The sequence below is a fragment of the Phascolarctos cinereus genome, unplaced genomic scaffold (genome assembly GCF_003287225.1).
Source record: "Phascolarctos cinereus isolate Bilbo 61053 unplaced genomic scaffold, phaCin_HiC Scaffold_5;HRSCAF=322, whole genome shotgun sequence".
NCBI lineage: Eukaryota > Metazoa > Chordata > Mammalia > Diprotodontia > Phascolarctidae > Phascolarctos > Phascolarctos cinereus.
Genome location: NW_027555958.1, coordinates 386,054,329 through 386,126,417, shown reverse-complemented (window position 1 = coordinate 386,126,417; position 72,089 = coordinate 386,054,329). Strand labels below are relative to the sequence as shown.

The following is a 72,089-nucleotide window of genomic DNA, read 5'->3' as shown; positions in this document are numbered from 1 at the left end:
AGATAAAACTGTGAAGAAAAGAAAGTTTTCTTCTAGGCTCTTGAAGCTCCAGAGTTCTTATTCTTTATTCTTCTTAACCTCAGTGATTTCTCTTCCCCACGAGGTGACTAGAGAATTCTTCTCAAATCTCCCTGTTGCTCCCCTACCCCAACCACATCACCAAAACAGAATCTCACATCCAGCATTCACACTAAAGTGCAACAGACTAATAACTTTAAATATATATATTTTAATTTCCAGGACTGTACTTTAACAAGGATAAAAGCCTGATGCGAAGGAAAGAAGGTCTGATAGCATATTAGGCATCTAGTGAAAAGGGGAAAGTCTTGTCAGAGTGGGGAAATCAGAATTTCCTACTCTAGGGTTCGTAAAACCATCCTGAGTATCCACAGATGTCTCTCTTAGGCCTAAGAGAGATTAATGAAGGAAAACTCACAGTCTTCCTTTCTGCTTCCTTTTCCTGCCATAATTCTTGGTAACTATCTCCATTTCAGACACCTTCAGAGATCCTATGCACCCAAGGTCTCTAACTCTTAGATTCAACACAGAATTTCCCTACTACAAAAAAACTTTAATACTTCACCTTTACCTGCAAGGTAACATTAAAACTCTATAGTTGACATTCAAGGACCTGTACGACCTAAACCCTAACATTGCTTTCCAAAGTTATCTCATAATACCCCATAAGAGGTACTTGGTGGTACAGTGGATAGAGACAAGGGGTGCTGAGCCCAAATTCAATCTCAAACACCTACTAGCTGTGTGACCCTGAGTAAGTCACTTAGCTTCTAGTTGCTTCGGTTTCCTCAATTGTAAAATTGGTATAATAATAGCATCTGCCTTGCAGGGTTGCTCAGAGGATGCATTGAGATTATATTTGTAAAAAGTGCTTAGTACAGTGTTTGGTGCAGAGTAGGCATTATATAAATGCTTATTCCTTTCCCTTCTCCTTTCCCTCTAATTTGAACCTTCCATTCTAACCAGAGTATTTTACTTATCATCCCTTAAAAACGTCATGAGCAATCCATCTTCCATGCCATTAAACCTTCTTGCAATGCTCACCTTTCTGCCTATTGAGCTCCTATCTATGCTTTAAAGTCTAACTGAAATAGCACCTCTTCCATAAATTTTCTTGACCACTCTAACTCAAAGCTGTCTTATCTGCTGTTAAATTCTGCTCAACAGCAGAAAAGCCCAAATGTGTCCATGTATTCAGTCATAAATTCTATGAATCATGGACAACATACCCCACATGGTGGCAACCGTTTTACAGAGGAGTTGCCCCTCTCGTACACAATCAATCATGTTTTAGCAGCTATAAAACCTAACATAAGAAACTTCTCCATGTTTGTTGTCTGACCTACCTATTTTTCAGCTTTGCTGGGGGAATAATTTGCACAGTTGTATCTGTGAGGGACCAGGTTTCTTTATGATCCATTTTACTAAGCAACTCTGACCCTGAACTTTTTATGGACAAGTCCCCATTCTTCTGCTGTCAGTGGATATATGTTTCCTTTCAGACTAATGCCCTGGGGCACTTATCTAGGTCAAATGAGCCATATCTTCTTTGTTCCAAAAAAAAGAGAAAAATCTCAACAAGAACATATGATACAGTGGGATTCCTTTCATGTATGTATTGGACTAGAATCAGGGGTGGCGAACCTGTGGCCTTCAGGCCACATATGACCTTCTAGATCCCTGAGTGTGGCCTTTTGACTGAACCCAAATTCTACAGAACAAATCCTTTTATTATTAGATTCTAATAAAAAAGTATATTAGGCAGGAGTTTTAAATTTAGAGTCTACGCACTCTAGGTAACAGGTGTGCTAGGAATGTGTTAATTGATTGGTTGTAATGTTCTGTAAAACTTGCACTCAGTCAAAAGGCCACACTTAAGGATCTAGAAGGCTACATGTGGCCTCAAGGCCACAGGTTCCCCACCCCCAGACTAGGTGGGTGTTGAAGTCTCTTTTTGACTTTCAAATTCTGTGATTTCTATAATTCTGAACTCCTGGGAAAAATAGAAAGCAATTTGGTAGAAAATGGGTTTAGACAGACATCATATATCATAAAAATGTTCAATGGCTAAGAGATCTAAATGTAAAAGGTTCATATAATTTTAAAATTAAACTGTGAAAGCACCTTGAAGATCTTTGATTAATGGGAGAATTCACAATCAAGAACTAGAAGAAGTTGCAAAAGAAAAAAATAGACAATTTCAATAATATAAAAAATTTTCACTTGTATGAACAAAATATAAATAGAAGAGAAAATATTGATTAGAGGAAAAACATTTTTGTGTCAAATATCTTTAATAAAGGCCTATCCAAGAAACTTAGGGAATTGATACAATTGTCTAATTTTCTGAAAACCAAGAGCAATTCTCCAATATTTGAAGTAAAAGGATATGAATATACAGTTTCTTTCTTTCTTTCTTTCTTTCTTTCTTTCTTTCTTTCTTCTTTCTTTCTTTCTTTCTTTCTTTCTTTTTTTCTTTCTTTCTTTCTGTGAGACAAAGGGGTGAAGTGACTTGCCTATGGTCACACAGCTAGTAAGTGTCAAGTGTCTGAGGCCAGATTTGAACTCAGGTCTATCCTGAATCCAGGACCGGTGCTCTATCCACTGCGCCATCTAGGTGCCCCCTGAATATACAGTTTTCAAAAGAAGAATTGCCAACTATTAACAACAACATTCAAAAATGCTCCAAATTACTAAGAAGAAAAATCCAAATTAAAACAACTTTGAGGTTTTGCCTCAAAACCATCCATTTGGAAAATTTCATAGGATCATAGAATTAGAGTTATAAGAGACTGTGGAGACCATTGAGTCCAGTCTCATCATGTAACAGCTTAGGAAACTGAAACAAAGAGCTTAAATGACTTGCCTAGGGTCACATAGGTAGATGATAAAGGACAGAAATGATGTAGGAGAGGTTATAGGAAGCTGCATAATTTACTGTGAATAGAGCCAACCATTCTAGAAAACACTTCGGAATTATGCAAGAAAAGTAACCACTCTTTTCATATCCTTTGTCTTAGTGATCCATCTTTTGGGCAGGTACCATCAAGTTGGTTAACAACAGGAAGTCCTCGCATATAATATAATATTCATGGCAGCACTTTCTTATAGTAGCCAAAAAATGGAGACAAAGGGAGTGAACAAATTGTAGCCATAAAATGTAATGGACTACTGCATTTAGCTAGGTGGTGAAATTAATAGAGTGTTAAATTGGATCAGAACTATCTGAGTTCAAATCTTGCCCCAGCCACTTACTGGCTTTGACCTTGGGCAAAGTCCCACTTTAACCTCTATTGGCCTTAGTTTCCACATCTTTCAGATGGAGAAAATAAAAGCACCTATCTCACAAGGTTGTTATGAGATCAAAGGAGATAACGTATGTAAAGTGCTTTGCAAATCTTAAAATTATATATAATGCTTGTTGATAATATAATATACAAATATTAATTTGCAATATAATAATATTAGCGAATAAATTGTTATGCTACCGTAAGTCGAAAAATATGAGGAATACACAGAAACATGGGAAATCTAATATAAACTGATAGAGATTAAAGAAAGAACTAGGAGAAAACATATACAATGAATAGAACATTGTAAATGAAAACAACTCAAAAAGGAACTAAAGGTTAATTATAGGCAATGATCAATATTAGTTTCAGAGGACAGATGATTAAATTTACCTCTCTTCTATTTAGATAGAGTGATAAGGGATTATGAGTACCAAATATGTGCGTTGCCAAATGAATGTGATGTATCCATTAGTTTTATCTGAGTGATTTTATTTTTGGAAAAGAAATAGCTCTGTGGGGGAGGAAGAGAGGGGACAAACAATATTGGGAAATTATTATGCTATTAAAAACAAAAAGCAGCAAATAAACTTTTTAAAAAAGATAAAACTGTTGGTAAACACCCACTGATCTCTGTGGGGGATGAGAGATTTGGTCATGGGTCTAGAGTTGGCAGACTCCAGGCATTATAGCTACTCATGAGAGTTGGCTCCTTAATAGTCAGTATAGATGTCTAAGAATAAGTGCTAAAGTCCATCTGTATTTAGCAGTAGAGACAAGTGCCAAAGAAGATATAATTGCTTTCGATGCTTGTTTACAATGATTTTTCACCCATCTGAATTTTTATTTACTTATTTCTTTGCTTATCATTTGAACATCCATTTCTTGCCTCCAGGTCTTTACACAGGTGATATGAATCTGGAATGCATTCCTTCTTTAGCTCCACTTCTTAGAATCCTGAAGCTTTTTTCAAAACACAGCTCAGTTGCCACTTCCTATGCAAGGCCTTTATTGATCCCTTCAGCTGTAATAGTCTCTTCTTCAATAACAAACATTTATTAAGCAATTATTACCTGAAAAGCACTTAAGAATTTTGGAGGGCATTGTTTTTGTATATACTTTGCATGTAGTTATTTGTGCACATGTTATGTCCCCACTCCCATATCTACCTGTCTCCCCGCCAAAAAACAAAACAAAGCAAAACACAGTAGAAGGTTCCCTGAGTGCAGGAACTTTTCTGTTAGTCTTTGTAATCCCTGGGACTAGATTTTTACCTTGTACATAGCAGTTAGTAAATAAATGGTGAATTAAATTGAATTTTATGTTTCACTTGAGACTTAGAATCCTCAAACTAGAGAGCCAGAAAAGACCTTAAGACTTCATCTATTCTAAAACCCTCATTTTACAGATGAGAAATATAAGGCCCAGGAAGGGTAACAAGTTTCCTCAATATAATACACTTACTTAGTGGACAGAACCAGGATGAGGACCCGCTCTCAATTCAGTGTTCTTTCATATTTACGAGATATCTGGATGAATAAACCCTCTAAAAATCAAATTCCAAATCATAAATAATGAGAATAGGGGTAGCTAGATGGCACAATGGATAAAGCTCAGGCCTTGAAAGCAGGAGGACCTGAGTTCAAATCTGGCCTCAGACACATGACACGAACAAGCTGTGTGATCTTGGGCAAGTCACTTAACCCTGATTGCCTCACCAAAAACAAAAACAAATAAATAATGAGAATAATGTTAACATGTGTCATACAACTTGACAGTGAAGTTCCCTTTAAACTGTAACTGTGTTCATGGACAAATAAAGGTAAACTCCTGGGGAAAATGACAAAGTCTCTGAAAAGTATAACCTTCATCCTCAGTTTCCTCTTCCTTCATTTTCTCCCCTTGATATCTTCCTTCCCCACTCCATCCGTTCAGTGCCCAATGTAGTCCTGCTCTTTAATTCATTTTTCCTCTATTAAAATGGGAAAGTACCTTGTTAATATTTATATTTCTTGATACATTGATTCTGCATCTGTGTGAATGAGTTTCAGTTGGTGCTATTTTAAAATAGGGCATTTGCATTCTAAGCCTTTTCTCTCTAATTGTGGAAGGAGAGGCTCGGTCCCCTGTTAAAGAAGGCAGGAAAGAGATTAATCTAACCACCAACAGTGAAAAACAAAGTGGATGAAAAACATATTGACCAGTCTATGACAAATATCTTATTGAGCAAGACATATATATGAGTTAGATATATGTATATATCTTGAATAGGTGTTATATAGATGAACAATGAGCCAATGAGATATGACAAAAATGAGTAAGGACAGATCGGATTAATTCATGTTTGGGAAATTGCATAGTGCTTTTAATAATTCCTAATAGTTATTTATTGCAAAAGCCCAATGCCAATTCTCTAATACCAATGTTCTTCCAGTGATATTATTTGGCTGCAAATTATGAAACCACTTAGGAACAAAAGACCATCTCAGGGATAATGCCCTATTTTGAAGAGGCTCACTGGCTCTCCCTCCTGCCAGTAAGTACAAACAGCTTTGCAACTATGGACTAGTCTACTACCTAGCCAGAAATTTCCACATCTCCCTACTTTCATCTGCTGCCTCTAGGCATACTCTGAGAGAGAATCTGATGCAGTTTTCATACCTCTTGCCTGGAGGTGCTATTTTTCTGCACCCACATTTTATCTGCCCTGCCTTCTTTATCATGGTAATACATATATGGTAGCATTTTCTCAGTGACTATGGCAAGCTCTTACCCAGTTTTAAAGATCAAGGAAGCTGGTATGCAAATCAAGCTAAGTAAAGCATTCAAGCAAAGCTTTGTGGGCAGAAAGAACAGAAGGTGACAGGAACAAGTATCTAGAAAAAACTTCAGACTGAAGTAACATGTAATGATTCAAAACACCACTTTTCAAAGATGTCAGAGCATCTATCACTTCAACAAGTATGGAGTAATGGTCAAAGCATTTTCTCCCTCTCTTTTTTTGTTAATACTCACTTTTTTTACTCACTATAATTCTACAGTGTAAGACGAATTGAAGACCTTCATTTCTATCAACACTGCTTCAAATGTCTTAGGCCATCAAACAAATATGATTCGGCACAGCATCTAGTATTGATGACATTGACAAATACCCAAAGTCATTATGCTGCTCCAGGAAATCTGGCCATCGTAGAGCTTAGAGACCTTTAGAAAATGCTTATGACAGAGTGGCCTTTATTTCTTTGCTTTGAACTATTTATTTTCCTTATCTTGCATCCTTTGCTTATACAACTCAGGTACAATAGTACTTGACTCCCCTATGAGTGGTTATGCCCTGACCTTTATCTACACTGCAGTGATGGATTCCTATTGAACCCTAATTCCTTGTTATATACATTGACCGATGCTTCTGCTAAGTCATGTTGTTATACATTGATTGATGCTTGTGATGAGTCATGCTGCTTATTGTCTAAAAATTTCCACCAGGATTCATCTTGGAGTTGTTCCACTTTAGGTGCATGGATTCTGAACCCAAATCACATCAGGCATTTTCTAATTGGTTAGAAACTCCTTGAATACCTATGACACTGAACATCTCAGAATTCTGGAGATGTTACACCCCAAGGATAACTGCTATAGCAATGACTCTTTATTCCTGTATGTATCTTTGCCCAATAAACAGCTGATTCTGTCTACCAGTAAGTGAGTGGCATATTACTTGGCTCAATACATAAATGAAAGAGCCAATTAGCTTAATGCATATAGTTAACACAGTCAACATAATAACAATAATAACTGGCATTTGTATATTGCCTTAAGGTTTGAAAAATGCTTTGCATGTATCATCACATTAGCTGATAGTCAGCCTAGTGAGATAATCAATAAATCACAAGGGAATAGCACTAACCATTCATTTTGAGATTGTGTAGAAATGTGGGGTAATGGAAATGGCACTGGTCTCGGAGTCTGGAAACTTGGATTTGAGTCCAGTTGTACCACTTATTGGATGGGACCTTGGACAATATACTTAACCTTTCTAAATCTCAGTTTCCTTATCTATAAAATGGGGATATTGATAGATGTAATACCTATGTCCCTGAGTTGTTGTGAGGAATAGTTCTTTGTAAACTTTGGAATTATAAAGAGTTATTATAAGAGAGAATTAAATGAGATAACAAATGTTCAGCACTTTGTAAACCAGGTACCATTTAAACATGAACTACTGTTATTTAACTGCATATTGGGAAAGCAAACCACATTCCTCAGGATTTCAAAGACCTTGACTGTACACTGGTGAAAACATGAAGGGGATTGTGGATGGTGTGATGATCATTGAAGCATATCTCTCTTGTCCACCGTTGGAAAGATATTAACATGTATCATACTCAGTAGTCTAGTTGTACACATCAAAGTCAGAGATACTTGACCTGAAAGTCAGTAAAGCTTTCATTCCAGTCATGGAACAGCAGACACGCTTTTCTCCCTCAGCAGCTACAGAAGTGCCAAGAACGGCACTGTGATTTGTATATTATATTTGTGACTTTAGCCAAGGCATTTGACTTTGTTAACTGTGTTGGTATATGAAAAATTATTTAAAAGATCAGATTCTCATAAAATGTTCAAAAACCATGTAAATACTGGTCTACTAGGGCTTAAAGAGGGCTACCTTTGAAAATACCATTACTGTTTATTAACTATTTTCCCAGCAATCAGAGAATGTGTTTTGGATAACAGGTATTAATGCTAAGTGAAGATATGTTTAAGCTATGATTCCACATCAAAGCATGATGCAATGGAAAGTGTGCTGGATTTGAAGCCAAAGAACTGGGGTTCAAATTTCAGCTCCACAGTCACCTGGGTGACCCCAATTAGGCAAATCACTTAAACCCTCTGGATTTCAGTTTCCTTATCTGTAAAATTAGGGGCTTGAGCTAAATGGGATGTAATGTTCTTTCTGGTTCTAAATCTATAATCCTATGATAATTATTCAAGCTATTTTATGTATAGCCCAAATAAACCTCTGGGGATCCTCATATTGACTTATACTCATGCTAATGAGTCAGGTCCCCAAGAGCAAGGCCACATCTGCTCTTAAGGGTTCTAAGGGTAACCCTAAGAGGTTATATAATATCTTTCTCTAATGCCACGGGCTTAAACCCTGATTCTGGTGTGTTCTCCCCAGTACCAATCATTAGTGATTCATATCCCAGCATCACTTAACTGTTTAACATGAATTAACTTCAACAAAAGAATATTTACTGAAAAGGCATAGGAAAAACTGATGCATAAACATTTCCCTCCAATACCTGATAGTGAGTTCAAATGTAAAAGAGTTTTTACAAAGCATTTGCCCAACTAAGTTCACTTCCAAATTCAGCATAACTAAGGGGTGTGTGGGAGCCAGGTGGATTGTTAAATTTTCAGTGTGAACATTTACACCTTGTAAATTGGCAAACACTACAAATTAGGGCTTAATTTATTGTTCTGTTGATTTTCTAGACTTAAAGTGATAGAGAAAATGTTAATAATGCAGATTAAACTTAAAAGCATGTCCTGCAATCCCTGCCCCCGCCCCAACCAGTTGTTAAACATTTACCAACACACCACTAGATGAGCGTCCCTTTTATAGGACTCAAATCTAAGCTGTAGGGTCAATATACTGCTGAGCTGGCCTGGGTCCTGGTCATTCTTTAGTGATATGCTGTCAGATCACAAACTCTAGTTTACACTCTGGCTCCCAGACCCTTGACATTTAGCTCTCCTGACCATTAAAATTCACAGGGCTGTAGCCTGAACATACTCCTTCACCCACAGGCAGGTGGGAATAGACACAAAAGAGAAAGAAGCAACAACAGAGCCATGAGCCTGTGGGCACGTGGTAGTGGTCCAGGTGGGGAGAAAAAGGAGATGAGACAGAGGAGGGGGTGAAGCTATCCCTTACTTGCCTCGTCACTTGAACATGGTCATAGTTAGGCAAGGGGAAACACCTTGTCTGGTTAGTGTCTTCTGAATGCATTCTTAGTTCTGGTTCACAGCCAATTGGAAATAGTTCAGAATATCCACGTATGCCATGAATGCAGAGCAGGGCCCTTCCATTACGTATCATTTTACCTTTCTAGAATCAAGCCCCACCTCTTTTAAAAGGTGCACATGCTCTGAGAATGGGATTTCATTGGCCAGGGTCCTACATGTGCCAATTCAATTCAATTCAATTAACATTTAAGTGCCTACTAAATGCAAGATACTATACAAGGTGCTATACTAACTAGATTCTTGAGATACAATGACAAAAAATGAAAAAGGTTCTGCCTTCACCTAGCTTACATCCCACCTGAGGAATAAAACATATGTACAGATAAGTAAATACAAGGTAATTTGAAGGAAAAATTGAGCAATTAGAACTGGGCCTATCAGGGAAGGCTTCACGCAGGTGGCATATGAGATGAGGCTTGAAGAAGATGATGATTCTGAAAGGTAGAGATAAGGAAAGAGTGTAGGGAATGGCTTCTGTAAATGATTACAGGCAGGATATGGTAAGTTGAGTTCAGGGAAGAGCTATAAGCGTAGTTTGACACAAACAGAGCATAAACAGAAGTAATGTGAAATAAAGCTAGAAAGATAATGTGAAGAACCTTAAGTACTGGGCTGACAAATTTCTATTTAATCCTAGAAGCAATAGGGAATGACACGTGTTTTTTGAGCAAAGGAATAAAATGGTCAGACCTGTGGCTTAGGAAAATATTGGCAACTTATGATCGGAATGGGGAGATTCTAAAGGCAAAGTGATCAGTTAGGAAGTTATTATAATAGTTCATCCAAGAAGTGATGATGATCTGGACTAGAGTGGTCACATGAGTGGAAATAAGGGGAGGATTGGAAGACATGTTTCGGAGATGGAATTGACAAACCTTGTCAACTAATTGGACATGAGGGAGAAAAGAGAGTCAAGGATGATTGGGGTCATGAACCTGGATGACTGGAAGAATAATGGTGCTCTCAATAGGAATAGGGAAGTTTTTTGGTGGGACAGGTTTAGGTGGGAACGTTAATTAGGTGGGAGCTCAATATGGAAACATCTAGCAGATCATGGTGGCCTAGAGTTCAGGAAAGTGAGCAGGACTGGATTTAGAGTCATTTTTGAAAAAGCAGTAACTGAACCAATAGGATCAAATGAGAATATTAACACCTAGGGAAAAAATGTAGAGAAAAAAAGAGAAGAGGGAGCAAATCAAAACCTAAAGGGGAAAAGGAGGTTGATCATCAGAATGTGGCACAACAACTATTGGGTCGGTTTGCCATGGCAACCTCATTTTGGTCTACTGGAGAAGTGGGACACAACACTACAGTGCTGCTGAAGTCTGCCTTTTCAGATAGCTCTTATGTTAGGTTTCTCAGGGCACTTTACTTGAAAAAGAAATAACTGCTTGGTGGAGGAAAGTCAGCGCTATGAAGTTGAAGTCAGGAGCACATCATACTTATATCATGCAATAATATTCATTAATTTGTTAAACTCTATGACTATAGAATTTTACTATCATCATATAAAAATAGTCCATTTCATATGCACTTCCAATACAAGATAACCCAAAGTGACAATTGAAGATATTGTTCCAAATTGCAACATCAGTGAAGTCATAAGTTGATTGTGCTATCAGCATAGGTTCAGCTGGTTATGCTACACAAATGTTAGAATCCCCCAAAGAATTTTCTATGGTCAACTCTGTGGTACATAGTATGCTATTGGATGTCCTATTAAAAGATAGAAAGATTCCCCCAAAAGCAACCTTAAGGGCATGTAACATTTGCCCTCGATCATGAGAATTGATAGTGATAATGCACTCTGCAGAGAGCATGACATGTCAGAATACCATCCAGCTATTTGAAAAACACCCAGTGCAGAAATCAGTGTCTGAAGAAAGGACAGTACAAAACAGACGAAGTGTAGAGTATTAGTGTAACATCTGTGGACAGTACTGAGGAATCCAAAACAACTAATCAGTAAGTCTATGAATCAACAATTCAGTTTGTTCCTCATTTATCAAGAAAAATAGGCATTCTTTATATAAATTCTGGCTGCATTTGTAGTCTTTAGGTAGGAACCCTGTTGTTAATTGCAAGGCATATATTATAAATCAATAAATTTAATCTAAAAATATTTCAGAATATTACTTTATTTTTGCTCAGTCTTGCTTGCAATTATTTAAAACATAATAAATGCTTGCTATGCTGCAGTAGTCTGAGTTACAGGAAATTCATTAAAAGCCTCATATGACATTTTTTGTTCAACGGTTGGGAGCATGCATTTGAAACTAAAGAAACAACATTACAAAAATAATGACAAGCATATGCTGAAGATGTGAACCTAAATACTGTTAAGGTTGAGTGAGTTTTACAGGTGTTTGTTGTTTTATCAGAATTACACTATATTTAAAATGATGTTCAAAACCTAATGGTAATGAATTGGTGAGAGGGATGTAAGATAATGCTCCTAAATATTACCCCGACCCAAACTTCCCATGCAGAAGGTAAACCTGAATAATCAGGTCAAATACAAAGATAAATATTAGGATCTGGCACAAAAATGCTGTCAATGATGAAATAGTTTTAGCATGGGGCAGGGTACAATCACAGAATACTGGGCTACCAGTTAGAAAAAAATCACAGACTAGGTTTTGTCTATGCTTCCACTATCCTGCTGAGTAACATTAGTCAAATAATGTTATTGCTCTGGACTTCAGTTTCCATGTCTATAAATAAAAAGTTAGAAAAGAAGTCCTCTTCTAGATCTAAATTGTATGATTTCAGGAGCACAAAAAATAGAGAAGCAGGTAGAAAAAATTGGATTACACTGAAAAAGGTAAGGAAGGAGGACCAAGGAAACATTCTAAAATATGTTAAGAGCAACAAAGACAGGTAGTGACCTGGGTGGAAGTGAAAAGCAAAGAAATTCTATGACACTATAAATGTAACAAAACACTGATTGAAGATGCATGAACTAAAATTTATTTATAAAAACCTCAGAGTTACTCATGTGACTAGTATCTTACTCCCATTAGAAAAAAAAATAGCTACTAAAAATAATTAAAATAGGAAAGTTTATTTAGCTTTCTTTTCAGTCTCTAAATTAAGTCAGCTTCCCAAGCTTGAGTAGGCTGAATTTGAAAGGCAAATTTACTAGAATTATTATGACATTAAAAAACTATTAATCCCTACTAAAGTGGAATGAAGTTGCTCTGATGATAAAACTTTTGGATTGCAGAATGTTTTAAGATCAGTTTTATTACTTTTAAAAGCTAATTTACATTCAAAACTAAGATATTTGATGGGCACTAAGTAAGCAAAGTAAATCAGCTAAAGAAAATGATCATCCTCAAAGGGCCACATCATATGACTCACTCAATTCAACAAAGATTTTGAGCACCTATTACGTGAAAGATTTGTGCTAGACAAAAAGGAAAAGGTCTCTACATTTAAGGAGTTTATATTCTACTTTAGAGATGAAATAGGAATGCAAGTAAGTCTAATAAAATAGAAAAAAGAGGAGTAAGAGAACACTAATAACTGGCAAGGTTAAGGAAAGCAGTCATGAAGAAGTGGCATCTAATCTACGTTACAGAGAGATGGAATAAAAGAGCTTGTCAGGAAGTATGAAGAGCTAAGAAGGAAGCTATTATATAGTCATAAGAAAGGAGGCTGGGGTAAGAGGAAAACATCACTAGTTTTGACTTATTAGGAATATTACATCCTCTCTATGTTATCTATTGGAAGTATAATAGAAATAAATGCATGCATAACCATTCCTTGCCTGGTTTCATTTCAGGTGACCACATGGAAGTTTCGAGGTGAGCTGGTTTCTGGCCATGCAAAAGAGAGGCATTGGTACTGTGTGATCATGAAAAGACTTCTAATTCACCATGGAGCCAAAAGAATTGATGGCTCAGGGATTGCTGAACCAGAACTAAATAGGTATATAAAAGAAGCAAACCTCTTTTCTTTTGCTGCTTCCAGTGAGGCAGAAATATTTTCAATTATCTCCCCAACTTAGGTGGGGAAAGAGTGGCTTCCCTGTCTCTCATTCAGCCAAGGTTGCTTATAAGTATATAAGCTATGTTAGCTGCATCTGTTCTTTCATGATCTTGGGTGAGCTATTCCTAGATGGAAGTGTCCAGGTGATCTTGTAAGTTCTGGAATCCCAGAGGTCATATTAGTTGCTGCAGATAAATGTTAGCAGTTGTGGTGTCCACCAGAAGTGGCAGAGGCTAATGGCAATGAAAAAAACAGTAATATGTGTGGGGAAAGTCGTCTGAGGACAGAGGAAGTCTCCTGAGGCATGGAGAGTACTGTAGGCTATTGATATAAGAAAGATACCTCAAGATGGAGAAGACCTACACTTAAGAAGAGCTGCTTAGGGATTCCACCAAGGAAAAAAGGACTTCCAGTACAATTAAGAATCACTCTTCTGCCACAAGTATTCTTTATGTATGCTTTTCCCTATCATGGTTCTCTAAGTTCAAGCCTACTTGCCCCATAGACTCTGAGCATATTTGTAAGAGGGTGACTCCATATTTAAGATGAATGTTTTGTTGCAACTGTTCTTACCATATTACCTTTGTTAAAAGTTAATTATGTCTAATGTAGTGGAAACACATTGGTGAGGTTTCATGAGCCATAGCATTAGAATTCTAAACCCTTAAGATTATCCCTATAGCCACAAGCAGTAGCAGTCATCCCACTGCAGGGGACCCAACCTATGACTGCAAGTGTCCAGTTGGAGGAGTGGTTTCAGAGAGGATGCTATATAAACATAGAAGTTATTTAACTTTTAAGAATTTCTATTCCCTAAAATTAAAATACTTTTAAGAAATTCTTAATTTCTTAAGCACTTGGTTTTATGAAAGTATCTTTTTTAACTATAGTGTCTTTATTTATTATACTTTATTATTAGGTCTCAAAGTAGGATACATAACTGGGTATAGACCTCTTCTCTAGGGTTTAGTCTGAGCCGGTCTTTTACATTAAGAACAGTTTTACTGAGTCTTGGTGTGAGTATTTATACTAATCAAATGTAAAGGGAAAAGAATACTGATATAAGCTAGTGTCAAATCATTAATTTACAATGAGATCTGTAACTGGCCAGTTAACCAGATTCTGATTTCAGGTGGTTATAAATTTTCATCCCAGTAAGGAGCTATTTACTTAGAAAACCAAATTAAGATCAGGTTGACCCGTGAATACAGAATTCAAGGGGACAAGGGGAAAAGAAGCATGGATACATTGACAAATTACTCTTCTCCAGTATGGTCAATTAGGAGAAAGATCACTGAATTTTACTATTTAATATCAGTGTGATCTCAAACAAGACACTTTACCTCTTTAGTAGTTGGATTCCTCATATGTCAAATGATGGCGATGGAATAGTTGACTTCTAAGGTCTCTTATAGATTTTAAGTTTTATGATTTTGTCTACCTGGATGCTCAACTTGTCAGGGCCTTCTTTCTTCCTACAAAGTTGAGGAAAACAAAGTTTTTACCTTTTAATCCTCCTTTGTCTAGCCTTCGTGATGGAGTAGTGTTGATGCTAACTCTAACTCTATTTCTTAGCTGTTTGGCTTACGCTAATTTCACTCAAAACAAATTTTCCCTTCACCTTTGCTAAATTCACTTTCTTGAATTCCTGGTATCCTCAGGGGGTCTGGTTTACATTTCCATCTTATGAATTCATTTATTCAAAAGAGGCATATTGGAGAGAGTGCTAGTCTCAGAGTCAGGATGACATGGGTTCAAATTTCACCTGTGACACAAAGTGTCATTGTAACCCTGAACAAATCACTTAACCTCTCAGTATTCTAGAAAACTCTCTAAAACTTTAAGCTGCAGAGAAGGTTCAAACCTGCATTGACAAAGGACTTATTCAACAGAGAATTCCTATATCAGTAAAATCACAGCTCCTGTCTTTATTCCTACAAAAACATTGAATACCTACTACATGTAAATGTGCAAAATGAACAAAATGAAACAAGACACATCTCTCTTTTTGATCAATCAACAAGCCTTTATTAAGTGACTACTGTGTTCTAGGTAGTCAATCAATAAATATTTAAGCTCCTACTATGTGCCAGGAACTGCATACAGGGGATACAAATACCAAAAGAGAGAGTCCCCGTCCTCATGGACCTTACAATCTAATGGGGGAAGACAAAACACAAAGGGAAGTTGAAAAGGGGTTGGATGGATGGGGAATAGGTACCAACTGGGGCCGTGGTGGAAAAGTCAGAGACATTCCAAAGTAGCCCAGCCAGGTGAGAAATGACATGTACGAGCTGCGCTCTGTCCTTAATTAAAGGTTTGGAATTCATCTATTCAAGAATTCTTTCCAATGTTGCAGATAGTAACTCATACACACTTTCCTTAAGTCTCTTGTCCATGTTCTCCCTAAAGTTCACCATATGGGATCCACCTAATACGCTGGAAACATTCCTTAATTTCTCTCAGCATTTTGAGGGTATGTGTAGAGTGCTCTGGCTGTCAATCTCTCACCCCTTGCTCTTGCCATATGACCAGTCCATCTTCTCTCCCAGTCACATAATTTCTTAATGACATCCTTTTCAGAGCTCCTCATTGGTTATACTGTATAAATTCTTCATACCCATCATACACCTTTCTTTTGCCTTCTCTGTGATACTCATTTTCAGTTGTTCGGAGGTATATTCCACATTTTATTATAATATAGTAGTTCTGTTAAAATGTTAGTATTGAAAAGCTGGGCCTTTGATTTCTTAACAAGCTAAAGTCAAAGATCTTTACAATTACGCAAAAGTGATCTATACTATTTTTCTCTTTTTCAAGGCTAGGCTTAGCTCATCATACATCTGTAAAATCTTCTGTCTCAGATAGATATAATGATGGATAAGTTGTATAGGCTGGCCATCCAAATACAGGATTCAAAGAAACTAAATTCTAGTTGGAGAGGTTTAATGGAGATTAGAAGATGCCAAAAGGCAAATATGTGGATTATATCAAGGTAGGGGGAAAAAAGGATAGGAGCCAAAGCATGAAGATAAAAAAAATATACTCTATTTAAGGATGGTTTCAAGTAAGAGTCCAGTGTAATTAGAATGTAGAATATTTGAAAGAGTATACAGTGAGACATATGGCCAAAAAGGCTGGATGATATCAGATCACACAGGGCCTTGAGTGTCAGGCTAAGGATTCTGAACTTTATTTGGAAATCAATGATACCCCACTAAAGGTTTTGAGGGCAATTAATGTATATGATAGATTGGCAGCTGGGTGCTTGGGAAGAGACTAGAGGCATAGACCTATCAGGAAGCTTTTGCAACGTGACAGGAAACCACCAACTTAAATAAAGGCAGTACTTAAATGAAGAGAATGGAAAATTTTATAATATTGTAGGTGTGACCTTAACACAGTGCCCAGCATACAGTAGGTGCTTAATAAATGTGAGAATGACTGAGTAGAATCAATAAGACACTGGAGTTGGTTGGAGGTGGGCTGTATATGCCATTATCTATTTGGGTCACTTAATAAAAGACTAAGACTGAAATTTATCACTGGATCATTCATCCTCCTAACACCAAGTGATCTGATTGATATGCACTGATTTGTCATTTTGGTATGCTTTTGGCAATTCTTAGGATGGAAATCCTCCCTCTCTACCCTCTTCCTTCCCAGATGCATAGGGAATGTTTGTCATTCACCTTGGTGGGCCAAAGAAAAAATGCTGTGGAAAAGGTTAAAATTCTTCCTTTTGGGTTATTTCTCCCAAGGTCTCCCCAAAGTTGCATTTAACACCCTGAAGTTTGGTCCTGGTCAAGGTGGGTAGGGAGGAGACTGACTGTCCTATCATCTTCTTCACCTCCCAGAGATTCCAGCTTGGTTGGAACTCTCTTTTAAGCTTCCAGACACTATGATAATGATGGTTTCTAACCTCAAATAATGGATCTCTATCTAACTACCCAAAATAATAGGTATTTTACAAAAACCATCACAGGGTGTCCCAAGAGTATACATTTGTTTAAGGCATTTGGTGAAGATATTCTCACCTAATAAAGGTACCAGGGTTAGAAGGGTTAGAATATGTTATTGTTACTTTAAATGGGATTGCATGATCGATTAGCTTAATTGGCCCTCTCCCCTACTCCCCCCATAAGTTTGAGTTCACTTTCCCCTGGACTCTTTATGTACCTGTGGGAGAGTGTGCTCCTGTTTTGTTGGGTACCACTATTTTTACTGTACCACCTTAGTAAATACTGAGAGAAATGATTATTAAATAACCAACTGTTAATATTGGGGAGATCCAGGATTTTTTTCCCTTCCTCATTTAGAGATTAGGTCAAAGCTTAGTTCTCTGAAGGGCAGGGGGATGATGAGATGAAATCTTGGAATTGTTATCCCACTTAAGAGACCTTCACAAAGAATTTAATCTAAGGTGAATTCCAGCCCATTATGTTCCACTCAGCCAGGTCTGAATTGCACAAGGCTGGGGGTGATTTGGGAAAGAGTGAACAAAGTCACATCTCCCAGCCCCTTCACTTCTCATTATAATATCCATTCTTCTCATTGTTAACCAATCTGAGTTGATTACCATCCTTAGGAACACTGGCTCTTCCAAAGGCCTATAAGCATTGAGTGGGTTCCATGAGGTATCTTTGGCATTCAGAGTTCCATTGACCCCTTTTATTAATTATCTACTAGCATGCTTAATAAAATAATTACTTCTCTCCAAATTTTTATATGTCACAATATCCTAAACAAAAATAAAGTCTGCCTGGTTAGCTAATAACAACTGATGATTGAAGGAAGCACATTAGTGGGAATTTGCAAGCCATACATAGCACTAGAAAAGACACTCCCACTCCTTCTTCTCAGGGCTACCCCTATAATCCTTAGTGGAGAGACAGTAGTCCCCCTTTGGGGACCCATCCTTCCAATGTGGGTGGTGTTTGGAAAAGTATCTCTAGATGCTATGTAAACAAAAGAAATTCGCAGTAATTTGGGTTGGGACTAATAACCATTAGGAATATCAAGAAAAGCCTCTTGAAGAAGGTGGTAGTCCTGGAGCTGAGTCTTAAAGGAAGCCAGGAGTTCCAAGAGGCAGAGGTGAGGAGGGAGAGGATTTCAGGTTCTACCTGGTTCTAACACGGGGAGGCAGCAGATGGAATGCTATATACCAGGACGACCATATAGATCAATTGAGTTAAAGAGTAGCCTGTGTGAGAGGGAATAATGTCGAAACTAGGTGGAAAGACTGAATAGAATAGATTATGAAGGTCTTTTAAATGCCAGAGGAGTTTGTATTTTATCCTAAAGGCAATGAAGCGCTAAGATTTCTTAATCAGGAGTAACATGGTCTGGCTTGTATGTTACACATATTTGGCAGCTGTGTGGAGGATGGACAGGGAGGCCAATTTGAAGGTTATTACAATAATAGTCCAGGTGAGAAATTCTGTGGACTTGGACTAAGGTAGCTATGGGAATACAGAGAAAAATAGAAAGGAATGCAAGAAATGTTGAGGCAGTGGAATCAACAGGATCTGGCAGCTGACTAGCTATGGGGTGTGGGGGAAGATTGAAAGCAAGTAGTGGGCAACTTTTTCCAACTTGACTAAAAGAAAGGTAGCACTCTCAACGAAAAGAGGGAAGTTTGAAAGAACATGAAGAAGCAGATGTTACAGCAAATTAGGAGCCAGAGCTTCAGGATGACCAGGATTCAAACCCTGCCTCTGACAGCAGTTGTTTGTCTGACCCTGGACAAGTCACTTAAAACCTCAGTGTCCTAGGCAATTAATACTAAACTTTTTAACAGGTATCCCGCAGTCTACACCAATAAAATCATATATCTCGACCAGTGGAAATCCCACATTAATGATCTTCTTAGGGTGGATTTATGGTTTTGGGTTTTTTTTTTTAACCCTAAGAGTGGACCAGATGCTGGTAGTCCCATTTGGCTGAGCGGAGGAGGAGAGGTAGTATGCATGCTAAAAATGATCACAGGGACCCATCCACTCAAAAGGAAGGCGCGTTGTCACTACCAAGCTTAGAGCCAGAGAGCCTCTAACCCAAGTTTCAGGATCCTTGTCGGTAAATGGGTTTGGAGCAATGGGGGTAGTTGTTTACACCTGCAAGGTTCCTCCCACTCTGAGTCTGGGGTGCAAGCTTCCTGGTCCACTGGAAAGGACGTTTCGTAGTGAGGTTTGGAGCCAGAGGAAATGGGTTCAAGCTGTGTCCTTGTGCTTTTACCTTATCCTCTCCGGGCTCAGTTTCCTCGACTGCGAAGTGAAGGGGGTGGGGATAGATGCCCTCTAAAGCCCCTTCCAGCGCTAAGCCTTGAAATCTGCGCGCAGCTCCGCCGCTGTGCCCGGGCTCCCGGGGCCCGCGCCCCGCCTCCCGCAGAGGCGGCCATGGTCGCTGCCAAGGCCATGGCGGCGTGGCGGCTCCCGACGCTGGCAGGGGCCTCCCGGGGATCGCCGCTGCCCTCCTCGCTGGGTACTCCGACACCCCCCGGCCCTACGCTGTGTTCCGCCTACCGACCAGGCGGCTGCGGCAGCAGCGGAGGCGGCGGCAACGGTTCGGCAGCGCGGGCTCCGGAAGGTCCGGAAGGCATCGGGCCCGAGCGGCCCGAGAGCCCCGAGCTCACAGCAGCGGAGCAGCGGATCGCCCAGCTGCACGAGGCCGCCTGCGCGGTGAGCTCCCTCCCTCCCTTCGCTTCGCTCGGCGGCGACCGCGCACCTGCCCCGTCCCCCGCGCTCGCTTCCTCCCGGCTCCCAGCCGGCTCCGGCTCCGGCTTCCGCTCCCGGCCACGGCGCCGCTCGGAGCAAGGCCGCGAACCGAGCCCGAGTGTGGGCGCACGGGAGGCGCGGAGGAGCCCTCCTGGGTCCGGGCTACGGCGCAGCTCCAGGCCGTCCTGTTCCCCCGCCCCACCTCGCTTTCCATTTCCAGTCCCCGCCCAGGCAGATCCCCTGGGTCCCAATGGGCGGGCCGCGGGTCAGCTCTCTGGCCCCGGAGGCGTACGCTCTGCCGGTCAAGCCTGCTGGGCACGGACGGGGAGGGGATGCATGCACTCTTAGGTGCACCTGGGAAGGTGGAAGAGCGAGCATGTGGGGAAATACGGTCTCTGCGAACCCATTCACCTATGTAAACTGAGTCCACGACACGCAGTTCTCGTGTTTATATGCCAACGTGCGCCCACGTGGGTGTGGACTTTGAGGGCAGAGTAGGAAAAAAAAGTTGCCTGTTTATTTCATGTGTAAAACAAAGCCCTCTGCGTTTTAGTGAGTAAATGATTACTTTAGTGCAGCAGGAATACAAGACATTCCCAAATGCATCGTTTCATGTTTACTAACCCAGAAGGTATTCAAAGTCATCGCTTCTGTTCCCTTCCCCCACCCCCCACCTCCTAGTTACCCTTCCCCAGTACAACAGAAAGAAGAATATCTGGAAGGAAACTAGAACCAGTAGTTTCCAGGAGACACTTAAACTGCATTCACATGTGCTGGGCCTTTTGATAATTCTTTAAAAATGGTATCCAAGACTGTCATGTGAAAACAGCCATAGTCAAAACTATGGCATAACTTACACATGAATAAAGGTTACCTGTACCCTTCCTTTCCTTTGAGAGATAATTCGAAGACTAACGGAGAGTCCTATGACTGAAATCAAAATTAAGGATTTATTAATGTTCATTAACATTTGAAGCCAGAACTTGGCTTGGACAAGGGGACAAAAGGAAAGCTAGATGGATGAAAACTTTACTCCTTCAAAATCTTACTTCTTTTGCATAGGAATTAGTGTATACTAAGGAAGCAGACTTCCCAATGGCCTCTTTTATTAGGCTGCAGTTTCTTACCTTAAAATCTTCTAGTTACAGATTGCCTGGGTTTGTCAACAAATTGTTGGCTATTTTGTCATTTCATTTTTAAGCGCTTGAAATAAGGCATACTCCTGTTCTTTCCCTCTCTATTCTAACTTAGACATAGGTGAAAGCAAGTTTTTTTTTTTAAATAGCTACAGAAACCAATAGTGTCATGGTGCCTATCTCCCAGCTCCAGATATTTTCTCTGGCTGTCTCCCATATCTGGAATACTCTCCTTTCTCATTTCTGCCTACTGTATTCTCTGGCTTCCTTTAAGTGCCACCTAAAATCCTATCTTCTGTAAGAAGTCTTTACCACCATCTCTTAATTCTAATGCTGTGCCTCTTTTTATTATTGTTACATTTTCATTTGTTTATTCATTTATTTATTTATTTATTTATTATGTAGCTTGTTTGTATGTGTTTGTTTGTGGTCTCCTCCATTAGACTGTGAACTCCTTGAGGGCAGAGGCTACTTTTTTTGCCTTTTTTGTGTCCTGTGTTTAGCACAGTGTCTGGCACTTAGTAGATGCATAATTAATGCTTTTTGCCTCATTGACTGCCTCCACCTAATGACTGAAAGAAATGTTCTTTTTGTAAGGGAAAGCCACAGTTGTATCATCAATGTCAGTGTCATGGCTCAAGTGGTTGTTCAGAAGTAAAGCCAATAATGACACTGTTATGATTTTTCATCTTAGCAACAAATCAGACTCACCTAAAAACACTGCTTCAAAGCCACAGGGTAGATGGCTTGCTCTCTTACTTTTCCACCTTGCTTTGATGATCATCACTTCACATCTTGCTCTTCAACCAAACTGTCAGCACTTTGACTGTAGCTTCATCCACCCACCACCATCATGAAATTCATTTACTGAAGACAAATTAAATTCTTATGGATGGAGGTTCTCAACCAGATTGGAAGGCAAAATCAGGAGTAATCTGTTAGGTTGCTGGGTGACCTCAGAAGGCTTCTAGAGGCTATTGAAAAGTGGGGGAGGGGAGGAGTTGCTACTGATTTCTAGTCTTTTCACATCCCAAATTTAGACCTAGTTTCCAAATAAAGAAGAGATGATAAAGTATCAGCTATTCTGAGGTAAAGTTTCATGTCCTCAGTTTCCAAGAGGTCTGCCTTTGTGAGTGTCAAGAATTTTGGAGGTATTATGGACCTATTCTTTGGAATGGCTTGCTTTTCATTTCCCCACTGAATCTACCTCTGGGATAAAGGTTGCAGAGCAGTAAATGCTGAGCTCTCTCACGTTATGGTACAATTTTCACTTAATGGAGGAGAGAAAGGTAGAGGGTTAAGTTAGCACAAAATGTTCGATGACAAAGATGATTCCCCTATTTACTTTTAAATAATTTGAAGTGACAAATGTTTCCCATAAAACCCTGCATATGAAAGATGTTTGAATGGCCTCTAAATGATTATGAAGGGAATTTCTTCTCAAGAATGAAAGATAGAATTACTGCATGTCCATATTAAAATACCCAGAAAAGGTGTACCTATGAAAATGTGAGACCAAGCATTTTGCTGAGGCCCATATAGTTGAGTTCCATTCAAAGAGGCAGTGGGATTTATTCTTGCACTAAATACTCATTTTGCTAAATTGGCAAATTGTAGTGTTTCTTTAGCATTGGAACTGTTAGGATAAGAGTAGCTTTTGATCAAAAAGCAGTTGAAAGCAGTGAGTATTAATATTTTATAGCAAAGTTTTTTCTTCAAAATAGGTCATGTTTTCAAAAAATAATGTAAAGAAAGTGTAAGGATATAAAAAACATATAAAGTGCGATGAGGATTGTAAAATTATAGTGCATGTTACACTTTCTCTGCACTAGCTGTTTCTTCTGATTGGTGCCTTTTCTGGAAATTTAAGTCTCTCTATACAAATCTAAGTTGAATGTCACATTCAAGGAAGCTTCCATGCAACTTGAGAGTGATTGTTCATTTTCAGAATCATAAGTTGTTAAAGAAACTTAAATTTCTATGATCCAGAGAAGTCAGATGAAGAATACTTAAGCCATCATTGGGTACGGTTGAGTTTTTGGTTTCTTATATTTAATTTTCTTTGTTTTCCCCAACTTATGCATTTTCTCCTTCCATAATGTAATTAATGCACAGTGGTTCAAAAGCAATCTTCAGTCATTAATGGGTTGGATTCCAGGGAAGGAAGCAAATATTTGTAGAAAGATTATAGTTTCTTGTGAATAGAAGGTGCAATATGAAGACTATGTAAATTTCTAAAGTTTTAATTATTTTTAAGGCTGGCCAACTAAACTATGTGGATCCAACCACTGGCTATTTAGTACTCACCAAAGTGGCCCATTTGCAGAGAGGAGACTGCTGTGGTTCTGCCTGCAGACATGTGAGTAGTAAACTCTCCCATTATTGCTGCAGCTTGCCTCTATTCTATAACTTAGTAAATAGGTATTATTTGAAAAACAAGTCAAATAAAAATCTAAATGGACCTAGAGTGCACTTTTCACAAGCTTCTTTAGCCAAAGACGATGAAGTCCTTAAGGGCCAATGAAGGACCTTTAAAGTTAATAGAATTTTGCCCCATTTTACGTGAACATTAGTTCCTTGAAATGCTGTGAGTTGAAATTCACTGGAGTTCATTATTACAGGGAAACTTTTCGCTGTTTTTCAAGTTAGATTGCATTCACTAGGCACATCCAAAGGGCAAATTGCTAAGAGCCAGTATATTTCAGGCTATGCTGCCAGAATTGAAATGGTTGAAAACTGACCAACCTTGTTTCATGGGCTTGCTTTGGGTAATTTTTTCTTTCTTTGCCTCTTTCCTTCCTTCTTCTCTCCCTCCCTCCTTCCTTCCTTCTTTCTCTATTTCTATCTTCCTTTTTCTTCCTTTTTTCCTTCTTTCTCTCCTTTTTTCTTTCTTTTTCTATCTTTCCTCTCTTCTCTCATTTCCTTTCCTTTCCCTAGAATGGTTAGAAAATAGCAAAGAGACTGGATTGTTTAAAAATGACTATTTCCTCCTTATAATGTATGTTATAGTGTACACAGTAACATCATATTTATTGATCAGGAAGTCTAATTTTTTTTCTGAACACACAGTTTGTGAGACTGCCTTGGAAAGAAAAGGCTATTTGAGGTGACTTTTGAGGGAAGTTGGTAAGTCAAGGGTACATAAACAGCAAGTCTCCATTCAGAGAATTTGTTTATACTCCAACTTGCTTATGCTCTAAGTTTAAGGCACAATATGATTCTGAGTAAAATGCAAATTACTCTATATTTTCAATGGTTAAGAAAAAGATTCATTTAAGGTTATACATAAGAACAAACTATAAGTAAGAAAATATATTTATGATTTAGAGGGATAAGGAGAATATTTTCATTGATGATGCATTTTAACAACTGAAAATGAGCATTTAATGTTTATGTTAATTGTACCCAGTATTCAAAAGCAAAAATTTAACTTTAGAATATTCCTGTCTCTATCAATAGCTGTTTCAAGATTAAATACATAAGCTGTATAGGAGTAAGGGCCCAAATAAATTGAAGTGATTGGGGTTTTTTAAGGAGAGGGTTTGGACTGTAAAACCCCTAAAATTCGAAGGAGCATTTAGGAAGTGGTTTCTTAGACACTAATTAGGACCATTTGCTTGAGGCTGCCATTATTTTTCCTTTTAGTCTGGAGGGCCCGATAGATCAAATGAGCTGTATAACATCATTAACAATCTCCTTTTTCATCATAAGCAGCCTTGTAGTTTTTCATGCTGATTTTTTTTAATGCAATAACGATTTTTTTTATTTATTCTGCAGTGTCCATATGGCCAAATCAACGTTAAAGATCTGTCGAAGAGGAAGCGATTCAACTCACTGTTTTATATTTGAGAATTATTTCAATTTGTGTTTTCCTTGTAACAGCCTGCAAAATAAAATACAATAAAAGGCCTAATCTAGAATTGTTATTTGTGGAAGCATTAATTTACATTTTATTGATACTTTTTTTTAAAAAAGTAATTAAGATTAAAATTAGATGTTGTTTTTGTATGCTTGTGTTACAGAAGTAACACATCAATAGTTATTTTCCTCCTTTTAGCTTCATTACCAGACACATATGCTAAAGCAAGAAAATTACTGCTCCATCAAATAAATAGTGGCAATAAGTTCACATTGGTAGTTCTTGATTCTATATATTACCTTATATTTTCCTACTATTCTCCTATATGTATGATCCATCTAAGGAGGGTTGCTGGCTGCTGGCAAGTGGAGTTTGAATCAATGCTTCATTTACTGTCTGTCTACAGGTATAAAAAGATTGTCATAACCTTATTTTGTGTGGCATATGAGAGCCCAGGAAGTGTAATTTTGCTGTAGAATGGCTCTCATCTTCCATCTGTTCTCTCAATGAAAACTTTAAATCATTGCCACCTGGGGGTCAGGAATCTAAAAATGAGGGAAGGATTTTTGACAATTCTCCCTTCTCTTTTGTGTTGCACTTTTACTTCCCCCATCCATTCTAGAAGCTCTTCTTTGCCCATGGTTTGCCTAAGGGGAAAACTCTTTCCCACTAACTCACAAGGAGTTTGCAGTGTGATAGAAAGGTGAGCAGGGTCTCACATAAGTAATTTGAGGTCTCCCCTATCTATACCTTTCTCCATTGCTTTGATGTGTCCAGGAGACCCAGAAGATCTTTCTGTGCAGCCGGGAGCCCTAATGAAAAGCAAGAAACTTGCTAAGTTGATCTTGCCCACAAACTCTAACCTCACAAATGTGGATTCAAACGTATTGAAACAGCTTCCGTGGCCTTGCCGAAAGAGACACCTATCCCTCAAGTCAGAGCAAGTTTCCAATGGCATATTCATCCAACCTTCTGAATAGCATCCTTTGTGAGTCCTGGTGGGGAATTTACCCAGTCAGGAGTGAGGGTCGAAGAAACACTTAAATTTCCTAATAGGAGTACGGGCTTCTGAAGGGAACAACACTGCGGACCCTAAGAGTGGTTTAGCATTTCCAAAAAAACCCTGGTATATGTTAGTTTCTTATCGCTAGTTTTCTTTACTTTCTAATTACAAGAATAAGCAGCTTCCAAGTCTTCCACTAGGTCTGAAAAGACCGAAGTATAATTCCTACTTCCTTCTATCAGGGTCAAGGCCAGCTATCGGGTTTACTAGCAGCTAGGAGGGGAGAGGGATTTCATTTAGATGAACGAATGTACCAGTCCAGAGGACTCGATCTAGCCTGGGGGAAAGGGAGGTAAAAGGAAGAGATTCTTTGGGGGAGAGAAAAAAAAAGTAGCTAAAGGTTTTGAGAAAGGTGTTTTCCAAATGGAATCCTCCCAGGCTAGATACCTTCAGAGAGGTATCTATTTTCTTCTACTCGGGGCTGTTTGCAGTAGGCGTGGGCATAGGAAAGGAGAAGATACCTTAAGCTCTCATCAACTTCTCGCCATCACTGGTGGACTCTAGCAGCTCGCCTTCCCTGGGGAGGGTTCTGCTCTTGTAGACCAACGTCATCGTAACCTTCAGGAATCCGCTTCTGAAGAGAATAGTTTAGTGATGGTACCTGTACTCCCCCCCCTTTTTTTTTTCATTTACCTGGACCCTGGGAAGCTGAGCAGCTGAACACCGCAAGGCTCCGGCTCTAGTTCTGGTAACGAGACAGTAGTCAGTAACACATCTGGAAAGGCAGTACTGAGACCGCTCCCACATGAAACAGAATAGGACCACATAAATGGGACTCACTTAAAGTGCTTGGAGCTATATTGTATTCACACGTTGTAAAGTAAAAATGAGGGCATATTACTGTGTGTATGTACGGACGCGTGTGGACACACAGTCTAGCAAAACTTCGTATTAAGCTGGACTGCTATTTAAAGGTTTCCGAGCATTCCTTTTACCCCGTTGTGCAGGAAATCAAATGATCGTTTCTAAAATTCAATGACCCAATAAGAGCTTGTTATTCTTATTGTCAACCAGGAAAATCCTGCACCTTCGATTCACTTATTAGCTGGAGAATTTCCAGAATGAGGTCTAGTGGCGTTATCTGGGCAGCAATCATGTACTGTAACAATGAAATAGAACATGCTATTATTGAGACACGGCGCAGCAGGTGGCTTATTATGCTCTTGCATATTCTCCTTTCTCTTCCAACCATTTAGATGCTGGTAATTGAGGGGAGCAGAGGCGGAACTAATTTTATTTTCAGAGATTAAAATGTTGGCTTCCCAAGCCATGTTTGAGGTTTGTTCCTGATGGGATAACTGATGATGACCATGGGAAGCGTGTGAGCTGCCCCCGGTGACAACATTAGACAGCTTCCTCTAACCTGTATTCTGTTCCTCAAAGAATCTTTCCTCGTGTTTGCTTCTACAACCATCCCCTGGCAGCACAGAATTTGGCACAGATAGAAACACCCGCCAGAAGAGACCACAGGACAGAGCCACTGCGCCAGGCAAGTGAAATATGGCTTCTTGGCATTACAGTGAATTCACTGGGAATCAAATGGACTTCTTGTGTTGGCACAGAATCAACCTCAGTTTTCTGTTCTTTCCACTTGCTGTCATATCTCCTTTCTATGCTCAGAATTAACTTCAGACCCAGGGCTCTATTTAGAAATTGCCCTTGGCAGGCAGATTTTTTAAACTCCTGGGAAGGAGTCTTTAAGTAGTAGGGACAAAACCTTTTAAAATCTTCACAGTCGGTCCTGGTTCTGAGAAAATTAAGTGAAACCCATCGGCAGCATCTTTGAATCCAATAATAGCTTGGAGGCAAAGTCTGATTGAATATTATTAATGGACTATACACAGGAGGAGGGTTGCTAATTTGCTATATACGGTTCCATATTGGCCACACGGAGCAGTACATCACAGTTTTCCTAGAAACTGGCTGGCAGAGTTTGTAATGCTTAGTTTAGAACTGGAGACCTTCACCATTTATGGCTCTGTTCTTTCCCAGTGCAACCAGGCTCAAATAGGCTAGGTGGAGGTGGACAAAGGTAAAGAACCTTCTCCCAAATATAATGCCCTTTGAGTTCTAATGTCATCCACCTTGCTATCTTAATTCAAGACGCTTGAATCAGCCAAGTGTAAGAACCTTGGGCACTTCGAAGATTTCCCACTCATTTACTCCTGATTGGGATCCAAACGCTATGGGGGAGGTTAACAGATCAAAGAACTTTGCATGAGGATAGAAGAGAAAGAAAAAAGGGATGGAAAGGAAGAAAGGTTTACACCAATGGGATTTGCTGGTAAATCTAGTTGCTTGGCTAGAAATAGGCATCTGATTTACCCTGACCCAAGTTTGAGTGACAGCTCCAGTTCTAAGCGCTAGAAGTAAAGGAGAGAACCAAGGATCAACTGACTCTCTGATTCCCCTCCCCTGAAAGATGTTGCTGAACCTCTCCCAGAGATAATGTCCTGTCTTTGGTTAATTCTCTTAGCGTTGGTTGATTTCAGAAGGTCCTTTTCTATAGGAGGTACCAAAGAAAATTTATTCTCATAGGCCCTTCTGGATAGAAACTGTCTATTTCAGCTGCCGTTCTGAAGCTAATTAACACAGTTATTCGAATAAAAGAGGTTGGTTAGATATGCTAAAGAGCCTCATTGTTTGGCTGGGCTAGGGAGGAAAGGGAAAAGAGTGGGGGTGGCTGGCGCTGTCACATGGAAAAACATTAAGGAAGGCAGCCAATCTCTTTGCCCCTACAACAACCACAAATATGATGATCCTTCCAATAATTCTCTCCAAATTCCCCGCCCCTTTCTTCTCTGCCCCCGCCTTTCTTAGAGGAGAAAAAATAAAGTCAGTAAATAATGGGTGAAAGGGACATCTTTTTCTGTTATCCCTTCAACTTCCTGGTGGACTTTGCTTAGGTCAGCCTAAGACTGGGCAGTGCTTGCCCCTGTTAGGAACCTGAAATCAGGTAAAACCAATTAACCAAGCAACCAACCAAACAAACTCTACCGCAGGGTGGGTGCCTATTGTTCAGTTAGTTGGCTGCTTGTCACTGGACTACAGCTTTCGCAAGGATGATTTCCATTCATTCTGGCATCCGATTTTATCTTAATGGGTTAAATTGGATTCACTTTGCTGATTACTCTGCGTCTGACTGCCTAGCGAGGCAATGCCAAAATCACACAAGGGTGGGTTGTGGGCTACCGCTCCCTTCGGATACATCAGGAGATCAGATCACATCAGATCAGTTCTTTTAATGGAGACTAGAATGTGAGAGATGAGACGGGAGGAGGGCTGGGAGGGGAAAATGGGGAGTTCGGGAAAGGGAGGAGGAAAAACAGAGGAAGACTTGTTGTTTAGCAGTCGCCAGGCTACCCATAGAGGTAGCTGCCTCCGATTCCTCTTCTTCTATGTGCTTGTTGTGTGGGAAGCTACTGGTGGGAGCATCCTAAGGCACAAGCTCCAAGAAGGAAAATCCGAACTCCCGGCCTGGAGGTACAGGTTGCTCAGAAAGACTCCAGATACGGCATTTTGCAAATTTCTTAAGAAGCTATTTTTAAAAATTAGTTTTGTTTCAGCAGACTCCACCATTACACTTCACTTGATTATTGAAGGGTTGAAAAAACTGAACAAGGGAACCTAACATCTCGATCTACGTGGGCTCTTTGCTTCCCTCTCTTTTCTTCCTTTCTCTCTCTCTCTCTCTCTCTCTCTCTCTCTCTCTCTCTCTCTCTCTCTCTCTCTCTCTCTCTCTCTCTCTCTTTCCTTTCTTCCTCCTTTTTCTCCCCTTCTTCCTCCGCCACTAGAAACAAATAGAAAATAAAAGAGGTGGAAAGGCTTGGCAGAGGAGGTCAGAGGTGAGAATTGCACATCAATTCTTTATTCGAGGCTGCAATGGAAGACAGAAGGGGGGTGGAAGAGATAGAGACACGCGTACAGGACAGGCATAAACATAGAGAGAGACACAAGAAGGGGGAGACACACACACACACACACACAGAGTGAGACACAGAGAGAGACACACAGAGAGAAACAGAGGCTTGCCTTCGCATCCAGCAGTTTGGTTATTTTAATTAATAGAGGTACCCTCCGCGAGAAACTAGGAACAACACCCATCTACTGACAGGTTTACAGTCACCGCCTCTCTGCCTTCTCTCCCTTACTAAGAAGTCAGGGGTTTTTTTGGGGGGGGAACACCTGGAACTCAAGGTAAGATTCTGCCGGGTTTTTCCGCCCTTTTCCCGTAGCTGCGGGTGAGTGCAGTTGTGTCATCCCCCTTTTAAGAGCACAGGATGGCCGATTCCCCTAGTGTAATCTCAGGCAAGCGTCTGGTGTCTTTTCCCCGCCTCCCCTCAGCTTCAGATGATTGAGCCTCTCTAGATCCTAAAGGGGAAAAGCCTCATTTGCTAGGGAGCTGCATCCTTCACCTGAGTTTGCGGTTGACTGCAGCTAGAGGTTGTGGCTGTGATTACCAGCTTTAGTCTCTAACCTTGCTTAACCAAAGACCGTTCTGCTTAGGAAACACAGTGATCTGATCTGAATGGGAATCTAACGCGCTGCTTTTTAATTACAGTGGCGGGCAAGTACCATTAAAGTTGAGATAAAATTAAGCCTTAAGGATGCTGAACGGCACCACTCTAGAGGCAGGTCAGTTATACACGACATTCCTTCTCATTTTTTTTTTAATGTTCCCTCCCTTGTACTTGTGTATGTCTGTATATTTGTGTCTGCATCTATGAGTTCGTGATTGTGTCCTTGTGTCTGCTTTCGTGCTTGCTGGGGGCGGGGGAGGAGTCAATCTGCATGAATTTTATTTTGATTTAAAAATTCATTAACTTTCCAACGCAAAAGTAATCCAGCGAGGGATATGCAGAATGGATTCATTCATCTTCTCCCATCTTTCTTGAATTTAGTTTTCCTGTCTTCTCATGTCCTTGTGTATCCTTTCATTCCTTTCCCTTGAATGTCTTTGCTCTTCTCTAGAGTCCAGTCAGCGCTCGGTGCAGGGCACAGTCGAAGGAGTTGCAGTGACAGGATAGATACCTTGGTCTATTGTAATGGAGGATTTCATCCCTGTTCCACTGAACATTCGTTCACTGGGATGAGAGAGGTAGAGGGAGTTGATGGAAGATGGGCATTACTTCATGAAAAAGCTGTAGGAAACAGGAGACAATTTCTGGCACTTAACTACAAGCTCGGTTCCAGTAACATGGGCATTCATGTAGAGTCCTGAGAAATACTTTCTATTTGATATGGTTTATTCAGTAAAGCCACAAGGCAAATTCTAATCTCCCCTATTTCTTTTGAGAACCAGTACTTTATATGTACATGGTTGGTGATTTGGAGTGTGGGAAAACTCACTAGTAAAAGGTTTTTAGTTTTTGAAAGCATTTTTCTATCACCAACACCTACCTAACTTAAGGGGCTTCAAGAGAGAGGAGGTTTAGAAGATGTGAACACATGTGGAAAACTCTTCCCCAAGCAGGAAAAGATTTGGTGAGGGAGATGGGTGTGTTGCAGAGGGGAGAGGTGCTGACCTTTTTAGCTCAAGGAACAATGCTTCTGAGTTCTGAGGGAACTTGTATATGAAGTTGCCCTAGACATGAGACTGAACTGCGGCTTGGCTCCCGGTGGGATACTACTTCTGACAAAGCAGAGTGTATTCTCACCTCTCACTTCTCATCCTCCTTTCACTCTGTCCTGAAATTCCCACCCTAAGAAAGCTCTGTTACAGGGTCTTAAGGGAAACTTGCTGAGGCCAGGTTCAATCAAATTCCTCTTCAGTTGGGACTTTCGTCGTCCAGTATTTCACGACCTATAGGGGTACAAGTCGCCATTAAGAAACCTCACCCAACAAAGATTCACTTTGGGTCTTAGGGCGTTTCCAGAGGTCCTAAATTGTTTCCAGGTCAGATGATGGTAGTGAAGACCACGAGGTTTTCATCATCTACCAGCATTTTGGCACAATGCTTGGCACATAGTAGGATCTTAATAAATGTTTATTGATATAATTAGAAAAGAGAGCTAGGTTTTGATGGAGCTGGGGGAAAAAAAAGAGCAGGGGGAGCCCTTAACCTGCAATGATCTGAAGGGCACACAAAGCATTTGGTTACCTTAGATGGCTCTGTAAAAATCTCAATCCCAATCATTGCATTTGCGAAAATGTCTGTACGTTTTAGGGGAAGGGAAAACCTGGCACTGTCTAACTGCTGAATTAAAGTGGGCAATTTGGATTTGTGTGAAGTTTTGTTTTATTGCCTCAGGGCAAAAGGCTCTAGCTTCAGATTTTGTCGAACAAATATGCTGATTGATAAATCAGCTGATTTGTTTGCAAGCATTTGATTTGTGTTTGTCAAGAGTGATTTTCTTTCCTAATCAAACCATTTTGTCTTGCCACCTCTACAAGGTAAGGATGTTTCAGGACTACAACTTTACCTTGGTGCACTAGGATTCAGAGCCCTAGGAGCCTCAGCTGAATATTGCCTAAGGAAGCCCAGACTCCCGGTTTTGGATCCTTCAGATATTAATAATCCCTAACCCAAGAAAACACTGGTTTCTCCGAGCCAAGAGCAGCATTGGCAACAGTAGCATAAGAATGACTGGTGGAGCAGAAAGAAGGGAGCCTATAATTAATTAAGTGTGCCCAATTTAAGGGATTTAGTCGCCTCTGAGTTGACTTGTGCGATCTGTCCAATTATTTCTAATAGTGTCATTGAGTTAAGATAGGGAAAGAAGCTAAGCACCTTCTTCCAAAACCCCTGGATTGGCGTAAACTGCCTCTTTGCACCTGCAGTTTGTATTGAACAAGGCGGAGACCATTAGTTTAAGGAATGGGGCGGGGGGGGTGTGCAGGGGCGAGAGGAGGGGAAGAGTAAATATTCCAATCTTTATAGGCACTTCCAGGCAATTTATTCTGGAGTTGGGGAGAAGTGGGGTAGGGTAGGTAGACTATTGGGTGCTTTCTTCCGTTAGTACCAGAAACTGGCTAGAAGAGGCTGCTTTCAAATTAAGGAGTGAGGAAGCTCAGAAAGTCGGTAGAAAGATAAAGGACATTAAAAAGTCCTTTCTAACTTCAAGTCCCTATTGCCTAGGGACTTGAGACCACTTCTCTTCCCGCTTCGTAAAAGAAGGTGAGTTGGATGGTTTTTAGCCTACTGTCGTTTCCAGATGAAATTAGCTTTTCCTGTATGGAAGTCGGGACGCCTAAGGGCACAATTCAAGACTTCTGGGCTTCTAAAACTCCACTTTCTGAACGGTCTCTCGCTCAACGGGGAGCGTCCTAAGGACTTCCTCTTTGTATGAATCAGGAGGCATTGAGCAAGGCCGGGACTGTGCTGAGAGCTATTTAGAGTGAAACTAACAAAGACAAGAGAAACCCAAATTTAAACAGAATGGGAACCAAACATGTAAGAAAAGCTGGAGTTTCTCGGGACCTTTTGGAATCGACCAGGAGGCAGTCCTCAATATGAGACATTATTGAAGGAAGCAAAGGCAGAGGAGCACAGTTGCTGGGAGAGAGATTTGTAATCTGAATTTTAATATTAAAAGGCACACTGAACTTAGATCTCACTCCCAAGCAAGTAGACCGTGCTTTGCTGGCTTAAAGACCTGGAGCACCTCTATAATTTTTAATTATTGTCTTCTCTCAGCCAAGCTTCTCACAACCTCATCTTACGAAATTCGTATTTTTGAAATACGAATCTTGGTAGAATTACAAAATCATAAAGTATAAGGATTGGAAGGGCCATTTCTAGTTCAACAACCTCATTTTATAAATGAGGAAACTGAGGCCCAGAATGTAATGGCGTTGGTGTTGTATGAAAGACATAAATAATTTCAGACTTTCCATTTCTGGGGGTGAGGTGGGAGATCATCAGAAAAACCGAAAACTCTTTACCCGGATTAAATTCCTAGTGACTCGTCGTGCTAATTGACTAGTTCCCCCCCCCCCCACCCACCCCCATCCCCGGGAGAGACCTTTTTTCTCGTCAGAAGCCTTAGACATTGACTCCTCTAAAGGAAATCTGCCTCCTTTCTGTATGAAAGGACCTTTGGTGAAAAGACAACTATCACTCCCAAACTTCACTCTGAGTAGCCCTTGGTGTTTTGTTGTGCGTGTGTGTGCTTCAAGCACATTGATTTTCATCCAAAAGGGCTAATTACATTACTTACAGTAAATAGCAGCCCTGCTGTCCAGAGTCTAGTGTGCCAACAGAAGGGGGGGGAATCTTCGGCTTATTTCACTTGGTTGACTTCATTTTTGTGTGAAATGGTGTTTTATGAGCTGCATTCTGGCACGCCGAGGAATGTAACAGCCGATCTGCAAATAACATTAATTTTGAGTCTCAGAGAAAAAGCTGGGAGAAAGCCGAATGCATCTTGGATTTCATGGAAGAGGTGACTCGACCAGCCCCTCAGGAGGAGTGATTGTGATGCTGGGGAAAGGAAGCTGGGCCCCGCCTGGTGTTTTTTTCACGACTAGGCTGGGTTTAGTGTAGAAATCCCTACGGAAGAAGGGAGCAGCACTGCCTCCAGGAAGATCCTTCTGGAGGGATTGAGGTGTCAGGAAACAGCCGGCAGCTGTTTCAGTGAAAGGCACAGAAAGAGAACTCTGTGAAAAAAAAAAAGCAAGGCATGGGGAAAGGAAGGAGATAGAAAGGAAGCAAGGGAAGGAATCGATGAATCGTATCTTTGGCCTGGATTTACTAGTCTCTTGTCTAGCCTTCTGATTTGTGAAATCCACCAGATTTCCGTGGACTTGGAGTGGGTGGTGGTATTGAATGAGACAATCAACAGCCTAGTGTGGTCAGGTATTTTTGGCGGTGCGAAGAACTCTGTAAAGGGCTTTCGGCTACATGAGCCATTTAGTCTCTTGTCATTCTTAGCTTGGATGCCTCCTCCCGCCTTCTTCTTCCCCTTCTACCCCCCCCCCAATTTTTCTACTCCTGAAACCCTTTTCACTCCTGAAGACAAAGTCTATAGTGGTCCGGTCTGTAATTGATTTGTCTCCTTATCTGTTGGGTAAATGGGAATGGTGATTGATAGGGATTTGTGGCCCTTATTGGCAAGTTTCAAATAAAACTTAAAAGTTACAAGAAATTTTCCTTAAGACTGCCATTTACTTGGAGTTAGGAATAAAGTTCCGAAACTACACATTAGATTTGCATATGCAAAGGCAAGCCACACGCAGTCCTTTATCTGAGGGCTAAAACATTCCGCCAAGAGAAACAGAAGACAGCTTCTGTAATCAACTCCTCAAACGACACTTTTCAAACCTTGGGAGAAAGTGAGTAACGAAAACCCCTTGATTAAATATGTTTCTTTGATTGGAAACGAGAAAGAAGAAACCGAGCTAGATGTGTCGGTTTTCGGTCATGGGTACAGAGCTAACAGGTTTAAGACCAGAATCCCAAACTTGGGCGTCCGGCAAAGTTTGCTCAGTTGAGATAGTCTGTCTCCTCTCTTGGCCAGGCTCTAGTCTTGACCTACGATCCGTTTTGCATTTCATGAGCCCAGCCTAGGACAATGAGTATTGCCTTTTGCCTTTAAAACATGACCACTGGGAACCGTTGGAAGTGTGTATCTAGAGGGGAAGGCGTGTGTGTGTGTAAGCGTGTGCGCCATGGTGGGTGTATGTGTGTGTGCGTGCGCCCGAGAGTATCCGGGAGGGGGTGTGTATGCATGTGTGTGTAGGGGAGGGGATGTGTGTGTGCGCGCGGAGACGGGGAGGGGGCTTGCATAAAATGTCCCCCTCCCCTTTTCCTTGCCTCCCTCCTCCCCCCCATTGTAATGTTTGTCACTTCTGGCCGATCACTAGGGGGTTGAGAGGAGTATGACAGGTCTTTGTTGTCTGAATAAAAATCAGTGGCAGCTCAAGGGAGAGAACTCCTCCTACTAAATTATCAAAAATGGGCTGGCTTTAGTCTCTTAACAAATTGGACACAGCTCCAGAAAGCAGCAGTCCCAAATCCAACCTACAGGCACTGGGAACTTTAAAGCATCCAGGGACGGCTGAAAATAGCATTTCTTTTTCTTTCTTTGTGTTCAAAACTATTTTCTGTCTCCACCAGATTTTTTTCTCCCCCCGTTCCAGTTGTTTCCCATTAGTAATCCGATCTCTCCAGAGCAGTAAGATTCGCCTTCTTCTCCTTCTTTTCCCACCCCCCTGTTTGTTTGTTTTCCGCACATCTCCTTCAGAAGCTGTTGGTGTTTTTTTCCCCCCTTCAAGAAGTCGGTTTTGCAATTTGTCTCTTCTTGTTTTCTTTCGTCTTCCTCTCCCCCAGCCCCCTGCCCGCACTCAGTGACCGTCTACAGTGTAGACTTTTTTTGTTTTCTTTTGGATGATCTGAGACTCTGGGGTGTCTGTATATGGAAATAGTGGGGTGCCGAGCCGAAGAAAATACTTGTCCTTTCCGTCCCCCAGCCATGCTTTTCCACGGAATCTCCGGGGGCCATATCCAGGGGATCATGGAAGAAATGGAGAGGAGATCCAAGACTGAGTCGCGTCTGGCCAAAGGAGGGCAGATGAATGGCAGAGAAGCGGTAAGAGGCCCGGGGCAGTTTGTCCCAGCGCACTTCTTTCCCAATTCTACTTGTCCCACATCCTCCACATCTCCACCCTCTGAAGCCGAGGTGACGAGCCCGGAGTCTCTGGGGTGTGTGTGTGTGTGTGTGTGTGTGTGTGTGTGTGTGTGTGTGTGTGTGTGTTGGGGGTTCAGAGGGACTACTACTCTGCTGTAGGATGGTGGGTTTGCAGCCTGCGTTTTGCTTACTTAAAATGTGCGAGAAATAACGGGCCTCTCTGCAAGGAATTTGGGATGGAGAAATTGCCTTGGAGCGATGGCCGTTTTTTTAGAGCAAGTGGGGATAACCCTGGATGCAAGTGCTTACTCTCTATGGAAACCCTGGGCAAACTGGTCTAAACTTTCCGGTTGCTCCTGGGCAGATTCTTAAGGAGCCGACCAAGAGCTTCTCAACAGATTCCGGGCTGAGGCTGTTTCCAGCCCTTGACAATCAGTCGTCAGAGTCCTTTACAGAGGAAGGAATCTCTTTGGCTTTCCCTCGGGGGTTACACATGCCACTTGAAGAATGGGGGGAAGGAAGCTAAGTCCGTGGTCCCCTTGTCCTTTCGCTCTTCATCCTGAATGCCCTGTACAAGATGCATTTTAGGGTATTTTTCACCTCGAGCCACCTTGTTGGAGGCAGGGGAGAGATTCGGGAGAGATTAACTATAAGAGATTTGAGATCATTTTTGAAAGTAGCCTCAAGATTTTTAACAAAATCGAAAAGAGGGAGATCCATCTACTTTTATTTTAGACACTTTTCCATAGCTAAAACGCTTCCCACTTGCGATGGGGGAAAATGTCCAGGACACTCTCCGGAAATGATTTTAGGAGAGGGAGATAGATATATTTTCCTCGTATTTGCATATCTCCTACAAATCACTCATAGGGAATTATCAAGGTAACGGCCTGGAAAACCACTTAAGCGATTTTGTTTTGCTTTGTTTTGCTAAAAGGACTCATGTGCGTAATTTCACGTCTCGGCTCACTCTACGACATGGAAAACACGAAAACTCTCTTTTGCTTTTGCAATTCAGTAAAACGAGGGGCGGCGGTGGTAAAACAAAACGTTTCTCTCCTGTTGACGAAAATATCTAACAGATGGCTTTGCTATTTCTCCGTTTTTGTTTTTGTTTTTAAATACAAAACCCGAACTTCTGGTCGAGCTTGCGTCTGTTAATGATGGGATTCTGCCCAGTCCATACATGCCCTCCCCTTGCTCAGGTAGAGCTGAACACAGGAAGCGTGACTGATGCAAGACCACGAATTTCAGTGTAAAGATGTGTCTGCATGTATTCTCATGTGAACAAGAACATACAAATATGTGTATGTACACAGTGTGCCCGAAAAGTCTTAGTATAGCTTATAACTACACTAATTCATTTGAGACACCCGTAATATTATATATATGTATATATATATATATACACATACTCTATTAACTTATCAGATAGAAACAGCCTACTTTGCAAAGTTATGACACACTCAGGATCTGTCAAATTTTGAAGAAATTTATAGTCTGCTAAACTGGGAGCACAGGCATAGGAACAACATAAGATTTTTCTTCTGCTTTGGTTGGTCCTGTGCCTACTAGGATGTGATACCACTGAGAATTTAACCTAACAATAAAATCAAGTCTTTGTCTTAATTCATCCTCTTGTGTACCAGGGGTGCAGTTAACATTTCTCCCTAGTTTCTTTTTGCCCATTCCAAAAAGGACAATGACACAATTGAGGTTGCAATTACGCTAATTCTGCAGTCCCTCCAGACTGCTGTTAAGAAACTCCCAGTACTTTCCCTATTGAGGCCTTTTACTTGGTAGTCTGATGTCTGGGAGTGGGTTTCCATAGTTTCATATATTTTGTAGCTCGGGGTACAGACAAAAAGACAGATGGAGAGAATGGTGTTGAATGAAACAAACACTGAAGTTCCATGTTTACCAATTTAGGCACTGTTTTCTCTTTCATGCCCTGAATTCACAACACTCTTAAGGCAGGATTAGGTTCTGGAAAATTCCCTTTCTTTGCTTCAGTTCACCAGTTCGATCCATCTTGTCAAGACTCTAATCTTCCAGTTTAATGCATATCTTTCCTATTTCTTTCTTAACCTATCTCTCCCGTGGTTGTTGTTGGCTTGTTTGTTTTTTATCAGAGTATGCCCCCTATGAGCCCGGAAAAGCCTGCTTTGTGCGCTGGTTGTGGAGGGAAGATCTCAGACAGATATTACCTGCTGGCCGTTGACAAACAATGGCACCTGAGGTGTCTTAAGTGCTGTGAATGTAAACTGGCTTTGGAGTCAGAGCTCACCTGCTTTGCCAAGGATGGCAGCATTTACTGCAAGGAGGATTACTACAGGTATTCATTCAGACAAGTCTTTTTATCCAGGTCCACAGCCACTACTATCTGCACAAACAAAGCTAAGATTAAGGGATGAGGTCCTAAGCACAACTTGTATTTTGTGTATTTGTTGATGTAATCAGGAGCAAAGAGCTTGCCCCTAGGTGACACCGGGGTTGGCTCAATGGATATCATGCATTTCTGTCCTCATCATCATTGAAAACATATGCATCAAGATGTGTACATCTTAATCTCTTTGAGCAGTTGTTAGGTTTAGAGAATCCTTAGTACACTACCCAGGCACCTTGATTTCTTGGTATCTGTTCTAGGAAATTACGGGTCCTGGGAATAGCCAAGTGAAGTTAAAGAGCAGTATCTCTATACTAGGAAGACTTGAGGGTTTATTTTCTCCTCAATTCCCCTACTTTCCGTTTCCTACGAAGAAGGGAAGGCTTAAATTTATTAACTGGATTTGATATCTATGGTAATTCTTATTGCTATATTGTCAGGCTTGGGGAGGACCTTGTAAATCAAAATAGAAAGGGTTCTAAGGGGCACATTTTAAGCCTTCCAAGATCGAAATTTTTTATGGAAAGAGGTCACTGAATTTTTCACCTTGCTCTAGTAGTTGGAAAGAAATCGAAAGAGCTTTTTAAATTGACCTTTCCTGGTGTTCATTTTATTTATTTTGGGACTGGGCTGAATATAAATGTGTGTCCAGGGGATCATGCTCAAATCTCAGCTAGAGCAAGGTAAGCCAAAAAAGAGGGTCTTCATTAAAAATGTGTGTATCCACAGGCACACCTGTGTGTCTGCAAATATATGTTTACATACATATTTATACAAGAAATACACTTGTATAAAATGCACACGTCGAGTCAATTTAAAAAGAAAGGAAGATTTCAAAGCATTTGTCCTTTGTTTCAAACACATAAAATAAACTCCTTTATTTTACTTGCCCCTGGACTCCTAAGAAGCCGCCTTGGGCCCTTTGGGAAGGTGTCAGACAGCTGCAGAGCAGCCCCAGCTGCTTTCCCCTGTCTCTTTTATCGCCCTCCCCCGTCTCCCAAGGGAAACATGGTTCTGCCTGTTCTAAGTTCATGCTCCTGTTCTGATGTTTCTTTTCAGAAGGTTCTCCGTGCAGAGATGTGCCCGCTGCCACCTTGGGATCTCGGCTTCCGAGATGGTTATGAGAGCCAGGGAGTCTGTCTATCACCTGAGCTGTTTCACCTGCACTACCTGCAACAAGACTCTGACTACCGGCGATCACTTTGGCATGAAGGATAATCTGGTTTACTGTCGGGCCCATTTTGAGACCCTCTTACAAGGAGAATACCCCCCGCAGCTTAGCTACACCGAGTTAGCGGCTAAGAGCGGCGGGTTGGCACTGCCTTACTTCAACGGCACTGGCACTGTCCAGAAAGGGAGGCCCAGAAAAAGAAAGAGCCCGGCCCTCGGAGTGGACATCGTCAATTACAACTCAGGTGGGCCCAGGACATCAATAGTTAACCCCTTGCTCAATTGCACCCTGAGAAAAAAAACCCGGGTTTCCTTCCTCTCTGTGAACTCCACTGAGTTAGGGCTGATCTTGCTCAATTCAGCCTTTCCCATTCCCACCTTGTCTCCCCCCTCCAAAAACAAACAAACAAACAAAAGAACAAACAAAAAACCTTATCTAGGCACACCGACCAACTACAACTAGAGGGACTTGGAGACTTTGCAGGGAGACAAGTGCAACCCCCAGCTGCCCAGGTACCAATGGTAGCCTAGTTACTTTCAGGATCTTCTGGTGGTAGAGGAAAGACCAGGGGACAGTTTGTGGATTGCCAGTCACAAGTCCTAGTGGAGGGTTTTATAAACACTTCGGAAAAAAAAGCTTTGATTTTACCCTCAACTTTGAAAAAGCAGAGTTTGAGATCACTAGCTAGCCCCGAATTGATGACAAGTAGTTCTTGGCCGTAGTAAACCCAAACTTGCTGTAAGAATCAGCCTTTGGTTGAGTATACACGTCGGAGAAAGACAAGTTTGTTATATGTGCTAAATGACCAGTCTGAACACACTATGAGTGACTGACAAACTAATGTTGCCTAGGCCTTGCTGGATCAAGTTGGAAAGAATCCCTGGTTAAGCTATTGGGCAGGATTTCCAGGGGTTCAGAGTTGAGATTTGCTCTTCTTTCCAGAAGTGAGGCGAAAGCCTCTCTAGTTAGAGAGGGGGAAATTCTATTATTCTCTGGGGGCCATTATTTTCCTCTTTTTCTTAACTTGTCTGCTTATCTGTCTGGGTCTCTCTTATATTTGAGAGTGGCAGAGAAGGTTGGTTGCTTCCAAACCCCCTCCCCCACTCCCATCTAAACCTATTAGCTAATTCCTATTAGCAGGGTGGCTTGAGGTGAAAGCAGAGCAGGTCTGAGCTTTCCTACTTTAAGTCACAAAAAGCACTGTTGAGGAAAGTCTCAAAAAGCCCAAGTCCTGTATTAAGGCTACTAAGGGATCCCTTGGCTCTTCTTAACCTTTATATCCCTCCGACTCCCGCCCCTTTCCGGCTCTCTATCCTAAAGAATAAGAGTAAGAAGGCCCCTACCCCACGTTCCTCAAATTCAGTGAAAAGGTCGGTGCACTTTTTAGTAGCAGTCCTTAATTCTTGAAACTTATCTCTCCGGTGGGGACTGCAGGACCCCTAAGAAGTCTGGGGTGGGGGAGACAATATGACACGTCACCCTGTTGGGCACATTCCACTCCCCAGGGCCCAGAAAGTCCAGAGATGGTGAGAGTTTCTCCAGGATTTATCTAGTCCATCGTGGTTTCAACCTGGGGCAGTTTTGAATAGGACTGGGGGTGTGGGGGCGGGGAGGGGAGAGAAAAGGAAAAGACCAAATCCTCCAGCCTGCTCCTAGACCTGCTTAATCCTTCTCCGCCGAGGGCAGCAGGATGCCGTTCCTCGTTTTGCCAACCCCCAGCCGAGCGGTCGCCCTCCCGTGCCCCTGCCCCTGTAGCGGCTCGTTAAGGGGCTTTTGGTCTAGGGCCGCATTACCCAGTGCGGTTATTTCATCTCCTCTGATGCGTGGCCTTCGGAGCCGGGGCAATCAGGGCACTAATTGTTCTTTATTAATGGAAGATGACATCGGAATCCCTGGCCACTCACCGGGGCCCTAATTGGTCTCTAGGAAAAGAGAAAAGGGGAAAAAAAGGAGAAAAAAAAAGACAGAAGAGTCCTTTTCTGGCAAAGGATTCCCTGCAGTCCATAGAAAGCCCGGGCAGTGGGGGATTCCCGGCCAAATTACAAATAGAGTTTTGCATTTGTTTATTTAACCCAATTAATTCTGTTTGATTTACTCGTTGGTTCAGATTTTGTATTCTCAAATCACTACTCTTTGGGGACAGTAGGGTGTGGTCAGCGTGAGTGCTCAGAAAAACTGGAGAAGTCAATGCAAAGTTTATTTAAAAACCAACCAACCAACCAAAAAACTCACAAGGGTCATCCAGGTATTTGGTTTTCAATTTAGGGAAGACTCTCCTAAAAAATCGAGTGTCGGGAGTCGATGGTGCAGCCATCTGCACGGACAGCCCCCCTCCCCAAAAAAAGTTTATTTAGTTCTAAAGTAGTGTGTGTTAAGAAATCTCCGCTCTCTAGGGTTCCTAATGATAAAGATTCTGGAAAAAGACCCCGAAGCACCTTGGGGCCCCTGCTGATGAACATTTCCTTTTCTAAAAAGAGGGTTAAACAAAAGGTCAAGAAATGTTCAGTGATGTCAAAAATTCAGAAACTGGTTTAAGTGGTACTTTAAATAAGTATCAGGAGCCACAAAACCATTTTAAAAAGAGTGTTTACGAATCTAATGCCAGTGTCTGGCACTAAAACGAGGAAAAGAAACCCTAGAGAATTAAAAACATGTTAAGCATTTCCTTAAGCAGGAAATAAAATGGTCTAACAGTTTTACCTCATTAAATTTCTAGTCTTCATTAGATTTTGTACTGCTTGGCATCTCTTCTAATATGTAGAATATTTATATATACGGTGGCACATTAATCGAAGAAAACAAATATAATTTACACATAGATATATTGTACACATGTGTATAAGAATATATGTACAGATCAAAATACACATATAATAGTTTACTAATTAGACGTATATACGAGTACATGTGAAGTTCATAGCGCATTTGTATGTATACATACATGTATTACTATATGTGTATGTGTGTATTTGTATATAATACATAATACACATATACCAAATGTATATTAGAAGAAACACATATGCATGCTTCAAAATTTGGAGAACATTTATATAAGTCATTTAATATTTGAAATATGCTAAGTGCATTCCAAAGCACATTCATATTTAAATTTTACCTACTTCCACAATTAGGAATGAACCAAGCAGGCGCTTTGGGGAAGGAAATTTAGGATTTATTTGGGATTCTGAGGACCAGCTTTCAAAAATGAGGAAAGCAGTAGTGAGATGCATAGTCTGGAAAAAGATTATTTAGTTTTAGAAGAAGACAGAAATTATTTTAGCAATCTATCATTAAGCTACCTAACAGTATTCTCCCCAAGTCCTTTACATTTTTTTCTTAACCTTTCCAACTTCTCTACTTACTTCGACTATTAAAAGAATGTGGCAGTGACCCCTAGTGGTTTCTTTAGAGGGATTTAACTTGACCATTTTAAAACAACAACAAACTTAGGACATATCACAATGTCCTAAGTGGAACAATAAGTGTTTACATTTTCTTACTACTTTATGTTGTTTTTCAGTTTTATGCTCCATAATTCAAAAGGAAAAAAAAGGTATAACTTATGAACTAATATGGTGATGAACTGAGGAAGACAATTAACTCAATGTTCACCTAATATATTTGCTATAAACAGAGGCAGCATGATGGGGTTAACAGAGGACTAGCCCTAAAACCAAGAAGACTTTCTGTTCAAACACTATCTCTGGCATAGACTAGCTGTGCCACCCTTGGCAAGTTACTTAGCCTCTTAATGTTACAGGCAACTCTGTAAGATTATAAATTAGACTAGTTGCAGACCTTCATTGTTGGAGGGAATTTTGACACCAGGAGTTTCTTCCTTGGATGAAATCAAGGTTTCAACCCCACCCTCTACAGCAAAAATTGTAGCAAAGCTTAACTAAATTAAGAGAATGTATATTAGTAGAAAGTGCTTCCTATATTAAATTGCATAATAAAAATAATAACATTTTGATAGGAATACAATCTCAGTGATTCAAATAAAATAAAATATTTCAACAACCACTTGATTCGCTAGTTAGTATTTCTGTATAAGAGCTGCTACATAGTTTGTTTAATGCACTAAAATATATTGCTTACCACCCATCAGAGAAAAATGATTACAAAAGTACAGCAATGAAGAAACATTTTAAACAATCAAAATTTTTTTCCTGTGGAGATGTGATTTAAAGCAGTGTCCTCATCTAAGAGTAGCTCTACCAACATATTTCCTAAGAAATAAAAAAGTGAACATGCCATAGAAAGTTGAGTATGTATTTAAAAATTAATTAAAATTTCTATTCCAAGTATGTTTATTATCCAACATGTCCAAGAAAAGTTACCTTTTGCTTTATTACCCCACTCTTCCAGGCATATAAATTTTCTTCAGAGAGAACTCTGAAACATGAGTTATACTCCTCTGGTCACTTGGATATTGATGGGTAGTTTTGTACTCAGATCCTGAAGCATGAATTGTTTTCACAGGGCGACAGTTGATCTCTAGTTGCCAATTTGGATGATGTGGAAATGTAATACTATATAAATTTGCACTAAAATATCCTTGGCTACATCTGAATAAAGTAAACTCTAAAGTTAGAAGAGAATTGTCCATTATCTCAAGGAAAAATTATCTGATTTCTGACAAGATTTAAGGCATCTGGACACAATGGTTAAATATCTACATGTAATTGATTCTATATCAAGTTTTTTTGGCTTAAAAAAAAGAAAGCTCCCTTGACCTCAGTTGGTTGGTCAAAAAACACTTATATTTATGTGCCAGGCAACCAAGGTGTCTAAGTTCTGGAGAATGAAGAAAGGGAAAAGATAGTCCCTGCTCTCAAGGAGCACACAATCTAATGGGGAAGACATCTTGCAAACAAATCTGTACAAATAGAAATACAGGATAAATTGAAATAATTAACAGAGGGAAGGCATTAGAATTAAGGGGGATCAGGAAAGGTTTCCTATAGAAAGTGAGGTTTTAGGTGGACCTGACTTGTCTAGTAGCCTGTCCTACTTGCATATCTTAAAGAAAATATTAAGACAGGAAACATTTGGTAAATAGGACTATTTAGGAGCAGTTGCTTACCAGTTGGTTTTTTAGTGTATTTGATCTTTTTCATTTCTTTGGATTAACAAATTACCAAATATAGCCTTCCTAGTTTTTTTTGGGGGGGGAATGGGGGAGTCTTTTCACCAAGACTAATAAGTCTGACCATAAAGTAACATGTAGACAACATTTAAATGAATACAAAATGAAAAGTTAATATTAATTGATGGCACTTTGTATTACACTTCCTTCAAAATTGTGTTCTTTTCTCATTCCTATACTGAATTTGGTTTTAGAACTCACTGATTCACTTTTTTAAAAAGTGAAATCTTAATAGAGCTGAACAAAGAACATAGGCCTTTTGCATTTGAGGATGGGGTACAGATATTTTAAAAATTGTCTTTTGTTGTTGTTCTGAAGTTAGCTGTGGCATTAGATGTAGTGATATATTCATTTTACTAGTCATAGTCTCCATATGAGTGGCCAGTGTTGGGTTGTTAAAGTCCATTCAGCTTTACGTCTGAGAGATAATGAATTTTAGGCTGGTTTCAAGTATCCTTTTTCTTCTTCTTCTTTTAAGCATTGTAGTACTAAAGAGTTTTGTGTAGAACTTCCACTGGTGAAAAGGAAACACTCAGCTCTCTCCAAGGCCAGCTAAAGGCACATTTCTTAGGTCTATCCATATTTACCACATAAATGAAGTAGATCTGAATATGTTACCTGGCCCCTCTGAAATGCAAGCTAGAGGGATGCTTCAGGCCTAAACTTTAATAAAGATAAGTAAAGATAGGATTATATTCCCTCAGAAATGTTTATTAAAATAACTCCAATGGTGAGAGAACACCTTTTATGTATAGTAAAATTACAATTTAGCCATTTATACCTAGCAGTTCACAATGACTCAAAAATAGTCTAATTATAATTATATAAGAAACTTCCAAATTTCTATTTACACTTTTCAAATCTGCTATGGAAGAGGTGAAAGAAACTCTCTTCTCTGTTATTTGCTAATTTTCTCTGGATTGAGAAGGATCAAGGAAGTGCTCTAAAATTAAAAAAAAACTGAACAGGCTTTAACTTGTCCTTCAATTTGTCATATATTTTCTCATTGGTTCATAGATCTAAAGATGGAAGTGGCTTCAGAGGCCATATAATTTAAAAAAATTAAATAGTATTTAATTTTCCCCAATCACTTATAAAGACAATTTTTACCATTTTTTAAAATTTTGAGTTCCAAATCTCCCCCTTCCAACTCCCTCACCTCTCCTCTCCCTAAGAAGGTAAGAAATTTGATATAAGTTATCTATGTGCAATCAGACCATACAGTTTTAATCCCTTATTTTACAAATGAGGAAAGTGAGGCCTAGAAAGGTTAAGTGACTTGATTGAGGTCATACAGTACTATTCATCAGAGTCAGAATCTGAACCTAGGACCACAATAAAATAGTCACTTCCTTACCTAATACAGGAAAAGTATCTCATAATTTACTAAATGTAGTTGTCAGTTTCTACATTCAGTCCACATTCTGATTCCTTGAAACTTGGGTCTTTACTTTAAGGAAAGAAAAAAAAAGGTAAAAAACCAAACACCTTTACCCATAACAATAAAGTGCTTCTCTTTCAGTCTCACTTCACTTATCACTTTTCATTCATCTTTCAAGCATTAATTTTGAAGTAAACAAACAAAAGTATCCCCTATATTTTTCTTAATTCAGAGTTCTTTACATTTAGCGGTTGTTTTCCTCATTGTCATTTCACCAGGTTGTAATGAAAATGAGGCGGATCATTTGGACAGAGACCAGCAGCCTTATCCCCCGTCCCAGAAGACCAAGCGCATGCGTACCTCCTTCAAGCACCACCAGCTCCGGACCATGAAATCCTACTTTGCTATAAACCACAACCCGGACGCCAAGGACCTCAAGCAGCTTGCCCAGAAAACGGGCCTGACCAAAAGAGTTCTGCAGGTAAGAAGTCACCACCACTGGCTGGGTCAAAATTTCCCTTCCCCTTGCCAGCGAAAGTAGTTAATTTCCCTTCTTAGAGTGATATAGATATTGTCTGTACTGTTTCTCATTAGTTTGACTTAGCTATATCCCAAATGGGTGTGCTGAGGATTTGAGGGGGAACATGGCAGGGTACCCAAAGAGAGGCCCAGGAAACTTAAAAAAAAAATGAACTCAAATTCTTCCTTCTTTTATGGAGATGGGTCCCATAGAGAATACAGGGCTTACCATATTGCTTTGCATGTAGGAAGTATGTAATTTACACAGCAATGACACAGCGTCTATTAGAAAGCAAAGACTGAGGTATTTTATGAGGCTTAGTCTATTGGCTTCTGGAGAATTGTCATTGCAGTCCTCGGTTCAGCAAAATCTTGGCAATCCTAGTCACATGGCAGGGAATTTGAATTGATACAGTCTTCAAAGTTCAGGTGGTCCCCCTTTTACACTTTCCAAAGGCCTAGGATATGATTTTTTTCCCCGTCTGCAACAAATTTGTCAGTTTCTAAAGAATAAATTTTGCTAACAAATAACAATGAAAAGAAAAAATCCCAAATAATTAGCTTTGCCCGATACCCCCTTCCCTTAATATGGTTCTTCACGTGGGAAGATGAGACTATAGTCCCACTGTGAGGTCTTTTTCCAGCAGGGGGTGATGGGAGGTGCTGAGACAGAAACTTTTTTCTTGCCCAGGCTGCCTCATGACCAACAGCATGCATTTGCAGTCTGGCTGACCAGGTTCATCTGTGGCCATGGGACAGAAAGATTTTTCACTCTGTGAAAGGTCTAAGGGGAGGTGATCTCGTCAATCAGAAAGTCTGTTAGTACTAACTGCTTTCCATGTTGCTATTCACCTTTAGATATTTTTAATGACCATGACTCTTCCCCTACCTTCAAAAGACTCAGAGCAGGCCCTTTTAATGACCAGTAGCTAAGGGCATAGTTTACTTCCACCCTTATATCCCTATGCTTAATTTGAATTATTTCTTAACTTCAGCTCCAGTTGTCCTAAGAGGCACTTGTCATGCTGGGGGGTTATGTGCAGCCTAGCACAGAGAGCATATGAAGTTTATGCGAAAAAATAAATAAGTGAAAAAGAGAAAAAAAAGCTTCTTTAAAAAAAGGACAAAACAAAACAAAACATTTTAAAAGGAGAAACATACATCAAAAAATAAAATAAAATAAAAACAATCAGCAAAAACAAACATCGGTAAAGAAATCAATTGGGATTGGTTTGCAGGTTTGGTTCCAAAACGCACGAGCCAAATTCAGAAGGAATCTTTTGCGGCAGGAGAATGGGGGTGTTGATAAAGCTGATGGCACGTCGCTCCCGGCACCGCCCTCAGCAGACAGCGGCGCTCTCTCTCCACCCGGCACTGCGACCACTTTAACAGACCTGACCAATCCCACTATCACTGTAGTGACATCCGTGACCTCTAACTTGGACAGCCACGAATCCGGAAGCCCCTCACAAACTACCTTAACGAACCTTTTCTAACATTGGATTTTTTTTTAATTCTTCCTCTTCTTTTTTATTATTATTATTCTAATTATTATTTTTTATTATTTACAAGACTTTTTTTTTTACCCACAAGATATTTGGGGGAAAAAAAACAACAGCTTGGTGTGTAGCATCTGCAGCCACTTGGCCAATGAGTTTACAGTCATGTCTCTCGTTTAAAGTGAACATACTTTGTCTACAAACTGTATTTGGATTTAAAAAAATCATTAGGTCTTTCAGTAGGTAAGGGAAGTTTTTGACTCATTCTAATAAGTGCCTCTTAAAATTGTATGTTACTTATTTCCAGAATCTCGGGAAAAATGAGCTTTATTGTCATGGGCAAAGAATTCCATTCCCAGTCTAACAACCAAGCTAAAAAAGAATCAGATAATTATCACCAAATGAAGTTTTCTGTCTGGCAGTGACATATGCTTCTGGAAATTTGCAGCCTTCACATTAATTTTTATTTTTTTGCAACTTAAGGAAAAAATTAGATGATTCTGATTTCCTCTCGTACACCAAAAAGTTCAAATGGAAAAAAAATATGATTAGACAAAAGCACTATGAAATAATGATTTAGAAATGTGTAAATGTCCAATGATTAAAGTCACATCTAGCTTTAACATTCTAAGATGATTTGTGATTAATTGGGGGAAACTACTCTAGGAAGTTGGATTTTCCTTCCATGGGCATATAATTCAACAACAACAAAAAGACTCATTATTTCATTTTAATATTCTAGATATTATTCCACTTCCCCCTGCCATTAAAACTCCACTTAGAATTTTAAAGTTTTATACTTTTAGTCTCCAAAGACTGAAAAGTATATAGTATTAAGGTAATTCTCTATAAATTACTTTCCTTTTTTCAGGGAAAATGGAAATAAGCAAAATATAATTCATTAAGATGTTTAGAAAAGTGGTTTAGTTAATTTGATTCATTGCTATTCTGATTTACTTCAGATTTTCCATACAATTGCTCCTGGCATCACACATACAAAAAAAAACCTTTTAAAACTTCAGCACATTAATATCATTTCTATCAACATTAAGGGGTTTTTTTGGTTTTGTTTTGTTTTATTTTACTTTTGTATAAGAAGATATGTTTTTGAAAAAAAGGTTTTCTGAAAATTGGCATTTGTAGTAAACTGTTCTGAAGCAGATAAACTCAGAAGCCTCGTGGATGCTGATCTGAAATAATTTCCTAGTTTACAATAGCATTTTTTTTCTTTTTAATTTAAACTAAAAATCTTAATGGTCTGGGCAGTGGTGAATGTTCATCTGTATGCTTCTGTTGTAGTTAAATACCAATTAGATTGTGAATTTTCTCAGAAAAAGTCAAGATACATGTCTTGCTTTAGTGGATTGTTAAGAATAACTTTGCACATATTCTCCACTTTTTCGGCCCCATAAATCTCTTTTGGTGGTCAGGGTGGCTATTTAATATATTTAAAGGTGTCCTTTTGGCTGTATAAATGTGTGGTTACATATTGACAGTTCACTGCCCACATTAAAGTGCATTATTGTAACTTTTGCTCAGGGTTTTTAGAAAATTAGCACAGAAAGTAGCTTATTTTTTAAAAAAAATAAAAGATGATGGAAGAGATGTTAACACTGTAACAGAAGAAAGGTGTGATTGCCATTATATATTTAGCAAGTATGGTTATCATCTTATATGGAGCTTAAATCTTGACTTTTCCTATTTCTATTACATTATGGGCATTTACCACTAACCAGACCAAACAACCTTGGTAAGGCTGAGATCTTATTAATACACTTTTACAGGTAAAAATATTGATACATATAAATTTTGTTCTTTGACAGAACAATATATGGTACTATAGATCTACTTTATTAAGTAGACTAATCATAACTCAGTTCTAATATGTGCCTTATGATATAACTTGGAAGTAAGTTTGTGAAAAATCAGGATATATGTGTTGTTTGTTAAATTAACTGTTTTAAGCCCTTTTGACACCTCACTAGTTTTGTACTGTTTTACCTCTTATTTCTGAAACTCTTTTTATGGTGTATCCTGTTAGAGGGGACAAACATGTCATAGAAAGCAGTTGTGCACTCTTTCAAATATAGTTGATAAATTCAATAATCTTATATATTGAGCTTCGTGTTTATAGTACAGTAAGTGGTCTAGCAAAATTGTCCATGTTTCTTTGTTTATTGAAAAATACATTGTATAGAAACTATTTCCCCTAAATATTTATGGACCAAACAATTGTGATATATCCTATTAAATTTGTGTGAATAAACCATTTTGAATCTAAGGAGTTTTATTTCCCATCAATTTTATTTAAGGTCTCCCTGAATTGGTGTGTTTCCCTGCTTTCCAATATTTATGACTGAATCATGTTAAAAGGGTAATACAAATTTTGTAAATACTTAGCAAGACAATTAGTCTCTAGCTTTTCAATCCCTGGTTCTTATTCACTGTGTGTGCCATTGAGGATACAATGTAATTCCAGATTCCTTTTAAAGTAATTTTTGGATAATAAAAAAATGCCCCACTGATTTGATACAACAGTCCCAGTTTCAGATTCTAAAAATGAAGACAAGTAGCAGCTAAACTAATTGCATGAAAAACCACCTAAATATGATAAAGATTCAATGCTAGGTATATTTAACACAAATGAATAATGGTAAACCCCAATAGAAATTGCAGACTCCTACAAGCCAGGTTGCTCTGTAGTTTAATAAATTGTCACTATGATTTCTTTCAGGGAGAACAAATCTTGGGGCATTACAGCCAAACATCCCGACGTTTGAAAATTCCCTAAAGTATTAAAAGAAGGGGAAAAGTTTGATCGGAAATCCACTGCAGTGAAGACAAAGACAATATTAGGTTATGATAATCATACATTAAAAAATATATTGAGCCAAAAAAAAAAGAGAGAGAGAGACTTAAATGTCAATTCCTGAATGTTAAAATTTATGTTCTTTATGACATCTAATACAAATGAAGGCTTACAAAATTGTGTGGTTTAAAACAAAAGTTAGATAAGCTATGTATAAACCAGAGCAACCTGGCAGTAATATACCCTACCCATGTTGGAAGACAATTATTCCTTTAAAAAATTAAAAATATAGCAACAACACATTTGCCAAGCACAAATACTTGTAAAATAAAATCCAAATACATGCATTCCACCTGCTTGCTAACGTGTACTACTCATATATGTTAAATGGCATTTTTGTAAATTTAAAGAAAAACTATCACTCATTTAAGAGCATAAGGATCAGAACTAAGTAATTTTAGTATTATTGTTAATTATTTCTTTTTCTAAAAGCCGAAAAATCTGCATGCACTTTTACATCTGTCACTTATAGTGTACATTTCTGTATGATGACTTCTCTTTGATGTTTCTTGTACAATAAATAGCTTTCATGAATAAACATTTTATTTGATGCAAACATAGTTAACTTTATGTAAACACACCTAATCTAGCTGTTGAAACTAACTTAGAATATTTTGGACACTGTCTTAAAAGGCAGGATGGTAAACTTCAAATTTGTTATACCCAGAGGGGGAAAAAAATCCAAATAATGAAAACAACAAGGTGGCATTATTGTAGCTTAGTGTAAAACGATTTCCTTGGACTTTAATGTTTCATGACTTACTTTCATTTGTTGTATGCAATTGAAACATGTACCTAAAATAAAAATAAAGACAGAGGAAACCCAAACAACAATAAGAGAAATAAATCTCTGAAAAAGAATAGCATGTGTAAAAGCATCAGCAACTTTTTAAAAAAAAGAATATTAGGACAAAATCTATGGATTCTTGATAAGTTTACATGTTCACTATGCAATGAACAAATTTATTGACATAAAATATATTAATTATGAAAGGATCTGATCTTTGCACAGTCCAATTTACATATGATTTTACAAGCAAAAATGAATGGAAAAATAAACCATTATTTAGTAATGAGGGTTTTTTTAATTGTTAGAAGGAGTATTTGCAGAAAGAATTTTTTAAAAAACTATTCATATTTAGCTGTATATCCAAAGTATATGTTAAACAAATTAACATATAAAATACTTTCCGGAAATTTTTTTCATTAAGATGAAATTTTTATTATATACAAATGAACCCTATGTAAATGATGTAACTTTTATGAATAATTATGACAGACATTAAATATTTCACCTGTATTCTCAGTATTTGAATGTTTTCTTAAATGCTTTTCATCTTATGGATACCAAAAAAGAAAAAAAGAAAAGAAAAAGAAAGGACAAAAGAAAGAGAGAAGCTCTTAAGAAGAAGGCAACATAACATAGACTATTCTGAGAGATCTTGAAACATGCTGGTTTTGTCAGTAACTAGAATGTTTATGCTTCAGTGAAACCTTATCCACAATTATAGCTGTTTAAATAGATTTTAGAAATACACTTCATGCCAGTTAATTCAAATTCTTGTTCTACAGAGATACCCTTCTCCTGCGTCACTCACCTGTGACAGTTTGATTTAGAAATATCTTGGCACCTCTCATGGTTCTATCGATGTTTAAATATTTGTCTGGTAAATTAAATGAGGGAAAGAACCAAAGGAGAAAGGGCTTATTGGGAAATTTTCTGAAAAAACATCTGGAAAAACAACTCAATGTAACATTAATTTTAAACAGAACATTTTGCAAAAAGCAAGGAGAACTAATTAAGCAGGTTGGATGTGTAGAAATCATATGATTCAAAATTGGAAGGACTATTGTGGTTTTCAGTATTAGAGAGCAGTTCTTAGAGTCTGGGCAACTGCCTACTTCTTGAATTGGAGTGAGAATGGAATGATGTGAACTTCTCAGGTGGGAGCAGCACAGGAAGTTTTCGTAGCTTCTGCATCTAGACTGCGAACTGGGAAAAGAGCTGAGGACAGCCTTATCTTTTAGCAAGTTAATCTTAGGTAGGGGGAAAAAAAGCTTCACTGAGATTCCTGAATATTACTGGAGATAATAGTGGTTGAGTTGGACCTTTTGATATTAAATAACATTTTAAATCACTAAAATAATGGATGGCTTTTTGAAAGGGCTGATAAGAGCTTCAAAATATTTCTGAAAATTTGATAATTGATAGCCTAAAAGGGAAAGTTTTACTGTGTCCAAATTCCAATGGAAGTCACTTGAAGTGTTCTGGCAATATCATGTATTTAAATAATCTTTCTTTCAAAGAGCTCAAGGCATTTAATAAATCCCTTATAAACATCTCATTTTCCCTTCAAGATGTCCCTGTGTGGGGTATAAACATGGATATCCATTATGAATTGCCTGATTCATCAGTAGTGAGCAGGAATTGGATATTTGGAGTGATGTTATTTTAAGTTCTTGTATTAGGCGTAATTACACCATTATTATGGAAATGCATTTATTAAGCAATTACTGGTATGGTTGTTTCGCAAGGCACTATAGCTTACATTTAAAATAATAATATTTTGACAATGAAATAAAACTGTTGGACTTCCTTGTAGAGAGCTTCTTTATTCAATGGAATATTCAACACTATTTAAATTTTGCAGACAGAAATCTCTAAGCACCAGAAATAAGTAGAGGAAATTAAAATTTACCCCAAGTAGAAGAAACTGCAGCATACTTTCTGTGAAACTAGAAGTATATGACAATATTTTATTCACACATTTTTTGTCTCTCCATTCCATTGTCTTAATTGTTAGGAACAAATTCCAACTTTTCAAATAAATAAAACATTGTGCTTTATCTTTTAAATTTTATCTTTAAACTTTGTGCATCTATCTTTGTTTTATTGCCAGTGTCGCACATAAGGCATTATTTTCTTTGCTTGTGTCCCTGCTTTTCAAGCATTTCATTGAACTCTCCTATGGACCCTTCTTTTAGGAGAATGGCATTAATTTCTCTTATTTTTCCAGTTGTTGCTTCATTTTTTTCAAATTTATCATTTTAAGGCAATGTATTATTTTTATTGCCCTCTTGAAAGATTTGCTTTGATTTCCTATATTGTCATAACAAAAGGATCAGAATTGTGCATGGTACTCTAGGAAAAGTCTGTGAATATGGTGTAAGTAATGATAACTCACATTTATTTAGTGTTATGTTCTCTGCAAATGACTTTCTTTTTCAACTGTGCTGCAAAGTGAATCTTCATTTTTATTTATGATTGCTCCTCAATTCTCCCATTTCTTTGGGAGTTCTTTAGATAGTCAATCTTACATCTTCCCTACATTTTTCTGAATCCAACTTCTTAATTTATATTTCTTTATACTTGACGATCTCATACTAGTATGGATGGCAATCTAGAGATGAAAGGTTTGGATATCTGTTCTAAGAAGTTCCTGCTGTACATCTACGTGTGCTTTCTCCTCACATTTTAGGATTGTCAGGAATGATTTCCTTCCCCTCCCCTGGATTTTATGTTACATCTTGCATGATCTTAAAAGTTATCTTAAAAACGATAAATGGATACCTTTTTTGGCTATTTGAAAATAAAATTTGTGTAAATAAAAGAAGATTTTCTAGTCTCCATTTCCTCATATTTATGTATGAACTTAGTTAAAATACATTTTGTTTTATACTATCCTTCTGAAACAGAAAATATTAACCAGAAAGTGATATTTAAATTGGTGATTGTGACAAACTGGAAAAGATGAAGAAATTCTAGGGCGATCTTATTGCCTGAACCATTCTAATGCTGGTTTCCTGTTCTTTTCCTTCTCTCATGTCAGCAGAGAGCTATGAAAGGGTTATTAGCCTCCACTTTGATATTCACAGATCTTGTCAGGGGGTGTTATTTGAATTTTTGCCTTGCCAAATATAAATTTGGTTAACTTAGATTTTTGGAAATAAAATATTCTTTATGAAATGTGAAAAAAGCTGAGATGTATTCACAGTTTTGAGATAGTTAAGTTGTTTGAACTTTATAAACAAATTCACATCACTTCTTAAAAAAAGAGTAAGTTAACGAAAGAAATCATATTCAGAATATTAACTTGGCTAACAAAGATGCTGTGAAGAAATACAAATATCTTACAGGTGGGGCCTGATTCTGACCAGTCTTTTGGTAGTTTAGGTCTGATATCTGAACTAAATGTGACACTCATAGACCAATGAACAATTGACAAAAAAAAGATTCACTTTGTCATGGCAGAAGAAAGCTATGCAACGAGGATATGCAGCAAGGTCACTGCTTACAACTGCTTTGCCTTTGAGTTGCCCAGGGTGATCTGCCAGCCAACCATCAGAGAAGGGCTGGAACTCTTCAAAGATTTTCATACTCAAGTGACCAGGAAGTAATGTTAACAGTTAGAACCTTTAGTTCTCTGAGCCCTCTTGAGGAGGATTCAATACCTTTAAGGGAAAAAAAAACTAGCCCGGTTTAAATGGTGTGATATTCTGGTAGAAGTTCCTCCTACCACATACCTCAAAAGGAATCCTTTTGTCATTTTTTTTTAAAACAAAGAAATGATAGGGGCTTTTTGGTAATACATTTGAGGTGATCTACTTTAAAAAGCCGATTAGATACTTCTTTTAATTTGTTGTTAGTATGCAGATTATGTGTTTCTTGCCAGAACAGGAAGTAGAAAATTTTAATGAAGTAGAAAAATTGATCTTTCAAAAGGTTCTCAACTCATTCAATTTCATTTTCTTGAGCTCAGCAAGTCAGGAAGCTAGGTGGAATGTTTTTGTGTTAACCAAAAGCTTTTTCTGCTTCCAATGTAGGGCAGTCCAAAAATAAAATATGTCATTCATGACTGTAGGTTCATTTTTTTAAAAAACCACATCTCAATTTGAAGTAGAAAATGGCAAAAGCACTTTGAGTTTTTTTCTCTGATAAAGTCTCTATCTTTCTGTTAGACTATCAGAAGGACTGTGCTTCATATGCCTCAACTTTCCCCACCCCACCCCTTATATTTTTAGTTTATAAGCTTCTTATGGGAAATCAACATATTAGTCTTCTTAGGTTATGCAAGCATGCAATGAACACTTAATTAATACAGTGGTACTGGAAGATGGTGATGACTTTGATTGCTCCTGTAAATATTGTCCTGTTTCTGTCAGGGCTAATGTTAAACAACAGGCTGGCCAACCTTCAATATTTAGAATAAACCAAAATGTAAGAGAATTTCCCTATGGATGACTAGAGTCCCAGAATTATAGAGTTAGAATGTACCTGCCCCTCATTTTACAAGGGATGAAACTAAGGCCCAGAGAAATTAAGATGATCAACTATTTATTTGTGGCAGAACTTGCTTCAGTAATTAAATTTCACTTGATTTACAAAGATATGCTTAGGAAATGGAAGGTGCATTCACATCTCAAGTGAATACTTTAGTTTAATTTGAACGTTAGCCAATCCCTCAGGCTGGTTGGACATTAGCCCATTTAAGAATATTATCTTATAAACTTATATCTACGCATGATGTGGAAAGTAAAAAAAAAAGTATAAATTGATGGGACCAGGATGTAAAACCAACCACATTGTACATTTCAGCAAATGTACAGTTTTAGTAAGGTTGTTCACTCTACATAAAGTTAAGAATTTAGCATCAGCCTGAACTTCTCTGATTCTCACTAGTCCAGAGTAGCATACTTGAAAAGGCCACCAATAAAATGAATCACTGTCAGGTTTTAGGAGCTAGTTATTGATATGATCTCAGAATCATGGCATGAGAAGAGACGTCAGTAGATAAACAGAACCAATTCAGGAAAGTGAAGTATTAAACTACTTAGTAGAGATGGTTGTCCATTCATTTTCTTATTAAATGACTTATCCAAATATTCTTAGACTTATCCAAAGAAAATCACCAAAAGGACTATCAGTTTAGTCTTCCGTAAAGTTCCTATTTTCTTACCCTTGAAAGCCAGGGACTAGACTTGTGATGACATTGGGATAGGGAATTTCCAGGTGAGGAAATTCACTACCTATTCAGGCCAGCAACTTTTCTGCAATTTGTAGTCTTAGAGATTTGGCTAGAGTCAACTAATGTGATTTGTTTAGCATCGCATAGCCAATATGCATCAGAAGCAAGACTAGAATAGAGGTCTTCCTGACTCAGGGGACAGCTCTCCATCCACTATTTCAAGCTGCCTCACCTTTGCAAGAAAGTGAAACTAAATGGATTTTTAGTTTGGTGGGATAGTCATTAATGACATCTTATTATTATGTACTGTTTCTGTGTTATCACAATGATTTTTCACTTTGGAAATGTTCTAATATCCATCCATCTATTCAATAACTTTGCACCTCTATGACTGCACAAGCTCTTTCTCATACCTGGAATGCACCTGCTCCTCACTTCTAACTCTTAGAATCCATAACTTCCTTTAAAGAGTGTCTTCTAAATGCAACACCACTGTATAAAATATAAGTGGATGATAAATTTTTTTCTTTCCAAAAATTTCTTAAATCACAGGATCTCAATGATGCAAGGCATCTCAGAATTTATTTGGACCAACTCATACCTGAACAAGAATTCCTCTAATAACAAATCAGCAGAGTCTGTCTTACTTTTCAATGTGTATCTCCAGGGCTTAGCACAGCACTTTGCATATAGGAATCCCTTAATAAATCATTTTCATTCATTCAGTTATCCTGCATAATTCTTCATTGCTAAAATGTTGCAACTTAGCCATGTTCCCTCACTCACTTCTCCCTTGTTCTTTAATGATCTGAAACTTTATTTCAGAGAATGTGGTATATTTTCTATGACTTTTAGCTAGCATAGTGTCTGGCATGCAGTAATTATTTAATAAATACTTGTTGATGGATTTCTTGGTACAAAATCCTTGGAAGACTATTGGTATTAAAAACCAAAATGGTCTTTTATTTCAGTAAGTAAGGGCAGCTGAAACCACGATGCAATTTCTCAGAGTCAATTCAGCCCATTTTTCTCATTCTAGTCAATTTGAGATCTAACTCACTGTCCATTTGTATTGTTTGTTCAAGATCAAGCAACTCTGCAAGTTGCTTATGCAATTGTATATTGTAGTCTGGACAAGGGTTATTCTTCCTTTATTTGTTTTTTTTTCCCCAACATGAATATTTAGGCCACAGTCTTCTGAGTGATTATGGATTTCATTTAATATTCACTTATTCATTGAACAAACATTTATCAATTACCTATGTACCAGAAAACAATCTACCCACATTCTATCAGGAAAACACCATACATGTAGAAAATTAAATTAAAAAATACATATATAATAGACAGAAAGTGATTTCTTGGGAATGGAAGGACACCAGTGACTAAAGGAACTGGGATAATCTTTCTGTAGGAGTGCTGTTTGAATTGAACTTTAAAGGAAGTTATGGACTCTAAGAGTTAGAAGTGAGGAGCAGGTGCATTCTAGGGATGAGAAAGAGCTTGTACAGTCATAGAGGTACAAGATATAATCCTATGTATAGGGTAAATCAAATAGTCCAGTTTGGCTTGGACTGTTCCGAGCATGATTCAATCTACACAATGTCATTTGCAAAAAGATCTATTTCAAGGACCTCACTGTCTATAAGAAATGCTTTTTCCATTTGAACTCTGGGCCAGATATCCTCTATGACAGTGGTCATGATCACAAAGGTCTATGACACCTTTGGCAAGCATATTTCTCATTAGTAATTTCCTACCTGGTAAAATATACTCAATTTCATTTTTTATGATGTGATTTTGTGCTCTCCTTGCTGACATACTTAAAGGAAGCATTCATGAGCTAAGTAGCTAAGCAGGAATGTTTTCTTTTTCATCTTTGTAGTCTTATTGCCTACCGTAGTACCTGTCACATATTAATCTTTAATAGACACTTAATTGATTAATTGATATGTGTAAGGCTTCTATATAGCCTGTAAGTCTTTGACCTCTCTTGCTTTGTACTTTTCAACTGTGGTTCTTGCTTTCCTCCCCATGCCTACCTTTATGCTGAAGCCACTGAATAGTAAAATATATTCCAGTTTAATTGGGAGAATCTTACTGACTTTTCTTTAAATTTCTCTATATTCCATAATATATATTGGGTAATATTCGTTTTCGGTGCTGTTCAGTCATTCAGTTGCGTCTGACTCTTTATGACCCCATGGACCATAGCATGCCCAGGCCCTTCTGTCCTTCACTACCCCCAAAAGTCTGTCCAAGCTTATGTTAATCGCTTCCATGACACTGTCTATCCATTTCATCTTCTGCCATCCCCTTTTCCTTTTGCCTTTAATATTTTGCAGCATTAGGGTATTTTTTTAATAGTCCTGTCTTCTCATTATGTGGCCAAAATATTTAAGTTTCTGCTTCAGTATTTGACCTTCCAGTGAATAGTCTGAAGTAGTTTCTTTAAGTATTGACTGATTTGATCTCCTTGCTATCCAAAGGACTCCCAAAAGTCTTCTCTAGCATACAATAAAAAAGTATTGATTCTGAAGTGCTCAGCTTTCCTCATAGTCCAACTCTTACAGCCATATTGCTACTAGAAAGACCATAGTTTTGACTATATGGACCTTTTTCTAGCAAGGGAATGTTTCTGCTTTTTAGTAGGTTGTCCAGATCTGCCGTAGCTTCCCTTCCAAGTAGGAAGTGTCTTTTAATTTCATGGCTGCAGTTGCCACATTTAGTGATCTTTGTGCCCAACCAAGAATATAAAATCAGACTGTGCTTCCACTTCTTCTCTCTCTATTTGCTGGGAAGTGATGCGACCATTTGTCAAGATCTTAATTTTTTTAAGCTTCAAGCCAGTTTTTATACTCTCCTCTTTCACCCTCATCACTTCTTTACTTTCTGCCACCAGAGTGGTATCATGTGGATATCTGAGATTATTGCTATTCTTCTCAGCAACCTTAATTCTGGCTTTTGAGTCATCCGGTATGGCATTTTGCGTGCTGTACTCTGCATATCAAATAAATAAGGTTACTGATCTAAAGTCATACATTTTGGAGAATGAAGCCAAATGGGCTTTAGGCAGCATTGCTAACAATAAGGCTAGTGGAGGTGATGGAATTGCAGCTGAGCTATTTAAAATTCTGAAAGATGATGCTGTTAAAGTGCTGCACTCAATATACCAGCAAATTTAGAAAACTAGAGTTGCTAGATTGGAAAAGACCAGCTTATATCCCAGTCCTTAAGAAGGGCAAAGTCAAAAAAAGTTCAAATTACAGAATAATTGTTCTCATTTCACATGCCAGCAAGATCATGTTTAAGATTCTGCAAGCTAGGCTTAGCAATATGTGAACCAAGAATTACCAGAAGAGCAGGCTGGTTTTCAAAGAGGCAGAGGAGCCAGAGAAAAAATTGCCAACATTTTCTGGATTATGGAGAAAGAGAGGGCATTCCAGAAAAAATACTTATTTTTGCTTCATTGATTACACTAAAGCCTTTGACTATCTGGATCACAACAAACTGTGACAAGTCCTCAAAGAGATGATACTACCAGATCATCGTATTTGTCTCATAAGGAACCCGTATATGGGCCAAAGAGCAACAGGTAGAGCCAAAGATGGAACAACTGATTGGTTTAAGATCAAGGTATAAACTACAGCTATTTCACAATGAACTTTTGCAAATATTTATCATGTGAACTGACATAGGAAATGATGAAACACCCCCATCAAATGGTGTTCATGCTTTTTCTTAGGGTCCCCAACCTTGAGAAGTGCTCCTTTGCCAAATCTATCTGTAGAAATCCTTGTTTCCCATCAAGATCCTGCCGAGGCATCACCCTTTCCATGAAGCTTTCTCAACTCCAATGCTTTTGAAAATGACGCCACTCTATTAAAATCTTTTATCTCTTTCTTTTAAATCTCTCCTATAGACATATCATGCATAAGATTATAATTCTTTTCATGGTATATCTTTTCCCTCTCCCTGACTTCATTTTTGCCATATCCTACAATGTCTGTATCCTACAATGTGTATTTGAATAAAGTTATTTTTATTAAATACTGTCCTTTAAAGAATAAAAAATTTGAGCCATCAGGATCTTAGAGGCCACCTAGTCTAACCCCTTCATTTTAAAGATGAAGAAATTGAGGCCCAGAGAAGTTAATTTACTTGCCCAAGGTCACACAGGTAGTAAGTGATAGAGGTAAGATTCAAAATCAGACTATTTGAATTAAACTCAGTGTCTCCCTTAGACCGTTAAATTTTTTTTCTGTATAAAGTCTTACCTTAACCAGAAGATTATACGATTTTTTTTTAAAGAGGAGAGCCCAGTATCATAACAGTTTTTATCCCCAATGTAGCACATGCTCAATCAAACCTTGTTGAATTGAATTGAATTGAGGAATAGCTATTTTTTTTTTTACCGAACAACTTTTGTTGTTCAGTAGATAGAATAGTCTTTGAAAGCATTTTTTTGATCAGAACTCTGGGGGATAGTTGAGAGCACAAGATCTATTATAAAAAGCTATTGTTAAAGTGGCTTCTTCATGTTGCAGTCTGGGGAAAAAAGCTCCAACCTCATACCAGAATGGTATATTTTAGTTTTTCTTTCCCTTCCTGGTATATGACATATATTTCCTAATCTCCAGCCTTCCACATTGGCACTTCAGAGTTCAGGCATGAATTGTTGCTATTGTTGTTTTAGTACAACATGTATCATTGTGAATTCCCCAAACAGAAGATTCCAAGAGCCAGCGATAATGTCTTCATAGAAAAGTACAGGAACACGTTAGCATAGATCTTTTGTTTGGGTCAATGGAATGTTCCCAATAATAATTTTTACCAAAACTCATCAATGTTTACAAACTTAATTATCTTTAAAGAACTGCTGCATTTAGTTTGGTATTTGAAACACACACAACACACACACACACACACACACACACACCCCTATTTATATAAATATATATGCAAGCATTTATTAAGCACCTACTGTGTGCAAGACACTGTACCAGATAAAACAAAAAAAAAAGGGGAAAGCTCTGTCTTCAAGGAGCTTACATTCTTCTGGGAGAGTCTAGTTTAATTTCCTAGACAATATTTACAAGGAAGCCTGGGTTCGCATTACTATCACAAAAACCACATTATATTTTATAGGGTTTGCAATGCCTTGAGAACAGGAACTATTACATTTTTCTTTTTAAACATGTATTTTTTGTTGATTTTTTTGGTTTTTACATGATCTGCTTCCCAATTTATCCTTCCCTCCACCTCCCAGAGTGCCATCCCTTAAAACAAAGTGTAAAAAGGCAAAAATAAATCAACAAAATTGACCAGTACATCTATCAAGTCTAATATTGCAAATAGTGATGTATACCCACAGTATTCTACATCTGCAGAAAGGGAAGGAGATGCATTCTCATATCTCTTCTTTGGGGTGAAGTTTGGTCATTATAATTTAATAGCCTTTAGTTTGAAGTTTTTGTTGTTATTGTTATTTCCATTTACATTGTATATGTGTATGTTGTTTTCCTTGTTCTGCTTATTTTATTTTGCATCTGTTCATATAAGTCTTCCCATGCTTTTCTGGATTTTTCGTATTCATCTTTCTTACAGTGCAATAACATTTCATTTCATTCATGTACCACAACTTGTCTACCATTCTCTAGTTAATAGTCATCTACTTTGTGAAATGTGTACTTATCTCCTTTAATACAGCATTAAGTCTTTAATAGTCTTAGTTAAGTGCTTATCGTTTAGTCATTTTTCAGTCATATCTGACTCTTCATGACTCTTTTTGGGGTTTTCTTGGCATACTGGAATGGTTTCCCATCTCCTTCTCCAGTTCATTTTACAGATGAAGAAACAGAGGCAAACTGAGTGAAGCGACTTGCCCAAGATTGCACAGCTAGTAAGTGTCTCAGGCTGGATTTGAACCCAGGTTTTTCTGACTTCAGACTAAATGTTTTATCCTCTGCAACACCTAGTTGCCCAATTACATCCTAATAAGCCTTAATTAAGTCCATGAATTAGATTGTGGCTAGGAACTCTCCCTTTCCAATGAGGATAAAGAAAATACATCATGAGGCTTTGGGGTAACTATATAAAGAAGAGCTTATTAGCATCATAGGTTGATGGACATTGGAATAAATTTCTCAGATTAAAAATATTATTCTCTGGAATTATGGGATGATTTAGATGTTATCAAATAGAAAGACAGGGAAGTATGTTTACTTCTCTATCTTCCGGTTTGATAACATTTTAAAAGATGATTTTTTGAGCTCTTTCTCAGCCCTATGACTTTCTGTATTTTAAGTAGACTGGTTTCTCTTTTCTAGTTCATGTATCCTATTCTCTTCTAAAAGAACTGGCACTAAAAATAGTTTATTGAAAAGAGAGAGAATGGGAGCATTGCTAATGGGAACAAGCCAGTAAAGGTAAAAAAAAAAAGTTCTAGCTTTTGTACTTTGTCTTGGTGTATGAGTCAATGATTCCATTTTGTCTACCCAGAATCTAGTTTTGGTAGTTTCATTTCAACTACTTGAGGAATGGTACTATTTTTTTTTCATTACCTTCTAAAACAGTGGGCAATTACCTTCATGGTGTCATGTCTTCTTGTTGCATACATTTCTCTGTTTTCAGCAGAATGTCTCAATCTTTGGCAAGTCATTTTGCTAATGTTCATCCTCTAGGACATCTATGCTGAAGGTCCTCTAAGATCATGCTTTTTCAAGGCCAGATTCAGAGTTAAATGTATCATTCAACAAATATATAGCTGGTTTGGAGACCTTTGCTCCTTTTCCTTTTTTAAAATGAATGCCCTGAAGCAAGGTATGCTAAAGTACCTGGAGAATGTACAACTTCCCCTGTCTTATTCAGGATATCTCCCCAGGATTGTAAGAATAGCCCCACTTAGTGACCTAAAAGAGTCTTCAAAACCTGAGTGCTAATCAGAAAGAAATTAAATTACTTTACAGATCCCAAAGAAATGAGATGTGATTCCTCAGTTGAAAGACAACTTTCTGAGGTATCAGCCAGAGAAAGATCATTATGATGTATCCTTACTGGAGTTCATATTTGAAATGGAGTTGATGACCAAGACTTTCCTGAAGATGGACGTTTGCAGGCAGGGGCTTGCTCCTTGGGTAAGTTTTTGTAAGACCAGAAGTTGGCAAGAAGCAGTGGCAAAGGGGAATAGCTTCAAGGAGAGGAGAGGTATGATCTCTATGAGAAAGAAAACTAAGGAGTCCTGTCCTACTGGCAAAGCCTGACCTCAGGAATAGAAAATTATTTGCTTTGCCTGAGAGCAATGCCTGGCATTACATACTGACAGGCTTACAAAACCACACCACAAAAAAGAACCAACAAGGAAATTCAGGAGGGAAGTAGTGCAATGCCTGATGCTTCGTAGAAGAAGCCCTACAGAACTACAGGATGAGCCCATGATGCACAGGGAGCAAGCCTTGCCAACATCTCCTGGGAGCAGCTAGAAGGTTATAGGAAGAGCCACAACCTTGCAACATCTGCTGAGCACAACAGAGAAAGGAACTTGCAAATTTGCAACTGTCAGCAAGTGCCCAAGATTCTCTGTGGGTCTTTGGAAAATGATAACTCATTAGAGGATGGGTGTTTCCTATGGATTCTAACTTAGGCTCTCTCTTTTTTTCCCTTTCAATCTTCCAATCAAATGTCTGGTTTAAAAATTTTATGAACCATACACTTGTTAAAAAGGCCTTGATGTTTCCGTAGAATGGTGTCAAGTAGTGATTTTTCTGGATTTTCTGGGTGGGCACTTACAACCCCTGAAAGTAAGATACTTCTTTTTTCTCAAGTACTCAGGGAATTCTAGTAAAATCCTAGTGTGTTCCACCCTTCTACCTATTGGAATCCCTAATTTCCTTCAAAGCTCAGCTCAAATGCAACCTTGTACATGAGATCTTTCCTGATCACCCCAGATGTTAGAGCTTTTGCACTCAAAATATGTTGGATGTATTTTTGCAATATGGATTCTTTGGTGCCTACTGCCTGAAGAGTTCCCAGAGTTCTCCAGTACCCTGAGGAGGTTAGAAGTCTCTCTTCTTTGCCATTGGCTAGATACCTGATTAACTGTGTTCCTCTGGTTTTGGGGGCCCAAGCACCCTAGTTTCATTAAAAACTGAACTCATATTAGCTTTGCAGAAATATTTACTTCAAAGGAATAGCAAAAAACAAACATAAACATTTTCCCCCAACATAGAAGTGGGGTTGCGCACCTCTACACCACCTCAGTTTCTAGGGAGGGGTAGGGGATAAGGTTCATAGTTACTGCTTAACATTAGTCCTCCCAAATAAAAGTTTAACATGTGGCCCCCTGCTTTGGGTCTTAGGACCCTGGTTTGTGAAAGCTTCCCTACTGAGCTGGCTGTAACATCTAGCTTGGAATCCTTTTCCCCAAGGTCTTAATGGTTTGAACTCCTGGGTCATCCCATGCACCTAGAACTAAAAGGAGTATACAAAATAGACCAAAACCCAAACAGTATTTCTTGGGGCCACATATTAAGGGGAGAGGGAGGTGGCTCTCCAGCTTTCCCCATTTAGTTGATGGTATCATCTCTGTGAGTGAATGAGTCTTTCCCAGGCATCCAGAACAGAGAGATTGAGAGTGAGAGTATTTCAGCTAGTGGTCTTAAAGACTCAACCAGTTGTAGCTATACAGACAATGGAAAAAGACTACTCCCAACCTCATGGTAGGTCAACTGTAGGATGTCCACAAGTGTACCAAGTTTTCTCCCAGAAGCAGGTCTCTGGTGTCTCCCACTTTGGTACCTCAATTTTAGGTGATCTAGGAATGCTCCAACCCCCCATTACACTTCCATGTAAACATGTTGTTCTCTCTGATAGATTAAGCTCCTTGAAGTCAAGGAGTGTTTTATTTTTGTCTTGGTATCTTTACCTCTCAACACAGGGCCTACCATAGTTATACACACTTAGTATATTTTAGTTCATTGATTGCGCTTAAGAATTCTATCTCTTCTTTACAGCTAAAGAGGCAGTGTACCAGGCATTTTTAGAGAAATTGAAGAACCCTTTTCTCTTAGGATCTCACAATGTGAGACATTAAAGAGTACTTAGAGAGAATATAATTCAATCCTCTCACTTTACAAATGAAGAAACTGAAGCCCAGAAAGGATGAACACTGCGCTCAAGCTCACACAAGGGGTAGGCAGCAAAGCTGGGGTTCTAATTCAGGTCACAGAATCACAGGATCTCAGATCTAGAAGGGTCTTCAGAAGCTCTCTGATTTAAGCAATGTCCTCTGATTCCAAATTTGTTGCTCTTTCTAATATTCTATGTTACTACACACAAGATAAGCACTTACTAAATATTCAGAGTGCCTTGTGTTGGATGAAAACTAAAGGATATACAGAAGCATTTATAAAGTAAACAAACACATTAGTACAAAACAAAGTATCACTCAAGGTTTAGTCAGTGAGTCAACAGGAACTTACTAAGTTCTTACTATGTGCCAGGTATTGTGTTAAGCACCAGGGATACAAATAAAGGCAAAAACAAGTTCCCTGCTACCAAAGGGTTCACATTCTATTGGGGAAAGGAGGGAAGAGACAACAGAGAAATCACTGTATATATGCAAGATACACACACACACACACTCAGTGTAAATGTTAAGCAGTCTTGGGGGCTTAGAATAACATTAGAAGGGGACTAAGGCAGGCTTCCTGTAGGTGAGATTTGAGTTGAGTCTTTAAGAAGCCTTTCAAACTAGGAGTCCCAGATGAGGAGGGAAAGCATTACGGGTATGAGGGACAGCCAGTGTAAATGTATGGAGGGGAGACATGGAGAATCATGTAGCTGAATTGTAAAAATGTGTACAGGAAATAAAGTATAGGAAGACTGGAAAAGTAGGAGTGTTCCAGGTTGGAAAGAGCTTTAAATGCCAAACAGAAGATTTTATATTTGATGCTGAGGGTAAACTGCAGTTTATTAAGTGGGGGGCAGGGTGTGACATGGTTAAACCTGTGATTTAAAAAGGTCACTTTGGCAGCTGAGTAGAAGATGGATTGGGCTGGGGAAAGGTTTGAAGCAGGGAGGCCAGTTAGAAGGATATTGCCATAGTTTGGGTAAGAAGTGATGAAAGCCTTCGAGAGAGTGGTAGCTGTGTGGGTGGAGAGAAGGGAACCGTGTCATACAATAACGCCAAGTCTTTTCAGCAACGAGTCATCATACATTGGGGAGCAGCCAGGAAGTCTGTCATCTTCCAAAATGTCTAAATGCTGGGTCATGTACCAGTTGGCCAGAAGCAGGCAGGGAGTACTTATGCATGCTGAGGGAAAGGGGATGGCCTCTGATACACTTGGCATTTTAATGAAAAAAAACTATTTTTCATAATAGTGAGAAATGAAAACATAAACTCTCAGTCCTTTTATATTCCATATGATCTAGGGCAGAAGGATCAAACACACAGCCCAAGGCATGAGTCCATAACACTCCTGAGAGCAGCCTAACCTGATTAAAAATTAATTGGGAAATACTTAACAAAATAAATAAAAATACCGTAAAGCACGGGTAATGTTAAACTTTTAAACTAAGTCAATATGTGGATTAGTGGTCCTCATTTCTATTTGAGTTTGACATCACTGACTTAGGAGATGCTACTTTAGGAATCAAGAGAATTATTAGGCTCATAGAAGGAATATTTAGTTAAGATAGTCACACATGTTGCATATGCCACACAGCACATAGCATTACACTGGGAAATTTGCCAAGTGTTTTGTGCTCTTTTTAGTCATAGAGTAGTCTTTTTTTTCTTCCAAGATTTCCTAAAATTTCACAGTCCACTCACAAGTGCAAAAATAAGATAAAAAATTGCCTCCTTTCCAAAGGTCTGCACAGCCAGAGGACAGCTTGCCTGGTGTGTAAATCGCCTGTTGTGGTGACTGTCGATTGCTTCCAGAATAAAGAGCAGAGAGTATAATCAAAGGCAGTTGTGCTCCCTGGTATCTGCATGAGTGCTTTCCTCTTCACCCTTGATGCTGACATGTGTCAGAACTGAAGTTCCCATTTCCTCTCTGGCTAATAGGGGAGAGTGTCCTGGGGTGTTTTTTTCCACCTGTAGTGCTAATAGCAGTCCTGTTCTGGGAACTTGCTTTTTTTGTATCTGTCTGAAATTCACATGGCACATTAGATGGTGATTTGATAGGATTACAAACACACTCGTTCATGTACACACACATAGGCTTTTTTTTTCATACTTGGAAGACCACTGAAAGGCTGCATGCATGTTCAGTAGTAAAGAAAATTACTTCCTGGATTCCTACAGCATAATCACCACATTGTCTCTGTAATAGAGATGATTAAGGGAGCCCCTTCCTAGGAGCTGCAGTGCCCATATCCAGTCCTATGGGAGATTGCCCCAGTCCAGCAGATCAGAGGGGACCCCACTCAACCAGAAAGATATATCATAATAGTCAGATTCTATAGTTATGCACTGATTACACAGTGCTTTACGTGCACAATCTCATTTGATCCTTGCAGCAACTTAATGCAGGAGATACTTATTATTTCCATTTCTCAGATGAGGAAACAGATTCAGAGATTATTTGCTCCCCATAGAACCAGGAACTGAACCCTGGTCCCATAATTTCAAATCCAGTTCTTTTCTCTTTTTCTTTTTCTTTTCTTTATTTTTTTGCAAGGCAATCGAGGTTAAGTGACTTACCCAGGGTCACATCTAGTATCATGTGTCTGAGGCCAGATTTGAACTCAGGTCCTCCTGACTCCAGGGCTGGTGCTCTATCCACTTCACCACCTAGCTGCCCCAATCCAGTTCTTTTCTTATGACAAGACAATGTCTTTTGTAATTGTCTGTGCCATACATATTATCTCTTAATAATTTACTATCTTCTATTCTCTATTTCAGTTGTCTTATTTCCATTACAAGATTAAAACTCCTTAAGACCAGCAATAATATTTTATATTCCTTTCATATCTTCTCAAAATGTCTGGCATAGTCCTAGGTAGTTCTCGACAAATATTTATTGGCTAAGCATTTGATCTACAAAATCTTCCCATAAGTCTTTGATGATTTCCTAAATATCCTAAGCTTACATATCCTAAATATCCTAATGATACCATAAATATTACATTACTTGAACCTTGTTTCCTATGATGAGACAATCTGAACCTGAATGGCTTAGGCTGGAGGAGATGACTCACATAGTCAGACCAGTAAAAGGGAACAAGAATCTTCAGCTATGTTCTGATAGCTGAGCCAGCGAGGTGTCAAAGTGTTGGAGTGCTGGATATGGAGTCTAGAAGACCAGAGTTCAAATTCCATCTCAGGCGTTTACTAGCCTGGGCAAGCATGATCCTGGGCAAGTCATTTAACCTCTGTTTGCTTCAGTTTCCTCTTCTTTCAATGGGGGAATAATAACACCTATCTTCCAGGGTTGTTGTGAGGATAAGATGAGATACTAGCCATAAAGCACTTTGCAAACCTTGAAATATTATATGAATTCTAGCTATTAGTTAATATATGTTAAAGAAATAATTCGTAGTTAAGTAAAGAATTAGGTTAAGTGTTGACTCATAGACTTTCAGGCTTGGAAGAGACTTCAGAAACAATGTAGTCCATCGTCTGTCTGTATTATGAATGTCCTCTGGCAATCTCCTAAAATTAATTATATGGATTCTCCTTGAATACCTTCGGTGATTCTAGTAAACTGAATATATCAGAGGTCACGATTTGTGAGGAAACCAATTGAAGTTGGTCTCAAGAGCCACTATACTGTGCTGAAGCAGCAGTGGGTTTCCCATATAGTACCTTAACTGTGATGAGTTCTAAAACTTTTTCTCTTTGCCCTCTCATTTCCTTTGATTAGCCTGGCTCTATTCTGGGATTGAAGGAAAAGGCTTGAGACAGGAAGCTAGGAGTCACTTTTTTACTATTCTGGTAGTGCATTTCATTGAGACTGTGAGAAATTTAAAAATCTCATAAAATCCTCCTTCCTTTCAAATTGAGGCATAGAATTCTTGAAGGCCTAGGGTTGGGTGATAAGAAAGATCACCCGTGATATGAATTTGTCATTCTTTGATAAGATAGCTAACATTTATATAGCATTTACTATATTCCAGGCACTGTGCTAAGCACTTTACAATTATTATCTCATTTAATCCTTACAATAAGCCTGCAAGATAAGTGCTCTTATTATCCCATTTTACAGATGAGGAAACTGAGACAGAGGTTAAGTGACTTGCACAGGGTCACACTGCTAGTACATATCTAAGGCTACATTTGAACTCTGGTCTTCTTGACTCCAGGCATAGTGCTGTATCCACTGTACCATCCAGCTGCCCCTAACTTCAGTGGAATCTCATTGATCTGGGTCTCCTTCCAATGACACAGCTTACAACCCATCCCAGCCTGCACATCTTGTGTGACTCTTGTCCATGTTGTCCCGTAAGTTCATCACAGGAGTTCCACTTGATACGCTTCCTTTTGTGCTCTTGATTTTACTAGGGTTTCAATAGAGTGTTTGGGTAATCCATTGGCTATCTTTTCTTCATCTTATATGTCTTCTTTTTCCATTATACATTTCTTTGATGGAGAGGCAACACTAAATAGTGGATAAAAACTGGCCTCAAAGTCAGGAATTCTTTTGTTCACATTCCAGCTCTGACACACATTGGCTGTGTGACTATAGACAAGTCACTTTGTGTCTTAGTGCTTCAGGCAATACCAAAAGACTCTAAGTTTTGGAGAAAGAGCCGACCTACGTTGATGGAACAAGTTTCCCCACCTGCGAATTCTCCTTATTAATTACCTTTTAAAAATGTGCTTATTGATATACAATAATATTTCAACAAATATTATTTCAATATTATTTAAACTCAGTAGACATAGCACAAAACACAGTTAAACAATCCACCAAACAAAAAATACGTTAAAAACCACCTGGTACAGTGACTGTGACTAACCATATACATTCCACTCACCCCTTTTTATAACTTTTTTAACTTGTCAGAAAGAAATGATGTATATTTTAACATCTTTCATTGTCTTTGACCTGAGTTGGGTGGCCTTGTTGCGTCGTCTTTATTTATAGCACTGTAGCCATTTTCTATATCGTTCTCTGGTTTCTGCCTCCATCAATTCATCACTTCATACAAGTTTTCCCATGATTCTGAGTTCTTCGTGTGCTTTTTTTCTTGATGATGCAATAATACTACTTTATAAAAAGAGCATTACCTATTATTCCTTTTGAGTATATTTTAAAAGTCTCTCCCCTGTAATACCATCCTCTTTCTCTTCTGCCAATCCATTGTCTGGGCCAGTGATAAATAGACCACTCCGATTAATAGTTCAGGAAATTTTTTCTTACATTGAATATAAATTTTCTCTCACCTTTCACTCTTAGTTGTAGCCAAATAGCTTCTTCAACATGACAATCTTTCAAATACATAAAACCCCCCCAGCAATTGTGT

At 38.8% G+C, this 72,089-nt stretch overlaps 2 protein-coding genes across 4 annotated transcripts; both read left to right on the top strand.

Moving 5' to 3' along the window:
* Nucleotides 1-19,368: 19,368 nt before the first annotated feature.
* CUNH1orf53 (chromosome unknown C1orf53 homolog) lies at nucleotides 19,369-25,103 on the top strand. Its single transcript, XM_020971733.2, has 3 exons — nucleotides 19,369-20,011; nucleotides 23,441-23,542; nucleotides 24,961-25,103. The coding sequence occupies exons 1-3, from the start codon at nucleotides 19,538-19,540 to the stop codon at nucleotides 25,030-25,032; spliced, it is 648 nt and encodes a 215-aa protein (XP_020827392.1). The 5' UTR covers nucleotides 19,369-19,537; the 3' UTR covers nucleotides 25,033-25,103.
* Nucleotides 25,104-36,020: 10,917 nt separating this feature from the next.
* On the top strand, nucleotides 36,021-53,193 carry LHX9 (LIM homeobox 9). 3 transcript variants are annotated; one of them, XM_020971743.2, is made up of 6 exons: nucleotides 36,021-36,221; nucleotides 36,517-36,635; nucleotides 38,807-39,009; nucleotides 40,120-40,475; nucleotides 47,043-47,245; nucleotides 48,522-48,779. In XM_020971743.2, the coding sequence occupies exons 2-6, from the start codon at nucleotides 36,519-36,521 to the stop codon at nucleotides 48,777-48,779; spliced, it is 1,137 nt and encodes a 378-aa protein (XP_020827402.1). In that variant the 5' UTR covers nucleotides 36,021-36,221; nucleotides 36,517-36,518. The 3 variants fall into 3 exon arrangements, with proteins under 3 accessions (XP_020827402.1, XP_020827396.1, XP_020827404.1); XM_020971737.2 differs by having other exon boundaries at nucleotides 36,021-36,635; XM_020971745.2 differs by lacking the exon at nucleotides 48,522-48,779 and adding an exon at nucleotides 51,517-53,193 and having other exon boundaries at nucleotides 36,023-36,635.
* The last annotated feature ends 18,896 nt before the right edge of the window (nucleotides 53,194-72,089 follow it).

Coding starts and splice junctions, on each gene's coding strand:
- CUNH1orf53 (XM_020971733.2), top strand. CDS start 19,538: ATGGGTTCAAGCTGTGTCCTTGTGCTTTTACCTTATCCTCTCCGGGCT. Junction 20,012..23,440: donor TGCACGAGGCCGCCTGCGCG/GTGAGCTCCCTC, acceptor ATTATTTTTAAG/GCTGGCCAACTAAACTATGT. Junction 23,543..24,960: donor GTGGTTCTGCCTGCAGACAT/GTGAGTAGTAAA, acceptor TTTATTCTGCAG/TGTCCATATGGCCAAATCAA.
- LHX9 (XM_020971737.2), top strand. CDS start 36,462: ATGGAAATAGTGGGGTGCCGAGCCGAAGAAAATACTTGTCCTTTCCGT. Junction 36,636..38,806: donor AGATGAATGGCAGAGAAGCG/GTAAGAGGCCCG, acceptor GTTTTTTATCAG/AGTATGCCCCCTATGAGCCC. Junction 40,476..47,042: donor CATCGTCAATTACAACTCAG/GTGGGCCCAGGA, acceptor TCATTTCACCAG/GTTGTAATGAAAATGAGGCG.